The sequence below is a fragment of the Nicotiana tabacum genome, chromosome 17 (genome assembly GCF_000715075.1).
Source record: "Nicotiana tabacum cultivar K326 chromosome 17, ASM71507v2, whole genome shotgun sequence".
NCBI classification, from domain to species: Eukaryota; Viridiplantae; Streptophyta; class Magnoliopsida; order Solanales; family Solanaceae; genus Nicotiana; species Nicotiana tabacum.
Genome location: NC_134096.1, coordinates 11867673 through 11939761, shown reverse-complemented (window position 1 = coordinate 11939761; position 72089 = coordinate 11867673). Strand labels below are relative to the sequence as shown.

General features: G+C 36.6%; 3 protein-coding genes across 4 annotated transcripts; 1 reads left to right on the top strand and 2 right to left on the bottom strand.

The window, feature by feature from the left end:
• Positions 1-43952: 43952 nt before the first annotated feature.
• Positions 43953-51417, top strand: LOC107804925 (phosphoinositide phospholipase C 4-like). Its single transcript, NM_001325764.1, is given in 9 exon segments — positions 43953-44405; positions 46245-46441; positions 48113-48248; positions 48331-48585; positions 48914-49125; positions 49230-49347; positions 50422-50574; positions 50648-50734; positions 50958-51417. Coding segments are annotated over 9 exon segments (1767 nt in total). The 5' UTR covers positions 43953-44090; the 3' UTR covers positions 51252-51417.
• Positions 51418-52299: 882 nt separating this feature from the next.
• On the bottom strand, positions 52300-55832 carry LOC107804927 (omega-3 fatty acid desaturase, endoplasmic reticulum-like). Its single transcript, XM_016628880.2, has 10 exons — positions 55746-55832; positions 55542-55590; positions 54398-54701; positions 54224-54313; positions 53789-53855; positions 53621-53713; positions 53331-53516; positions 53039-53119; positions 52817-52954; positions 52300-52698 (listed from the first exon to the last, which is right to left on the bottom strand). The coding sequence occupies exons 3-10, from the start codon at positions 54682-54684 to the stop codon at positions 52507-52509; spliced, it is 1134 nt and encodes a 377-aa protein (XP_016484366.2). The 5' UTR covers positions 54685-54701; positions 55542-55590; positions 55746-55832; the 3' UTR covers positions 52300-52506.
• Positions 55833-59794: 3962 nt separating this feature from the next.
• Positions 59795-65527, bottom strand: LOC107804926 (internal alternative NAD(P)H-ubiquinone oxidoreductase A1, mitochondrial-like). 2 transcript variants are annotated; one of them, XM_075234028.1, is made up of 9 exons: positions 64927-65527; positions 63217-63430; positions 62536-62696; positions 62369-62434; positions 61948-62108; positions 61609-61723; positions 60612-60791; positions 59958-60134; positions 59795-59923 (listed from the first exon to the last, which is right to left on the bottom strand). In XM_075234028.1, the coding sequence occupies exons 1-8, from the start codon at positions 65368-65370 to the stop codon at positions 59982-59984; spliced, it is 1494 nt and encodes a 497-aa protein (XP_075090129.1). In that variant the 5' UTR covers positions 65371-65527; the 3' UTR covers positions 59795-59923; positions 59958-59981. The 2 variants fall into 2 exon arrangements, with proteins under 2 accessions (XP_075090129.1, XP_016484361.2); XM_016628875.2 differs by having other exon boundaries at positions 59795-60134.
• Between the last annotated feature and the right edge of the window lie 6562 nt (positions 65528-72089).

Genomic DNA, 72089 nt, shown 5'->3' with positions numbered 1-72089 from the left:
TGCGGCTACACTTCTGAGGCCCAATTTATGTGAACTATCTGATGACAGAGAAATGGTCAATTTGTGGTCCACATAATTTGACTTTGCGGCCGCATCTTGGAGTCTCAAAAGTGAAGGCTCTCTGATGACAAAAAAAAAGCCTAATCTGCGGCCGCAAAAGGAAATCTGCGGTCCGCACAATTTGACCCACGACCGCAGATTCCTCTCTCACATAAGTGTCCAAAATTCTATTTCTGCGGACCGCACAATTCAAAAAATTACGGATGTATCAAGTCAACCCAGTTCACAATTCAAAGCATGAAATTTCACTGTCCCAGTCCCCGTAGCGCATGTATCAAGTTAACCCAGTTCAGATCTACCCCACATGGACACACAATGGAACTCTAGTAACAGATGGCCTAAAAAGAACTTAAAAAAATATACAAATTAATGTGAAATTGAAGCATACCAGAAAGAGTGAATGCACTGAGTGAGTAATATAGGTGACTGTGTGTGTGGACAGTTGAAATCTCCAAGAAAATTTAGCAGGGCAACAATGTTTGTTAAAAGTGAGAAAAGAGTAAAATGAGACCAACTGTTCTATTTATACCGTTCAAAACGAGAAGGGATCAGAGACGAGTGTGGCCGTACATTTTCATGTGCGGTCCGCACTTTTTAACCTGGTCGATGATTCTTAGAAATCAATCTATGGTCCACACATTTTTGGGTGCATCCGTAGATTTCTTGTGCAGTCGCAAATCGATCTCCGCATTGACAAGATTAAACTTCAGAGAGTTGGCATTTTTGACATTTCAATTATACGATCCGAAAGATAAATGTGTGGCCTCAATGCTCATCTGCTATGGCACCTAAACATGTGCGGTCCGCACAAATAAAGTGTGGTTTGCACTCTCTTAAACACTAGCTATATTCTTGTCCACAATTCTTGTAAGTCACACTCACCCCTGTAGCACACTTCAAATCAAGTTAAAATAAAAATAACACCTAACTACAAAATAAAAAGAAAAAGAAACATGGGTTGCCTCCCAAGAAGCGCCTCATTTAACATCGCGGCACGACGTAGAATACCCTCAACTGAAATGAATGACCACCACCACGTGGCTATCTCCAAACTTTCCCAACTAGTGCTTCACCCGGTGACCACTGACTTGGAATATTTCATTGTTTTTGTTCTTCAAGTCTAAGGCACCAAAAGGTGTCATACCCACAATTTCAAAAGGACCACTCCATTTGAATTTTAGCTTCCCACGAAACATCCTCAACCTTGATTTAAACAACAATACAAGATTGCCCACCTTGAACTCTTTGTTCCAAATGTATTTGTCATGAAGATATGTCATCTTTTCATTGTACAAGGACAAACTCGCATAAGCATGGTACCGGAACTCATCCAATTCATTAAAGTGTGCAAACATCAAGTTAGCGGCTACATCGCAATCAAGATTCAACTTCTTTAGAGCCCACATGGCCTTGTGCTCTAGTTCCATCGAAAGATGACAAGCTTTCCTGAACACCAACCGGTATGACGACATTCCGATAGGTGTTTTGTAAGCTTTTCGATAAGCCCATAATGCATCATGAAGTTTCTTGGACCAATCCGTCCGATTAGCATTCACCGTTTTGGATAAAATAATCTTTATCTCCCAGAAGGAGACTTCCACTTACCCACTAGCTTGTGGGTGATAGGGAGTCGTGACTTTGTGAGTAACACCATACTTGCTAAGTAAAATGTCGATAGCCTTGTTGCAAAAATGTCCAAGTGTGACCCCCCATCGCTTATAATTACACGTGGAGTACCAAACCTTGTGATAATATTCTTCTTCAAGAAAACCACCACACTTGTCGCCTCATTGTTGGGTAAAGCAACGGCATTAACCCATTTGGACACATAATCCACCGGGACCAAGATGTAGGTGTTTCCACAAGAACTCACAAAAGGGTCCATGAAGTCAATACCCCACACATCGAAAATATCAATATCCAAAATGATTGTGAGAGGCATTTCATTTTTCTTTGAGATTCCACCGGCTCGTTGACATTCATCACATCTTTTCACTAACTCACTAGCACCTTTATAAAGAGTAGGCCAATAGAAACCGCAACTAAGCAAGTTGGCCAATGTTCTTGCTCCACCATGATGACCACCATATGGCGCAGAATGACAAGCCTCAAGAATTTCACCTTGCTCTTCTTCCGGTACACATCTTCTAATCACCCTATCCGTACAAATTTGGAAAAGGTATGTTTCATCCCAATAATAATCTTGACAATCCCGTTTAAGCTTCTTCCTTTGGCTTGAAGAGAACTCATCCAGAATGATTCCGCACACAAGAAAATTTTCTAAATCCGTGAACCATGGCACCTCTTTCATCAAAATAGCCAAGAGTTGCTCATCGGGGAAGGAGTCGTTGATTTCAAGGCCATCATGCGTCCTCCCCTCCTCCTCCAAATGAGAGAAGTGGTCTGCCACTTGGTTTTCACTAAAACTCCTCAAACTCTTGCAACAAGAGCACCATTTCATCAACCAAGATTTGGAGTCCTTTTTTCTCATAAGATAACGAAGCGCCGCATGATCCATGTGGACAATGACCTTTTCACCCATAAAGTACAGACATAACTTCTTAATTGCAAACACAATAGCAAGGATATCTTTGTCCTTAACGGTATAGTTTACTTGGGAACTATTCATGGTCTTACTAGCATAGTAGACCAGATGAAAAATCTTGTTGATGCGTTTCCCCAAAACATCCCCAACTGCTACGTCACTTGCATCACACATGAGTTCAAAAGGCACACTCCAATTTGGAGCAGTGATGATGGAAGTAGTTGTCAACTTGAGCTTCAACAATTCAAAATCTCTCATGCAATCATCATTGAAGTTAAACTTAGTATCCTTCTCAAAAATCTTGCACAACGGGTTCACCACCATAGAGAAGTCTTTGATGAAGCGCCGGTAAAAACCCGCGTGGCCTAAGAAACTCCCCACACCCTTCACTGAAGTTGGAGGTGGAAGCTTAGAAATCACCTTAATATTTGCCTTGTCAAATTCAATTCAATTCCTTGAGATTTTGTGGCCAAGGACAATACCTTCCGCGACCATGAAATAACATTTCTCCCAATTGAGCACCAAATTTGTTTCTGCACATCTTGACAACACTTTGTCCAAATTTGCAAGACAATCATCAAAAGAATCTCCAACCACCGAGAAGTCATCCATGAAAACTTCAAGGTAGTCTTTCACCATGTCCATGAAAATAGCCATCATACACATTTGAAAAGTCGCAGTGCATTGCACAACCCAAATGGCATCAACTTGAAAGCAAAAGTACCATAGGGACATGTATAGGTTGTTTTCTCTTGATATTCCAGAGCAATGAGAATTTGGTTGTAGCCCGGGTACCCAACAAGAAAGCAATAGAAATCACGGTCGGCCAATCTATCGATCCTTTGATCCAAGAAAGGAAGTGGAAAGTGATCATTCCTTGTGACTTTGTTGAGCTTGCAATAGTCCATACACACCCTTAAACCGGTCAACGTTCTAGTAAGAATCAACTCATTCTTATCATTGGTGACCACCGTCATGTCCCCCTTCTTTAGGAAACATTGAACCAGAGAAGTCCACGAACTATCAAAGATGGGGTAGACAACTCGGTATCCAACCACTTGATAATCTCCTTCTTGTCAACTTCTTGCATACCCTCATTGAGTCTCCTTTGATGTTCAATAGATGGTTTGGCACCATCCTCCAACTTGACCTTATGCATGAAAAAGGCAGGGCTTATCCCCCAAATATCCGCCAAAGTCCACCTAATAGCTTTCTTCCTCTTTTGTAGCACCGCCAATGTTGAATCTACTTGCACATTAGTCAAACAAGAGTAAAAGAATAACCGGTAAAGTAGAACAAGGGCCAAGAAATTCATACCGAAGATGTGGAGGCAATGGATTCAACCCCAAGGTAGGAGGCTCTTCAATAAAAGGTTTTGTAGGAGAAGTTGTCCTATTTTCAAGATCCAAGGACAACTTCTGGGGTGCATAGTTGTACGACCCCATTCCTTGCAAAGAATTCACACATTCCATGAAGCCATCCATCTCGTCATCATCAAAGTTGAGAAAGACGGCCTCCAATATATCATCAACATTGATTGTAGAACTTGTTTCATCAATAATAACATCGGTCACCAAGTCCACAAAAGAACACATCTCATTGCTATTTGGTTGCCGCATGGACTTTCATCACCAACCCGGAAAGTGAGTTCTCCGAGTTCAACATCAAAAAGAGCCTTACCCATAGCAAGGAAGGTCTCCCAAGAATAATCGGCACTTCATAATTAACCTCACAATCTAGAATGACAAAATCCGCTAGAAGAATGAATTTATCAACACAAACCAAGACATCTTCAATTACTCCCAAGGGCCTCTTCATAGTACGATCGACCATTTTCAATCTCATAGAGGTGGGTCTTGGTTGCCCAATTCCCAAGGTCTTGAAAACCGAATAGGGCATCAAGTTTATACTTTCCCCAAGATCATAAAGAGCTTTAGAAAACTCGGCACATCCAATTGTACAAGTAATCGTGAAAGCACCGGGAGCCTCCAACTTAGGAGCCATTTAATGCACAATTGCACTCACTTAATGTGTGACTTTGATGGTCTCAAAATTAATTGACCACTTCTTTATCACAAGATCCTTCATAAACTTTGCATAGCCGGGCAATTGTTCCAAAGCTTCAACTAATGGCACATTGATTGAGAGACTCTTCATCATTTGAATGAACTTCTTGAATTGAATTTCACCATTTTTCTTGACAAGTCTTTGAGGGTATGGAGGTGGAGGCTTAGGCAATGGTGCCTTAGCTTTTTGCACTACCGGCTCCGATATGTCAATAATGTGTTCCATAGACGGGTTCACCTCCTCTTGAGTCTTTTCCACACTATCATCAATATCAATCCGAACTTTTTCATTAGGTTGCACCACATTGTTCAGGATATCTTCTTCTTACATAACTTGATCATCATAAATAAGTTGCCTTCCACTTGAGGTAGGTGCATTCCCGCTTCTTCCACTTTTTGTGATAACCACCATGGCATGCCCCGTGTTGTTACCACCCTTTGGGTTTGTCACGCCCCGACCTCAGGGAGCGTGACCAACGCTCAACCGAGTAAACCTAGTCGAGCAAGCCTACTTTACATCAACATCTCATCATAACTCATTCATGATTTACCATAACATAATTAGATCTTGACTTTAAAATTGAATGCATTTGGCTCAATGGCCTAAAATTATACTCATGATGGTTGCATAGCTTTATAAATAACTGTAAGTAATGTGAACATAAATATATGACAAAACACAAAACTTTAAGTACATGACCCACATTGTACATGGAGCTTCTATGACAACAGATACCTAAGTACATAAAACAAACTAGACTCGATTACCCACTAGAACTATAGCGGGCTCACCATTATCTGCTGGGGAAGAGGGTGCACTACTATCACTGATCAATGCCACCTGCTGTGGAACCACCTACATCCATTAAAGATGCAGCGTCCCCGACAAAAGGGACGTGAGTACATGTGGAATAGTACTCGGATGCAAGACAAACAGAACAACATATGAAGTTATGGTAACTCAAATAAGACGCAAATGAAGTACATCAAGAAACTACGAAAACATCCCATAGAATCACATTTCAAGTCTTATTATACTTGCATCTTTCTAAACTTCTTTTTGGATCAACTGAGCCATACGAACTATACGTGGAATACATAATATAATGTAATTGAAACAACATGTACAAACAAAGGCAATGAAAGTGGCACCTATTTTCCGTGTTAACAATGCGTCTCACTAGACCATTCATATCCCTCTCTTATTTTACACCTATACATTTCATAGACCATACTTAATGTTCACATATCATATTATACATATATGCGTCTCATAGACCGTCCATAGGATTCAATACATAATACACCTATGCATTTCATAGACTGTCCAGAGGATTCAATACATAATACACCTATGCATTTCATAGACCGTCCATAGGATTCCATACACAATACACCTAGGCGTTTCATATACCGTACATAGGATCGCATATACAATACACCTATGCGTTTCATAGACCGTCCATAGGATTCCATACACAATACACTTATGCGTTTCATAGACCGTCCATAGGATCATATATACAATATACCTATGCGTTTCATAGCCCGTCCATAGGGTTCATAACACATCATTATGCACATAACCTTATATAAACTCAAAGCGACATGATTAACATTACATTTAAGGTCGTAATTTCTCGTATCATTAGAATACTTCATGTTCATGCTCATCATGGAGAAACACAGCTCATTACATTAGCACATGCATGGTAAATCAATAAGTCGATTTCAATGGCACCTGATCCCAATTACTTTTCTTAAGGTTCATCATCATTTAGCATAGTACATCTCCATTTTATCTCGTTATTCACTCACTTGTCATCTTGAGGTCATTAGCTAAGTTCATGATTCTTGGGGACTTAACATCTAGGTCATTTGCATTTATTATTTTAGAAGCATACATACAATGATTGAAACCATTGAAACATACAATGCCTCATAATTCTTATTTTGGCAAGCGGCCATATTTCATGTCCATACTATCACTTACTTGTACTTTCCATGGGTGATCATAGAACATTAAGAGCATTTAAAACATTTAGGAACACCATATCCTTTACTCATGAGAATGTAGGAGCTTATAACACATTGGAAACAAAAGTACAAATACGTTCATCTCATAACCTTTCACACCATATATCACTTCATTCGCACTTTCAACCACTTACAACATCATTATTTTATTGGCTTTCTTGGCTATATATATGATTCTTTTTTCATGGCACAATGGCCGTATTTCATATTATACACTTTCATATCTTTTCTTTCATGGATCATCATCATAAATATCAATATATAGAATATTCCGAAAATCACAACTTTAGGTTCATTAGTAATGAAGGCTTTAAACACAATAGATTTCTTTCTAAGAAATGGAGTAAAATGACTGGAAATCGAAGTACAAGTTAAAACCATAAACGAGTAACACATCATTTATTCTTGAAATACTTTCCCCCCAAAGGGCAATACACAATTTAAACTCATTAATACATAAGAGCTCAAAACATGTCGGAAATACTTACAAATCATAGCATTAGTAGAAACATCCATTTTTGGGCACGACTTGAATACATAAGCTTTTAGGCAAATCTATTTTCGAAGTCAATTTGGAACAGTTGAATCAAGGCTCATTGCATAACCTTTCTCACATCATTTCATTTCATTGGCACCATTGGCCAGAAGTATAACTTTCATTCTTGGCACGGTAGACACACTTTATATCTCCAACTCACTTATTTCACCTTCAAGCATCTTTATAGATTATCAACAATATAAGCATTCGAAATCAAGGCCTTAAGTACACATATGAGCAATAGGAGTTTTAGACGCATGGAGTATTCTTTCCAAGTTAAGCATAATGGACTTTCATTTGAAACACGACTCAAATCCATAACATTTTAATACACATATCATTCTTGAACACATTCCCGAAGGATGATATAGGAACATTCGAAACACATTTTGAATACATAATTCTCAATATTTTTCTTACTCGGGACAATCAAATTTATAAGGAACAACTCGAAACATGAGAATAAGGAACTTGAGTCAACCATACTTGAAACTTATGGGAACATCATGGAATTCAATTCTAAGAGAATAGTTTAGCCAACATACCTTGCTTGAGATTTCCTTAAGTTACTACAATGTTTCCGAAATCCTAGCAATCCCAATCTATTTTGATACATAATAGAATTGAACACAAATTAGAAAGATATTCATGGTTTCGGCTCGTTTTAGTATTTTATAAAACACTAGATGTGCAAATTTAATTACAAGGTTCTTCCACAAGATTTCATTCACTCCACAACCAATCTTTACCCATTTGAGCTCAACAATATTACCATAAACCTTATTAGTACATGCATGTATAAATAATAATATCACACCCAAGAATCATACTCCCAATCAACCATCTTCTACCCAAATTTGAAATTGAAAACTAGGGTATGGAACCTTACCTCTTATATGAAGTCCTTGTGAGCTTTGTTGTTGAATTTCAAGGCTTGAGCAAGATTTTGATGAACAATTAGCTTAGGGATTTCTCCTCTCACTCTAGGACACTTCATCTCTCTAAAAACATCAGATATTCCCTTCAAAAATGGTCCCTTACGTCTAGTTATCAAGATAGGGTCGGGTTATAAAAATAGAAGAATGGACCCTCCGAAATCCGGATCGCGCTACAGACCAGGCTAGGCAAGCTCTGCAGCGAGCTATAAACCAGGCTTCACGAGCTCTATAGCGAGCTACAGACTAGGCTTTGCGAGGGATATAACATGGTCTAGCATGCTACAGACCAGACTTTGCAAAGGATATAGCACAGTCTAACGCGCTAGGATCTGGGCGACGCGAGGTCGAAATGATTCAACTCCCCAATGCATTGTTCAACCCAAAAAGTCCAAAAATACAATACTTTAGCCTACCTTGGCACCACGGAACCTTAAATTACTTGTCGGAAATTTACGGGGCCTTACATCCTCCCCCACTTAGGATCATTCGTCCTCAAATGAGGAGTAGATTCCTCCCCAAACACCTAACATAACACATCTCTCCTCTCATACATCTCAAGCTCTCAAATTTGACTAACTCCCAAATTTTTCAGAAAATTCGGCAGAGTTTCCCCTGTAAATGGGAATATCCACCTGTCAGTGAATCTTAGAAATCAATCCTTAATAACATATAGATAAAACTCTCGAGGCATTTTATATGACCTTGCTTACATTGGTCGTATTCTTGACTTTCCTTCCTCCATTACGAGGACAATTGGGCACCTCACACATTATACCTGTTATATACATCATTACTTTAATCCTTAGTCCTTTCTCATTTCGTAGCATAACGTGCAAATATTCCTTGATATTGACAAAGGAACTCCTAGACTAACTCAAAACTTTAACGCACGATCTAGGGTAGAAAAGAGAGAAACATTTCCTAAATGTCATTGTAGCCTCCCTATTATAAGTGTGGCCGACAACACACCGATAAGAGGGACTCTACTGACACAGCCATGAAACCTTAGGACTCATAAACCATGCTATGATACCAAGTTTGTCATGCCCCGACCTCGGGGAGCGCGATCGGCGCTCAACCGAGTAAACCCAGTCGAGAAAGCCTACTTTACATCAACATCTCATCATAACTCATTCATGATTTACCATAACATAATTAGATCTTGACTTTAAAATTGAATACATTTGGCTCAATGACCTAAAATTCTACTCATGATGGTTACATAACTTTATAAATAACTGTAAATAATATGAACATAAATACATGACAAAACTCAAAACTTTAAGTACATGACCCACAGTGTACATGGAGCTTCTATGACAATAGATACCTAAGTACATAAAACAAACTAGACTCGATTACCTACTGAAACTATAGCGGGCTCACCATTATCTGCTAGGGAAGAGGGTGTACTGCTATCACTGATCAATGCCACCGGTTGTGAAATAATCTGCATCCATTAAAGATGCAGCGCCACCGACAAAAGGGACGTGAGTACATGTGGAATAGTACTCGCATGCAAGGCAAACAGAATAACATATGAAGTAATGGTAACTCAAATAAGAGGCAAATGAAGTAAATCAAGAAACTACGAAAATATCCATAGAATCACATTTCAAGTCTTATTATACTTGAATCATTCTAAACTTCTTTTAGGATCAACTAAGCCATATGAACTACACGTGGAATACATAATATAATGTAATTGAAACAACATGTATAAACAAGGGCAATGAAAGTGGCACCTATTGTCTGTGTTAATAATGCGTCTCACTAGACCGTCCATATCCCTCTCTTATTTTACACCTATACATTTCATAGACTGTCCTTAGTTTTCACATATCATATTATACACCTATGCATCTCATAAGTCGTCCATAGTGTTCACATATCATATTATACACCTATGTGTCTCATTGATCGCCATAGTGTTCACCTATCATATTATACACCTATGCGTCTCATAGACCGTCCATAGTGTTCGCATATCATATTATACACATATGTGTCTCATAGCCCGTCATAGTGTTCACATATCATATTATACACCTACGTGTCTCAAAGACCGTCCATAGTGTTCATTCATACCATACACCTATACATTTCATACACAATACACCTATGCGTTTCATAGACCGTCCATAGGATTCCATACACAATACACCTATGCGTTTCATAGACCGTCCATAGGATTCAATACACAATACATCTATGCATTTCATAGACCGTCTACAGGATTCAATACATAATACACCCATGCGTTTCATAGACCGTCCATAGGATTCCGTATATAATACACATATGCGTTTCATAGACCGTCCATAGGATCACATATACAATACACCTATGCGTTTCATAGACCGTCCATAGGATCACATATACAATACACCTATTCGTTTCATAGACCGTCCATAGGATTCTATACACAATACACCTATGCATTTCATAGCCCGTCCATAGGATCACATATACAATACACCTATGCGTTTCATAGCCCGTCCATAGGGTTCATAACACATCATTATGCACATAACCATATATAAACTCAAAGCGACATGATTAACATTACATTTAAGGTCGTAATTTCTCGTATCATTGGAATACTTCATGTTCATGCTCATCATGGAGAAACACAGCTCATTACATTAGCATATACATGGTGAATCAATAAGTCGATTTCAATGGCACATGAGCCCAATTACTTTTCTTAAGGTTCATCATCATTTAGCATAGTACATCTCCATTTTATCTCGTTATTCACTCACTTGTCATCTTGAGGTCATTAGCTAAGTTCATGATTCTTGGGGACTTAACATCTAGGTCATTTGCATTTATTATTTTAGAAGCATACATACAATGATTGAAACCATTGAAACATACAATGCCTCATAATTCTTATTTTGGCAAGCGGCCATATTTCATGTCCATACTATCACTTACTTGTACTTTCCATGGGTGATCATAGAACATTAAGAGCATTTAAAACATTTAGGAACACCATATCCTTTACTCATGAGAATGTAGGAGCTTATAACACATTGGAAACAAAAGTACAAATACGTTCATCTCATAACCTTTCACACCATATATCACTTCATTCGCACTTTCAACCACTTACAACATCATTATTTTATTGGCTTTCTTGGCTATATATATGATTCTTTTTTCATGGCACAATGGCCGTATTTCATATTATACACTTTCATATCTTTTCTTTCATGGATCATCATCATAAATATCAATATATAGAATATTCCGAAAATCACAACTTTAGGTTCATTAGTAATGAAGGCTTTAAACACAATAGATTTCTTTCTAAGAAATGGAGTAAAATGACTGGACATCGAAGTACAAGTTAAAACCATAAACAAGTAACACATCATTTATTCTTGAAATACTTTTCCCCCAAAGGGCAATACACAATTTAAACTCATGAATATATAAGAGCTCAAAACACGTTGGAAATACTTACAAATCATAGCATTAGTTGAAACAACCATATTTGGGCACGACTTGAGTACATAAGCTTTTAGGCAAAATATTTTCGAAGTGAATTTGGAATAGACTTGACTACATAAGCTTTTAGGCAAATCTATTGTTGAAGTCAATTTGGAACAGTTGAATCAAGGTTCATTTCCTAACCTTTCTCACATTATTTCATTTCATTGGCACCATTGGCCAGAAGTATAACTTTCATTCTTGGCACGGTGGCCACACTTTATATCTCCAACTCACTTCTTTCACTTTCAGGCATCTTTATAGATTATCAACAATATAAGAATTCGAAATCAAGGCTTAAGTACACATGAGCAATATGAGTTTTAGACGCATGGAGTATTCTTTCCAAGTTAAGCATTATAGACTTTCATTTGAAACACGACTCAAAGCCATAATATTTTAATACACATATCATTCTTGAACACATTCCTGAAGGATTACATAATGAGATAGGAACATTCGGAACACATTTTGAATACATAATTCTCGACACTTTGCTTACTCGGGACAATCGAATTTATAAGGAACAACTCGAAACATGAGAATAAGGAACTTGAGTCAACCATACTTGAAACTTACGGGAACATCATGGAATTCAATTCTAAGAGAGTAGTTTAGCCAACACACCTTGCTTTAGCTTTCCTTAAGTTACTACAATATTTCGGAAATCCTAGCAATCCCAATCTATTTTGAGACATAATAGAATTGAACACAAATTAGAAAGATATTCATGGTTTCAGCTCATTTTAGCATTTTATCAAACACTAAATGTGCAAATTTGATTACAAGGTTCTTCCACAAGATTTCCTTCACTCCACAACCCAATCTTTACCCATTTGAGCTCAACAATCTTCCCACAAACCTTATTGGTATATGCATTTATAAATAATTCTCTCACACCCAAGAATCATATTCCTAATCAACGATCTTCTACCCAAATTCGAAATTGAAAACTAGGGTATGGAATCTTACCTCTTAGATGAAGACCTTGTGAGCTTTCTTGTTGAATTTCAAGGCTTAAGCAAGATTTTGATGAACAATTAGCTTAGGGATTTCTCCTATCACTCTAGGGCACTTCCTCTCTCTAAAAATATCATATATTCCCTTCAAAAATAGTCTCTTACGTCTAGTTATCGAGATAGGATCGGGTTATAACAATAGAAGAATGGACCCTCCGAAATCTGAATCGTGCTACAGACCATGCTAGGTAAGCTATGCAGCGAGCTATAGACCAGGCTTCACGAGCTCTATTACAAGCTACAGACCAGGCTTAGCGAGAGATATAGCACGATCTAGCGCGCTACAGACCAGGATTCGTAAAGGATATAGCACAGTCTAGGGCGCTAGGATCTAGGCGACGTGAAGTTGAAATGATTCAACTTCACAATGCATTGTTCAACCCAAAAAGTCCAAAAATATAATACTTTAGCCTACCTTGGCACCACAGAACCTTAAATTACTTGTCGAAAATTTACGAGGCCTTACACGGTTTACCACCGTGTAACTTGGTAGTGCCCCCTTAGGACAAGAATTTAAGGCTTGAGATATTTGCCCCATTTGAACTTCTAGGTTGCGGATTGATGTGTTGTGTGAGGCAAGTTGGGCATCCGAATCGCATTCTTTTCCATCATTTGCTTGAACATATTTTCAATACGCCCTATCTCATTATTTGAAGAACTCAAACCATGGGAAGGAAAAGGAGGTGGGTTGACTGGTTGTTGGTACATTGGGGGCCTTTTAAAACCCGACCCCCGGTTGCGTTGATTATTGTTCCATCCGCCTTGATTGTTACCTCCCCAATTTCCATGATTGTTTCCACTTTAATTTCCTTGATTGTTGTTGTTTTGCCAATTCCCTTTATTGTTGTCTCCACTCCAATTTTCTTGATTGTTAGAATTCCAATTGCCTTGATTGTTTTGAGGTCGACATTGTTGTTGTCTTGGGCCTTGGAAATTGTTTCTTTGCCCTTGAAAATTATTCACATATTGCATTTCTTCTAATTGCTCATTATAGGAATCATCTTGATCAAGACTATCATCTTCTTGCACATAGTTCTCCACTTGATTTTGCACTTGTGGACCCTTGGTCCTCCTCTTGTTCACCATCATAATCACTCCTTCCATAGCATTGACTTGCTTTGGAGTTTGCACTAGATTTAGTTGGGCCTTTGCTAGCTGAGTTATGGTGGTTGTCAATTCGGCAATGGCTTGCCCATGGTCTTGCAATTCTTTGTGAAGGTGGATCATATTTGGGTCACCTTGTGGAACATTGGCCCGAGATTGCCAAGCCGACGACGTGTATGCCATCTCATCCAAAATCTCACACGCCTCCGCATAAGGCGCAGTCATAAAGTTTCCACCAGCTAGAAGGTTTGTTGAATCATGTTTTTCGTCATATCGTTGTTGGGACATTCCTTGACCATAGTTCAATAGTGTTTCCATATCTCGTGTAGTGGTTTATTCGGCTCTTGTTTGAATGCCAAGATCTCATCTCGAAGTGTGGCCATGTGTTTGGGAGAGAAGAACTTAGTAATGAACTTTTCCGCAAACTCATCCCAAGTGTGAATTGAATGGTTCGACAATCGTTACAACCAATATAAATCTTTCCCCCGTAGAGAGAAGGGAAAAAGCCTTAGCCTCAATGAATCCTCGGAGACATTTGTTTGATTGCTCCCCCAACAAGTGTCCACAAACCCCTTCAAATGTTTATAAATATTTTGTGTTGGAGCACCGGTGAAGAAACCCTGTTGCTCAAGCAAAGTGAGCATCACATTGGTGATTTGGAAGTTTCCCGCCATAATACAGGGAGGTACTATTGCACTAGCATAATCTTAGTTGGGCAATATCCTGTGTGGAGCCGCTCGTGGTAGAGGTGGGGTGGAACGGGCACATTGTCATGATGTATCTGGCCTCTCCGATTGGCTTATGGCTCATGAGGTACCTACTCTACTTGATCGTCCTCCGTATCCAAATCCCCTAAAGGCAAATTGTCGAGCTCATTGTTCGCCATGGTTGTACCTAAGATTTCTCACACAAGTTAGTAACACGGAAGGAAAATAAGATATTCCAAAAACAAACCCAAATATATATCTAACACCATTTTAACTCCCCGGCAACGGCGTCAAAAATTGATCCATGTCCAATCCGCACTCAATAGTGAGTGGAAACAGTCGTTGGAAGAATAGTACTAAATAAGAGTCGTGGTCGATTTTCACAAGGAGTTACTAGGGGCGTTAGGAGTATACACTTGACTAAAGCGAAAGGAATAGCTAAACTGCACTTCCACAAAAAGTTGTGATTTCTAACTCTAATTTTGACTCTAGCAATTGTAAGCTAAGAAAAGAAACTAGAAGCGACTGATTGTTTTTGGTATTTTTTCCAAATAGTTAAAAAGCCTAGGGATGTGACCATAACCTAGGTGTTCACCTAACGGGTAAAATACGTTAATACTTATTTTGTTGATTGGGGTGTATTATAGCTCTCAACTCTACGTTACCCACTCAATACCTCTCGGTCAAAGAGTGATTTTGCTCAATTTGGCTTTCTAAAGTACAAATTGGTATCAAACAAAATAGTTGATATGAGAGCAAGTCAGGTTCTCACTATATCTAGTTTGAACCCTTTAATTAGGCTAATAAAATCCTCAATTATCCCAATTCCTTGTTAGCCAAGTTATCCTAGACTAGGTCCCTCTTTCTCAAGAAGAGACTAAGTCGAAAAGGCATGAATCAATGTTTGCAACCATTAATTCTAAAATTGAAGCATAAACTAAGCTAAATAATAAACACTCAATCATAAACAAGCATTAAATTAAGTACACATAAGGTTTACACACAAGGGTTGGGTCTCAACCTTAGTAAAAATCTAGCTACTCATAGTGGGAATTGAAGAAGATAAAGAAGAAATGCTAATTAAACTCATAATCTAAGATAAAGATGCTAAAATATAATGTTTAAGCACTAAAATTGTCACAAATTTCCTAAAATGGCAAACTGTAATGGCTACAGCAACTCAAACTTCGAAACTTGACCTAAAAATGTGAAACTCATCTATTTATAGTGGCCCAAAATTCGCTGACAAAAATACCCCTCAGGAGGTTCTGCGGCCGCACAATTCCATGTGAGGTCCACAGATTTCTTTAGTTGTAAGATCTTGGATTCTGAAGTCGCACAATTTTGGAGTGCGGCTGCGAAGCATCTTCTGTGGCCGCACAATTCTTGTGCGGTCCGCACTTCAGCAAGGCTTCAAGACTTGGTCTTTTACACACTCTCTGAACTTTGAATCATTTGTCAGTGCAGACCTTGTTCTGCGGCCGCATAATTTATGCGCGGTCCACACATTGGCCAAATTCCTGCTGGGCTCTTCCACTTGTTCTGCGGCTGCAGATGGAATTTTACGGTCCGCACTTTCTTCTGCGGCTGCAGAAATCCTTCTGCAGACCGCACTTCTTTAGTTCAACGCCCTTTCTTGCCTTGTGATTTGGAACACTCATTTTTGAGTCGGAATTCATCATGGGAGACCAAACTTCCAACATTCTTGCAATTTGCATACTTTCATTAGTTTCGAGAACATAAATCAATACTTTTGGACTAAAAAAAAATTAAAAAGGTGCTAATAAGTAGTTAAAATCCCCACTTATCAACCACATAATATGCCGGTTCAGGATACCTGCCTAGATAGTGTGTGATAACTAGAACCAGCTCATCGGCAGCAAGGTAAACACATTTTTCGAAGATCATAAGATCAAAAAGATCTTGTCAACACCCTATCACACTAGCGGGAATGGACAGGCGGAATCAACAATCAAGACCATACTTCAAACCTAAAGAAGAGGTTGACTGCTGTCAAAGGGAAATGGAAGGAAATTCTGTCCGAAGTCTTATGGGCATATCGCACAACCTCAAAATCTAGTACCAGGGCCACACCATTTTCATTGGTTTACGTTCACGAAGCACTAATACCGGTCAAAGTGGGAGAAGCGAGCCTCAGGTTCTGATATGCGATCTAAGAATCAAATGGTGAGGCCATGAGTACGAGCCTAGAACTATTGGATGAAAGGTGCCAGGACACCCTAGTCCGGTTGGCTGACCAGAAATAGTGAATATAAAGGTATTACAACCAAAGAGCCAACCTCCGACACTTCAATATCGGGGACTTGGTGTTAAGGAAGGTAACATTGCACACCCGGAAACCGAACGAGGGAAGCTGGGCCAAATTAGGAAGGACCATATCGAGACATCGGGATTATCGGTAAAGGCTCGTACAAATTCAAATCAGGAAACGATGCAAAGCTACCGAACAACTAGAACGTGACGCACTTAAAGTGGTACTATTGCTAAGGTACGATCTCATTTACCTTTTTATAATATTGTGAATTGGACTAACACTTGCAGGAAACAACCAAAGGAAAATGTGATTATTAGGTCTGAAAGCATGCATTGCACTCTTTTTCCCTTGAATTGATTTTGTCCCAAATGAGTTTTCCGGCAAGGTTTTTAACGAGGCAACAGTAAATTGTGCTAACTTAGATTTGAAGATCAATTTTAATCAAAGTAAATGGTCTCATAAATAGTATCTGAACCCTCTCAAGATCTACCTCGAATACTGGGGGCCATCACCCTCGGGTTAAGCTTCGTAGCAAGGAAATAAGGAACTTTGTACTTAAATAACCTAGGCTCTGTGGTTAGGATTTATTGTAAGGGCCAAACGGTCAAGTGAACCGTGCCCGCATAGACCACCTTAACCATAATACAAGCTTTTTATCATGTACTTTATACATAGAAATGAAAGAAAGGTTCCACCTTGCTACTACATATTTTTTCCTCTTAAAGCATCAAGCCTAAGGGCTATCCCTATTCGGGGACTATCAAGCCCAAGGGATACCCCTACCCGAGCCTAAGGGCTATCCATATATGGGGACTATCGAGCCCAAAGGCTACCCCCACTCGGGGACTGTTGTCCAAAATATGTTCGGGCAACTCGGGCTATCGAATCCCAGAGGCACAAAACCCATTAGGTAGTTCCTAAACCTAAAAGTCTACGGCCACCCTAAAAAAATGGCTTAGAGATGTATGAAGCCCGTAATCAAAATGTAAGGCCTTCAATAACAATTCAAACCTGCCAAAAGGTTACCCTCGGCTAAAGCATCGTCTAAAAACACTTAAGCATATTGGAAAAACTTCCTGCCACTCCGAGTTTTCAAATAGTGGACCAAATAAAAATTGCATCAAGGTCAGACTCTGTTTGGACCTCCAAAAAATAAATGACTTATTACTACATTTTATTCTATGCTAAGGCATTAGAAATATTTGCAAGAATAGAAATTGTGAAAAAATGCTAAAAGATTAGAGACTTGAAATTGCCAAAAGGGGAAATTTTTATATATTCTGGAATATCTTTACAAAGGCCCAACAAAAACGGCCAAAAATTAGGTACACAACACAAAAACTAAAAAATTCTAAGACATTCACGCCTGATCTTCACCGGAGCCCGATTCGTCGCCAGAACCATCGAGGCCTTCGGAAGCCTCGGAGCCCTCCGCACCTTCCGGCTCGGATAGTTTCTTCACCTCAGCCTCAAGGCTTTTAGCCTCCTCGATCTCGGATGACAGGTGGAAGCCTCAGGCATGGATATTTCCGAGGGTCTCCCTTCGAGACAGTCACCTCACATATTCGGCATTGGTCTTCAGGCGGGCCTCGACTGCTTCGACATCGGCCTTGTATTGGGCCACCATCTCTTCGGCATCGGTAGAGGTTGTCTCTAGCTTGGACCTCGTTGCTTCGAGCTCATTTCCAAGGGTGTCCCATTCTGCGGCGGCCAAGCTCAGATGTGCTCAGAGATCTTCATTTAGCTGAGCCCATTTATCAGCATTCTCCTTTGCCACCCGAAGTTAAACCTCTACCGAAGACAGCTTTGCCTAGGCGGTTTCCATCTCCGAGTCCAGCAGATCCATCTTGCTCTTCCACCTATCGGACATGACTTGGATCTCGTTCATCTCCTTTCGGAGTTGGTCGATCTTCTGCTGGACATGAGAGGTTTTGTCGTTAGCCACTACGACTAGTTCCTCGTTTCTAACTCCCGCCTCATGATCTACGCTTCTTTTTTATCCCTATCCAGCTCGTCATGAAGGTCCTTAATGAACCCATCTTGTTGCTCGTTGAGGAGCTTATACGTATCCCTTTTCTGAGCTTGCTCCTTGAGCTCAAGCTCGAGCTGGTTGACCTCGACATGGTACCGGAGGAAGCTTTCATGATGAAGTGTTGAGGCCTGTAAAACAAAGAAAGTCGTGAGAAATACCCAAACCTGAGTAAAATTCAAAAATATTTAATGACGCCTTACCCGGTTTAGCATCTGTTGTGCCTCATTGAAAAGACATGGCACGTCCACCTCGTTCATTTTTGCCTGTTCCTCCTCGGTCACTAGCCATCGGAGGTAACTAGCTACTCCCACGGGAGCAGATAAAACTCGGGCATCCTCTGGAACAGTGAAGATAACTGATCTCTTACGATCGGGGTCCACACTTCGGAGCGGAGCCAGCGTCCCGAGAGGGGTCCCACCCCCGTTCTCCATATCAACCTCTCAAGTCTGATGGAGGTCGGCCTCACGAGTCTCTCCCTCGGTTGCATCCTGCTCCCTAGGAAGGGTCGATCCATGGGCGATGAAAATGTCGTCTTCTTCCGGCTCATCTCTGAGCTGGAGAAGCAAATCGGAACCTGGAACACGGGAGCTGGTGCTCTTCGTGGGCTTGCAAGCCACCTTCTTCTTTGGTTTCACCTCAGGGCCTGGGGAGCTCGAAGGTTTTCTTTTCCTTTTCTTTTTTTCCCTCGCGGCAGCCCTGGGCTGTCCCGTAACAGAGGGATCAACGGACAAGGATACGTCCTCGTTCCCTTCCAAAGGCCTAATCTCGGTGGTCTTAGGCAAACCTATAAAAGAAAAAAAGAGAAGTCAGTATGATGTGAGCCAAGGACGTGATAGCAACTATTTGAAGAGGAACCTTACCATGAGAACGTGCCTCTCATCGTCCCTTCGACTACTTGCGCCATGAGCGCTCGAAGTATGACATTTGTTTGCCGATTCCTTCGATCCACTCCTTAACCCGAGGGACAACATTTGGAACCCGAGAAATAGCTGCACAATCAAAAGAGTGAATGAAAGGAAAGAAAATGTAGAAAGGTCGACGCTTAAGGAGAGGCTGCACTTACGAGATGCATTCCACTTCTTAGGGAATGGCATGAACTCGGGAGGAATCAAGTCTTCGGTCTTCACCCGAATGAAGCGCCCCTGCCAGCCCCTGTCTCGGTCTTCATCAATGCTCGAGGGTGAACCGACGGATTCGGGGATTATATAAACGGAGTAGATGATCAAGGGTGAACCGACGAGATTCTGTCTTATTCACGAAGTAACGAAGGAGGATCATGATCCTCCATAGAGACGGGTGGATTTGCCCCAGGCACACCTCATATCTCTTACAAAAATCTAAAACAACTGGATCCACCGAGCCCAACATGAAGGGGTAAGTGTAAACACTTAAGTACCCCTCAACGTGGGTAGTAATAGTGTCATCGGGCCCGGGCACTACCACGTACTTACCTTCCCAATTACAGTCCTCTCGGACCACGGGAATGACGTTTTCGGTCACGGAACATATGTACCTTGATGCTCTTTCACCCCGGTCCTGCTTGGATGAGGGTTTCTCAACCTTGAAGTCATCCGTAATAGAACAACACCCGGGAATAAATACTTTTAAAGGGGGCTCGGGAGCCGGTTCAGCGGCTGCCGACTCGGTGACAGCCACGTCGGGAGAAGCCACGTTGAGGACAACTATTTCGGGATCGACCACCTCAGTACCAGCAGCCAGTTGGGAAGATGAAGAGGCAGCCTGTTGGGGAACTGATTTGGAAGTCTAAGCCATTGTTGGCTCGTAAAATTTGAAGATTTGAAGAAGTATGGAGGTTTGGAAGAACAAGTTTGAAGGCTGAACAATGGGATATGAAGAATTTAAGAAGATCTGAGCAAGAATCTAAGAACAATTATGAAGATTTAAAGATCAAAAGATGAAGGTATGAAGGTTTGGAAGAAGTTGATGATAGCTGGGAAGCTCGAAGGTAAAATCTTGGTCGAAAGTAGAAAAAGAACAAAGCATGGAAGCTTTTATAAGGAAGTACGCGACACTTCGCATTCGGAGGCAACCAGCCGATGATTGACACGTGTCCGAAGTCAAAACGATGCAACTGATGGGACATTTTGGCTCCTTCGTCATAACGTACGGAGGAAGGAACGGGAGAACATCTATCGTTTCTAATCGTTTCGGCAAACCTACTCTTTAAGAAACGAGGGGACTATCTGTATACGGGTAAAACCGAGGCTAATGAATACCTCGATTTCCCGGTGAGGCAAATGAAGTAAGGACATGAATGCAAGGAATCGAAATCGAAGTTAGGAGCCTCTCGCATCAAGGCCCGAGCAAAATACCTGCCCTCGGAGCCATCGAGACCACGCACCCCGGGTCCAGTTCGAGTTCCAAGACCTCGGAGAGCATTACCAAACGACCACGCACGATTAACAAATGGCCGTTATATCCGTGTCCAACCGGATATCACTGCGTGAATCTCGGCCCGTATCAGCGGTAGATTAATGATTAGTGAAAAGGAAGATTTTTACCTTTCTTAGAATTGTACTTATGGCAAAACCCCCCTACTATATAAAGGGGAAGTTGATTATTCATTAAATAAACTGTAACACGTACATCAAGGCAATATACATTTATTTTCTCTGCTTCTAAAGGTTATTCAAAGTTCTTAATTTTGTTCATAGCCCTTCATAAGTGTTTGGTTCCGAATCGAAGGCAGGCTAATTGTTTGGATCATAATCGAGCCCGAACTCGGTACTACCATTGGTTTGGCCATTTATTCGATCTATGAACTCATCTAATGATGTTAATCACTTGTATTGAATTAGTCCAATTGTTAATGGTAAACGGGCTATATTACGTAGCTTTCCAAACTTTTTCTAGTATCCTTTGTTATTACACTTTCCTTGTGTTAACAGGATTAAACAATCAATCTATAGTATATACATTTCAAAAATTGCCGATGCAAAATGGAATTTTCTGACAAATAAAATTCAATTGATTCACTGAATAAAATTCATTAAAAATTATCTAAATTCTATAGTCAACTTCCACATGTGTATGCCAACTGTCAAAATCACAATCTCTCGACAAGATTTGTCTTCCTCCTATGCTCTATGATTCGAAATATTGAACCAAATTGGAGTATAATTAAAAGCCCCATTAATCAACGTGTTAATTGCTCCTACTCCAGTGTGCTACTATTACGTTGCTTTATCTTTATGGAACACAAATTTATTTTAATAACGATGGTGATGGACATATCTGCTATCTTTCGTGGCAGAGTTCGGTGTTGGTAAGGGGATTTATAAATTCCCTTTTATGGAAATTACACTGTTCAATAGAAAAAAATTACTTGAATCCCCTTAATAATATAATATAATAGAAAAGAGAATTTAAGAATTACTTTTAAGTTATAGGTTCAAATTCTAGGTAATACTCTAATGTTTAGTTAAATTCTCTTGTATGTATTCCTCGCTCCATCACTGATTAATTCCTATCAATATATGTATGGATTAACTTTTGCAATCAAAACTTAGACAAGATAATATTTTTTATTTTAATGAAATCTAAACTTTTAGTCTCCTCATTTTCACCTACTTCTTCTCGCCTACTAGATGGCACTCTTAAGTGCCTATGGAACACTCATTTTCATGCCTATTTATACTACATAGGAAATTTATTTACCCCTTTCCCCTCCTAATGAAATTTTAACTTAATTACATTGTCGTATACAATTTATCAATTATATATAAATTAATTTTAAATTAGTATCCCTTTATATTAGAAATTGAATAAAAAATATCAGTTATTTCTCAATCTCTTTATACATGCGCGCTCTCTCTCTCCGTCTCTTTATCTCTCCTTCTCTGTTCTTTCCCCTATTGTTCTTCCTGTAATGTTCTCTGCTTTTTAGCCTTTCACGTTTTATATAATGGAATCATCAATGGATTTCAATCGTTTTACTATAGAGTTTTAACTTAGCAATTTCCTTTCATGTTGCACAATTGGTGTTCGAATTGAAATTGTCAATCAATAAATTTTGAAGGTGTTTGACTCTCCACCATTGACAGCCATTAAAAATCCTCAAGGCTTTGAATTCAAATTTGAATTTTCAAAAATTATTATATGTTTAGATTGGGTGTTGTTGCATACAATTGAGAATATTCTTTGGAGTTTATATCTCAATTTTGAGGGTGTTTAGTGAAGTTTAGACTTGATTTTGGTTGAATTTCAGATTGAAACTCGAAGAAGAAAAAGAAGAATACATAACATACAATATACTTACAAAATTGTTTAAAGTTGTATTATAGTTGTATATAAATTATATTTAAGTTGTATTCTGTTGTAGTTATTTTTTTTATTTGAATGTTGTATGAAAGTTGAAAAATTATTGTATAATGTATGAAAATTATTTTTAAGTTCTATGATGTTGTAGTTGTACTTAACTGGGGTAAAAATGATGTATGAAAGTTGTAGATAAGTTATAAATACGTTGTATACTATATATTTAGTTGTATAAATTTTATTTTTAGTTTATATGTTGTTGTAGATGTATCAAATTTGTATCAAATTTGTATGATTTTTTAAAAAAAAAATTGTATGTTGTACCATACAAATTCATCATCGTCGAGTTTTATTGTTGCTGCTGCTAGTGCTATATCGACAGAGGTGGAGGCGTTGAACATTTTACTTAAATTTTGACTTTCACATAGTAGTGCGTTCTGAATTTATTATTTAACACTCCGTGTTTTGGGTGGAGAGATGCGGCACAGAGTGGGGATACAAATTAAAATTAATTTTTTGATAATTGAATTATTCAACATATTCGATAACTAGAAACTGATACAAATTAAAATTGATTTTTTGAGCAAATAATACTTCAAAATTTTCAGAAGGAAGAATAATAACTCCGAAAAAAACGAAGTCAAGAGCTTCAATCGGAGCTTGAAATTGCTAATACTGAGGTTAAAAAGGCAAAAGTGACTTGGCCAGGAATTAAAGTGATTTGTTGGGCGAATAAAGTGAATTGGCAAGGAATGAATCTGCTATTCAAAACCTAGAAGTTTCCAATCTCTCTCGTATTTTTTTATTAATAAATAATAGATGACACTGAAAATAAGAGATGAATATTTTGTCTAATCAAATCTTGCAACAACAAAAGAATAAGCTTGATCCTGTTGAGTCAAGAACGCAAGAGCCACCATTAAACGATCTCCTTATGCAAAACACCAAACACTCGTTGTTAACGGTTTTTTACGTTTTTTTTTTGTTAACGTTTTACACTTATAGAAAGAGGAGAGGAGAAAAAAAAAAGAGTATGACTACATCCCCTAATTTAAGGCTCTAATAATAGATTGTTCATAAATTGTAAACAATGCTTGTTTAGGACGGGTAATATAAAAAATTAGGACAATTTTAGTAAATAAATTTCAAATATTATATATAAACGAAGAAATCTCAATACAATTTGGGGTAGTTTTGTTCAGTTCCTGAATATCTCATGAGATTATAATTTTGAAATATTCGATGTGATTATCTATCCCACCTCTAATATGGGATAATTAATACTACTATTTTAGTAATAAATTTATATATATATTAGTTAATACCCACAATCAAATATAAATTAATTATAATTCCAAATTTTATACCGGGATTAATATCATTTTCCTGATAACCAGATGACCCCTTAGTACTACGTTGTCACGATCCCAAATTTTCACCTTAGGATGTCATGATGACACCTAATCTCTAAGACTAGGTAAACCTAACAATCATTGAGAATTTAGCAGAAGTAACGACTAACGTATTAAATTAAACGGATAATTAACACAATAAAACCAAAATAGAACAATAGTTAGACTAATCCCAAAACTGGTGGAATTGAGTCATAAGCTCTACTGAAATATACTAAGAATCCCTAATACAACATTGTTTGATAAGAAGGTAAACAGTAGTAAAGGCAATAACAGAAGGTGACTCTGAGGCCTGCGAGCTTAATGGCAAGTATACCTTGAAATCTCTGTAGCAAATCTCCAATAACTAGCTAAAGTCTGTCACGCTCAGAAGTACCTAGATCTGCACAAAAATATACAAAACCGTAGCATGAGTACACCACAAATGGTACCCAGTAAGTATCAAGCCTAACCTCGGTAGATTAGTGACGAGGCCAGGTCAAGACACCTACCAAACATAGAAACCTGTTCAATACATACATAAGCTAACAATGGAAAGAACATCAATGTAAGACCAACGACGGCAAGATTATTGATTTACAACCAACAATAAAGTAATAGAAATACAAATGGCAGCAAGTAGTAAACGTATAATAAAGAAACAACATAATCAAAACACCGATGAGATGTAAATGAACTCAAATAAGGAAAAACGGATGATAACTCAAATAATCAAATCGCTCCCAACGCATGGACTTACAACAAGAATTACCCCGAGAGCAATCTCACTCGAATTTCGCTACAAAGCCCAAACATAACCGCATCGGTGTGCAAATAACCAATAGATCACAACTCATTGCAGCATAGGAGAGTAACACATGAGGCATGACGAGCACAAAACACAACAAGAAAGTAATGCTCGCTAGCCAAAGATAGTATAATTTAATTATCGTCTCCATAGGGATTTGATTTAAATAATATTCAAGTAATTTATGGTTTAACGCTATTCAAGATTATTAACACTTTAGTTGGGGTAATTATGAACTAAAATTAACTATTAAAATATAAGCACTTGACAATTGAGTGCAAAGAACTATAGATCAGCAAAGTTGGTTTCTTATCAATGTGAGGAATAAGGGTTTTGACAGGATAAAGTTGGTTTCTCACGAATTCACTCGATGATTAGTTCAAACGTGTATTCAAGATCCCTCTCTCGATTAAATCTTATCTACGAGGTGAACTAATATAAGCACTGTGAAAATATGCAAGCATGCGTTAATGGATTATCTTCAGGTAAATGTCTCTCGAATATTCTCCTAACTTGATTTAATCAAAAATTCAACAAACTCTTTTGATTACTTAAGAGAATCATTTAATTAAACCAAATAAAATAATGCAAAGATAATCACCAAAATATTCCTCTTTTAATTAAATAAGTCAGTGAATAAAGTTGCAATAATTCAAAGCTCCACAAACGAATTTAAGCAAAGAATTAGAGTTAAAATTCACAAATATCAATCAACACACCATATCTGTTAAATCCTAAGGGAAACTACTCCATAATCATGGAAGAAGTCATCATAAATAAAGTTGAATAATAAGAAAACATGAATTCAATCCAAACTCGGGTGTTGAGTTGAGGAAAGAATGATGAATCCATGTGCTTTGAGTCTCCAATGCTCTTCCAATCTTCTGTATGTCAAAAATCCTCTAAATTTTATGTTTTTGATATATTTATACCATATAGGAACCAGCCTGGATGAAACTATCCTTTCCAAGTCGAAGTGGGAAAAAGTTGGGCGAACAAATACACTACCGCGATGCATCGGGCGGCACACCATGCGCCGCATTACTGGGAAAGTTCAAAGGTCTATTTTATCCACTCTACAGGAATTTTGCACTAGCGCCTCGCGCCCCACACCCTGTGGCGCGACGTGGTAGTGCATTTTCTCAGAGCAATTTTTTTTCTCACTTTTTGACTTCCACACTTGGTCCTCGACCCCCGAACGTGATCCCAGCTTAATTTCTTAGGCTTTTACTCAGACTTCAAATCTCCAACTTATTCAAATTAGCTCTAAATTATCTTAATAACTCATAATCATTTTCTGTGAGGCATAAAATACGTAATAAGTATAATTTACTATCATTTAAGCTCAAACGCACGTAAAATAAAATAATTAGAATGCAATACTATGGCTAAAATATAGGTTTCTAGCCTACTACCAAGGTATATTAGAACACAAATGTGATCCACCCTAACGGATAACATATACATCCACAATAATTGTGCTGAGTAGATAAGTCTGACCCGATTTAGAACACACATCCTTATTAGACCTACTAGTAGCCTCCAAATCAATTCTAATCCTTCTGAAGTAGGTAGATAGCCCCCGAAAAGTGCACAATAACATATCTATAGTACTTAGCCTCTAAGAATCTTCTTAGTCTTCAGATCCTTAGAATACCATAATCTCCACATATGATACCTACTACACTACTCAAATGACTAACACATTCAGCATACACGGCCAAAACGGATATGATACATGACCATGTAATCTGATCGTTGATAGTAGCTAGACTCCCACACTTGTCGCGAAACCATAGGACCTAATATTCATTGATCTACAATACCAACCTTTATAAGCTCGTACAACACCAACCAGATACCAGAACCCGCTGCACCCCACACGTTAAATACTGAAAGATCCATCAATACATCTATGTCCTCTGTCTGGATAACGCATATATGAGCTCGTGGGGTTATGAGTAGTCGGGATCTACCTTTGTACCCCAATTTCTCACCTTAGGATGTCGTGATGGCACATAATCTCTAAGACTAGGTACGCCTAACACATGTTGATTTAATAACAAAATTGAAGTATTTAATCATTAATCATAAACCATTAAATGACATACATAGCCTCAAGCGGCCAATAGTTATACATTTTCCAAAATCGGTAGTACGGAGTCATAAGCACTATTCAAACACACTAGAATTTCTAAACACAATACTGTTTTAAATTACAATTTAACAGTAGCATAATAAAGTAAGATGATGACTCCAAGGCACCAACCCCCTGATAACAAATCATAGGCCACCCATGGTTATGTGTACGATGAGGTTATATGGTAATTTTATGGCTTTGGAACGACTCTTGACACGTTCGAGGACGAACGTATGCTTAAGTGGGGGAGAATGTAACGATCCGACCGGTTATTTTGATATTTAGCATTTCATTCGGTGGTTTGAGACTTTGAGTAGCTTTATATTATCTATTATGACTTGTGTGTATGGTTGGTTTCGAGTTTTGAGCGGTTCGAAATTGATTTGGAAGAATGAAGCTTGTTTTAGAAGTTTTAAGTTGGAAGAGTTTATCAATTTTTGACTTTTGCGTAAATAAACTCGGAATCGGATTTTGATTATTTTGATAGGTTAGTATGATAATTTTGGACTTGTACGTAAGTTAGAATTTGGTTTCGGAGGTTCCTAGGAGAATTCATCACTATTTGTTGAAAGTTGGCAATTTAAAAAACATAAGAGTTCATAAATTTAACCAAGAATTGACTTTGATGTTATTGGATTGTAATTGGTGTTCGATACTTTAAATAGCTCTATATAGTTGAAGTTATTGCCCTACATATTGTCTTGTTACCTCTTAATTGTTGAATCACTTTTAATTGAAGTTGTTATTTCATGGAATATCATCTTATTGAGTTATTGGTGTTGAAGTTGTAATAGTCGTTATCACATTGAGGCGAAGTTGTTTAATGTTGAGATACCTTTCCTTGTTGAGCATTCTCTTTCATTTTGTTATTATTAAAATTCTTGTACACATTGTGGTTGATCCATGAGCTATTTGTTGTGAAAATATTGGTGTTGTTGACTTTGTGGCAAGTAGTGGCATATGGGTACTTGTGGTGCGAATTGTGATTGTATTGTAATATTGACATGCATGCGGTAGTATAAGGTTAGGGGTTGATACGCATGCGGTGAGATAAGGTGGGTTGACACGCGTGCTGCTAGTAAGGGAACTACTTGAAGTCACGCAATGAGATAAGGTGGGCTAAAATACTTGTAGCTATTTCGGAAAAAATAATTTTCAAAACTAAATGTAAGGCTCACATGGTGATATAAGGAAAGATTGTGATTGAAATTGTGAAATGTGAATATGAGGTAGTACCTCGATTGTAATTTTCATTGTACATTCCATGTTGGAACAACTTATTGATTTGAACGGTCATCGTTCTTCCTTCAATCATTCATCCGCATTTTGATTGTATTTGGTTATTCGATGTTATCTTTGTGTTGGAACGATTGTGGTTTCTTGTGTGAGTCATGCATTCTATGTGATTTTTTGTGTTGCTTTAATATGCCAATATGTACCTCCGTCATAACTTGGTGAATTGATTGTCAATGTGAATTGAATTGTGTGGAGTCACTATATCATATTTTATTGAGTTGTTGGTAACATAATGGTTTAAATAAAAGAATTATTAAGATACTTTATTTTAAGTGAATTTTAAGATAAAAATCGTATCTCACTCGGTGTTTTACTATTTTCTTTAATGGTTATCATACTTTACTTTAATTGATTCTCAAATTAAACTAATTACCCTATTTGATGATTTTCTTTACTTAAAATTGATATCATGTTTTACTTTAACTAATTCTATATTTAATTCATTAACTTATCCAATGCATTATTTTATTTTAAAACGTTATTTTACTTTACCTTATTGATTTCTAAACTAGACTCATTTGATTCTCTATTTTGTATAAATCGTACTTTATTTTACTTTACTTGATTTGATCCCTACAATAAACTCATTATCTCATTGACGCTTTACTTTATTCAAGATAGTTATTATGCCTTATTGTATTTAAATATATCTCTCAAATATTTTATTTGGCATTTGACATGGATTCATTGTATGTGGCAGCACTTAGACTTTATCATGCGAAGTTGATTGATAATGTAGGTACGAGGTGCCATGTGAGCCAGATTTGTGATCAGGGGGTTAGGCCTCTAGTCACCATCTTACTTTATTATGCTACTGTTAAATTGTAATTCAAAATAATATTGTGTTTAGAAATTCTAGTGTGTTTTAGTAGTGCTTATGATTCCGTACTATCGATTTTGGGAAATGTAATAACTATTGGCCTCTTGCGGCTATGTATGTCATTTAATGGTTTATGATTAATGATTAAATAGTTCAATTCTGTTATTAAATTAGCATGTGTTAGGCTTACCTAGTCTTAGAGACTAGGTGCCATCACGATATCCTAAGATGGAAAATTGGGGTCGTTGGAAGATGGGTTGATCTGCTACTTAAAAAAAATGAAGAAACACAATAATAGATGTTTTTAAGAATTTTAACCATAAATTTTATAAATATAACCAATTTTAAGTAAAAAGTAAATTTTAATTTGTGACATAAAGTAAAATCTTAATATTACACTTTTAAGCTCTATTACGCTTTTAAGCTCTCTCTCTCTCTCTCTCTCTCTCTCTCTATATATATATATATATATATATATATATATTAAAGGAATAAAATTATCATATATAATTGGCATTGTAGTTAAGCCAAGTGGCAAGCTAATAAATGACAATAATATATGGTAACTTTATTCTATATTTGACTATGTTAGTCATATATATATATATATATATTTAAAAGGATGAATTAAATTAAAGAATTTTTTTGAATTTATAGATAAAGTTTTTAATTTTGAATTAAAATAAAAAAGAAATTTATCTTTTATTATCATGTTATCATACTTAATTCGGTTAATGTTCATACGCAATCATGTTAGGAACTTTTGTTATCTTTTCTAATTATTTAAATACTACTTCGCCTCTCGCAAAAAAGAGAAAAAAATTTACTCCATATAACGATAAAACTCTTTCACCCTATAATTATAGTTCTTTAAAACACTATAGCTAGATTTGAATAAAGCGAATTTCTTTTAAAATAACAAAGAGGAGTTTAAAAATCGAATAAAAGTTTACTTACATATATAATGAAGTAAACCTACATGCTAGAGAAAGAAAAATCACAAAAATCAGTCAATATTTAAAAAGAAAACATTTTTTTTCTTTTAAAGAATATTTGTTTGAAGAGTTAATTTGTATAAATGGACATCAAACAAATGACCAAACATTGGCTATATAATTGCTATCATTAATTTCAATTTAGCACCTTCTAGGAATTGAAGGGTATAAGCTGAAACCTCTTCATTTAGCTACAGTCAAGCCAACATTGCAAAGGTATAATATTTTTTTGGTTGAAGAATATTAGTATTGAATCATTAGATTATGTGAAAGGTTTTTTTTTTCTAGAATTCTACAAGAGGAATATTGGTTTATAATTGATAGTTTCTATAACGATTTTCAAGTGTAACAAAAAGTATATTTTTAAAAATAAAATTGGTATAACGTTAATTTTTTTTAAAAATGTAAACAAATTATTCGAAATGGGATTATTTTTTAAAATATAATGTAATTTTAAAATAAAAAGATAAGATATTTTTGAATTTTAGTAGAGAGTTTTTAAAATTATTATAATAGAAGTGTCACGACCCAAAATCCAATTAGTCGTGATGACACCTAACCCAACCCGCTAGGTAAGCCAACTTTCAATTATCCAATTCCAATAGCAATTATTAAAGCAATTTAAGTAAATAAAGATCTTAATCTTATACATCCCCCAAGAACTGGTAGTACAAATCATGAGCTTCTAAGAATAGAGTTTACAAGCGGAGATAAAATAAATACATAGTCTGTCTGAATAGTACATAAACAGAGCTTTTATTAATCTAAGGCTACCATGAACAAGAGGGAGCTACAACAGGAATGCAGGTACATCTTCAAATCCGGCAACCATCGAGCACAACAACAACAACAACCAACATCTGCACGCAATGTGCAGAAGTGTAGTATTAGTACAACCGACCCCATATATGAGTAAGTAACAAACATAACCTTAGGTTGAAAGCAGTGACGAGCTTTTACCAAGGTCGGGTCCAAAACCAAAAGTTCACCACAGTTCATAACAACGTAAAGCAAATAATATAAGAAGTAACTCAGAAATACAATGCTCAGCTAAATCATGATTTCAAAAAAAAAAGTTCTTCCTTTCAAATACATCAGTGAAAAATCCAAATCGTTTACAGAAATTTTCAAAATATGAATAAGTTTGAAAACAATAATTTTTCCAAAATCCTTTCAATAATAAATGAGACGTTTCATTTTCTTTCCAGATAATCCATGTAAAACAAATGCATCACTATGCCCATCTGTCAACATGTGCGAGAAATACTGAATGATGTGATACTGTACAACATGAGAAAAATACATCTCTATGCATGTATGTCATGTGTGCATGTCAATGCGATGCAACTCAGTGATCAAATCATATGCATACTCTCAGAGTATCATTTCACTCAGTCCTCCCAGTCACTCAGTCTTCCCAATCGCTCAGCACTCGCACTCGGCACTCGTACTCAGTAGGTACTTGCGCTCACTGGGGTGTGTACAGACTCCGGAGGGGCTCATTCAGCCCAAGCATTATAATCTGCACGGACAACTCACGTGCTACACGGACAACTCACGTGCTATAATAATATCTGGATTGGCACGGCCAACTCACGTGCTGCACAGACAACTCGCGTGCTATAATAATATCTGGATCCGCACGACCAACTCACGTGCTGCACACACAACTCACGTGCTATAATAAAGCCTATAAGGCCTGCTGCAGGCGGACATCCCCGATCCACATAATAATCCTTACAATCAGGCCCTCGGCCTCACTCAGTCATCAATCTCTCTAGTCTCTCTCTCATGGGCTCACAATGTCATGAAAATAGCCCAAAAATAATGATATGATGTATCAATAAATAACAACAGAGACTGGGATATGATATGTAATGACATGAATATGACTGAGTATGAATTTTCAATTTAAATTAAATAAGTCACAGCAATATGACATTGTGTGGGTCCCAATAATACTGGCACATAGCCTCAACATAATTTTTAATATGCATTTCAGCTCAATTTCTTTAACACATAAAACCGCATGGGAAATGCCAAGATTATTTAACTAAAAAATTTCACAGAAACAATTATGTCACAATTTCTATAGTGCACGCCCACACGCCTGTCACCTAGCATGTGCGTCAGCTCCCAACAATTCACATAATACATATATTCAGGGTTCATACCATCAACTCCAAGATTATAAGAGTTACTTACCTCGAACAAGCCAAATTCAAATGTCGAGCAAGCTAAACAATGCTCCAGAAATTCTATTCTACGCGTAACAACTTCCTAACGACTCAAATCTAGTCACAAAAAATTTGATTCAGTCCACACAATTTATAGGAATTAATTCCATATCAAAATACTAATATTTTCCACAAAATCCGAAATTACGCCCCAAAAATTAACTGTGGGGCCCACGTCTCGGAATCTGACGAAACTCACAAAATACGATAACCCATCCAATTACAAGTTCAATCATACTAATTTAACTCTAATCCGACTCCGAATATGTATTCAAACTCGAAAAATTCGTTTTGTGATAATATAGAAATTTTCTTCTATTTCTCTTGAAGATTCGATAATCATACCCCAAAAATGAAGATTAATTCATGAAATATAATCTCAAGGGAGTCAAGAATACTTACCCCAAGTCGTGTGAAAACATTCCTCTCCAAATTCGCCAAACTGAGCTCCAAAATCCGAAAAATAGGTGAAATATCGCGAACCCTCGAACTTAAGGGGGTTCTGTCTAGTTAATCCGCATATGCGGACAATATTTGTGCACCTGCGCCTCCGCTTGTGCGAGCAAAACGTCGCATTTGCGGACTTCACTCGCCTGCCCAGTTTTCGCTTCTGCGTGCATCCTTCCGCATCTGCGATCACGTAGGTGCGGAATTTTCCCTCGCACCTGCGACCAATGCCTCACAACCCTCTGCCCGCTCTGCGATTTCCAGGCTCGCTTCTGCGAGCTCACTCCTGCGATGGAATTTCCGCAGGTGCGATTGTATCAGATGGCAGAAATTTCAGTCTTTTCTTCAAAGTCCGAATTTGATCCGTTAACCATCTGAAACTCACCCGAGCCCCACGGGACCCCGTTCGAACATACCAACAAGTCCCATAACATAACACGGGCCTACTCGAGGCATCAAAACACACATAACAACATCAAAACGACAAATCACACCTCAATTCGAAATCATTGAACTTTGAAACTTCAAATTCTATATCTTGTGCCGAAACACATCAAATCAATCCGGAATGACTTCAAATTTTGCACATAAGTCACATTTTACATTACGGACCTATTCAAATTTCCAGAATCGGATTCCAACCCCGATATCAAAAAGTCAACCCCCGGTCAAACTTTTCAAAAATACAACTTTCGGCATTTTAAGCCAAATTCCACTACGTACTTCCAAATAATTTTCCGGACACGCTCCTAAGTCCAAAATCGCAATACATAGCTATTGGAATCATTAAAACTCTATTCCGAGGTCGTTTACACATAAGTCAATATCCGGTCACTATTTAACCTTGGAACTAAGTGTTCCAATTTATTCCAAAACTTCACCGGACCCGAATAATTTACCTCGGCAATTCACACAATAACTGTAAAGTACAATTTGAGCAATAAATGGGGAAACGGGGTTGTAATACTCAAAACGACCGGCCGAGTCGTTACATTCTCCCCCACTTAAACATACGTTCTTCCTCGAACGTGCCAAGAGATGTTTCCAAACCGTCAAATCACTGTTCCATCTTATCACACACGTACCCGGGGGTGAACCCACGTCACCCTATTCCATATAAGCTTGACAATACAATACAACTAAAATCATTGATTTAACTTTAGCCCATAAACCTTGGAATTTAATTTCTAACCTTTAGAATTTTTTTCAAGACACGAATCTTACATTTACACACTGTATGAGTTTGAACAAACTGTATCATGCCATAACCATAACCATAACCACTGACATAATCACCTAACATATTACACAACTTGCATGCTCGTAGCACTATTCCTGGTCACAATGACTACTCCAAAACCAACTAAATACTAGTATTAAACCCATATCGAACCAAACCGCATCCCAAAACCTTCGTACACTGTTGATAATAAAAGAAGCATGCGAAAGTTCATGACCACTTACTAGATCAACAAGTCACGGCGCTCTCTCGCCCCAACCAGAATCATAATCGCTTTCTGAGCCGAATTTCAATATTATCCTTCCGAACATACCGTAATCAAACCTGATAGTACCCATTCTAGGTCCAATGACCTTAAATTACTAAACACAACTATTCCACAGACATGCCACACCAATATAACTCAGAGCCACAACTCGTGCCATCAGTGTACCAATATGCAACAATTCAAATGTACTCAATCATGAAAAAATGACTCAAATGAGGGAACTGCCCCGCAAGATTAACAAGTACCGCCACAACGAAATGCTGAAAAATTCATCATACACCGTAGAACCATCACCCGATTCTAACACAAGGTTCATACCTTAACATAACTCCGCTGCAATGCGTGACCCCATCCAAACGTTGGTCCATATTATATACCCCGAGTCACCCTGCTAAAAATTAATAACCACGGAGAGGCAAATGACACAATTTCGCACAAACCCTGAAAGAACATAACCAATACGCAATCAATCATGCAATACCCAAATGTTCATCTCGTTCAAATTCTGCCATAAGGCCCCCAATAGAACCACGCCATGTGTGCACATAACCAATGAATCACAACTCCTCGTAGCATAAAAGAGTAACTCACAGATCATTTCAGAACGCGAATAAGTTCAACATCAACCGAATGGCACATCCCTCAACAATAGCAGTATAGAGCCAACCATTCTGGCTCAGTGTAGAATACCCATCTTAATTGGGCCTACCAATGGACCCCCAAATATACTCTGATCACCCACAGTAAATAAATAACCCTCCAAAAATTCACAACGACAGAGTCATAATACATACCATTATCTAGCTTGCTTCGTCCATGACTTCACAGTCCGCAACCATGAAACAATCTGCTCCAAATCCATAGAACACACGAATCACCATTTCTGCTTCCATTTCCACCGCCCGAATGTCGAACACATCTCTCATACACAATCATCCCACGAGGAATATTTCTCTCATTCTTTCTTGCCACATAGAAACGTCTTAAAATCAGCAGTCGATCAACCAGGAATATGTCGCAATACCTATAAAATATCCATAATTCAAAATATAGTGCGCCTTCTGAAATGTATACTCTACTCACGCAATACCAATTAGTGATAGCATTCATCTAAACATAAAAAATTGTTCATCCCCTCTAAGAATTTATGACCTCCCTTTCAAAGCTAAATTTTGACCTTACACACGCCAACCTTAATCCCACACAATACCCCGCATCATAAGCACCCAAAGAACCGATCATATTCGTTACCATACTGATCAAATCTATTATCCAGTTGTCCTATTTCTCCGAGTCCCTTCCGAATTTGCCTTCAATTTGATACTTCTCCTTGCTAAAACACCATGATCTTTAACCACAACTCACCCCACCACCTTAGCATAGAACCACAGCGCCCTACGGCCCTTAAGCAACTGTATTCTTCTTAAGCACCTCCATAAATACCATAACTGTAACACTCACTCGGAAAATACCTTATGTGAATTTAAAATTGTTCTTCTTACCTTCCTTATACAAAAATGTAGAATCCATAGTCATACAGAATTTCCGCAAGTCCAGGCACCATCAAACGTAAATCTCATATTTTATCCATACATAAGTCCGGAGGAATTCTCAATTTCTATATGTAAACCTCGGATCTATTGGAACTTTCTCGAGAGTCTCCCCCTTTGTTCAAATCCCCATTACACCGCCCAAATGGGCCAAAAGACACGTGCCCCATTAGCACAACAACACTCCAAGAAGTAACTCTACTTTAACACTACCTATTAAATTCATACTCCGCGCACACTACATCATTTACCAATAACAACTCACTCATCCCACGATTTTTATATACTCATACGTGCAATATAATCCATAACCAGGAACTTCCTTATTCGAGTCATCCTCGATCTCAACTTCTGCAAGTCATAACTAACCCACAAGTATGCCTCAGACCAAAATTAAAATTTAACACCTAACCATAAAATCAAATTGTCAATAGCAGACTCCCCCACTTGGCTCAAAGCCATAGATTTAAACACTCCACAATTCACAATACCCATACTCTATTACTGTCATAATACTGTAGTCAGTACAACAAAATTTCTTCTCAAGCTCATACAACGCAACCATAAAAATACCCCAAATCATCCGCTAAGCTCACAATCATTCTCTTGACACTCAAGTCAACTTTCTCAGCCAGATTCAAATTTAAATCTCCACACATATGCCCCCACTGGCAGAAAAGAAACCCTTCACTCATATTACAAGAAACACACCTACGTAGATTACTCTTCAGGAGATAACCCACCTCCCTAGCCTCAAATTGGCATCTTGTTATATCTTTTCGCAGTCACAATTACTATGAAATCACTTAGTCTATCTGAGTCCAAACTCATTAACCAGACATGACAATTTAATTTGTCCCAAAATTTAACAATCGTGAAAGATCCTTCAAAACATTCACACCCGAGATTGTACGTCACATCAAAACGAAAATCAAGCACCCAATGGCCTTTCCTTTACATTTCACATAAACACTTCTCCTCACATTTAAATCATCTTAACACATCCCGCAGTTACATCGTACTCATCACAAGGCCATTCCACCGCTCATCGATCCACAAATTCCACTCGTAGGGACATTACCGGACACACGAGTCCAAATGTACAAGTTATAACTGAAGCTACCGAGCTTAAGCTGCGGTCTAACCATGGCCTCAAGTCCTCCAGACTGACCTATCACCAAAACATATAACACACATCTCGAACCTCGTTCATAGAATCACAAGTCGGCGATGCACAACTGATACCGAGTGCTCATGTGCGCATACGAATACGTGGAAGGAATCCAAAGAGTTATGTCTCAAGCTGAATCAATTCTGCACGATGAGGAAGGAAAGATGGGAAGTATATATCCTAAATGCCCTGTAGCCTCTCGAAGATAGGTATGGACGTCATCATATCGATCCGCAAGATTCTACTAGACACTTGCTCATGATTTGTAGAACTTATGAACCTAGTGCTTTGATACCACCTTGTCACGACCCAAAATCCAACTAGCCGTGATGGCACCTAACCCAAGCCGCTAGTTAATCCAACTTTCAATTATCCAATTCCAATAGCAATTATTAAAGCAATTTAAGTAAATAAAGATCTTAATCTTATACATCCCCCAAGAACTGGTAGTACAAATCATGAGTTTCTAAGAATAGAGTTTACAAGCGGAGATGAAATAAATACATAGTCTATTTGAATAGTACATAAACAGAACTTTTATTAATCTAAGGCTACCATGAACAAGAGGGATCTACAACAGGAATGCAGGTACATCTTCAAATCCGGCAACCATCGAGCACAGCAACAACAACAGCCAACATCTGCACGCAATGTGCAGAAGTGTAGTATCAGTACAACCGCCCCCCATATACTGAGTAAGTAACAAACATAACCTTAGGTTGAAAGCAGTGACGAGCTTTTACCAAGGTCGGGTCCAAAACCAAAAGTTCACCACAGTCCATAACAACGTAAAGCAAATAATATAAGAAGTAACTCAGAAATACAATGCTCAGCTAAAACATGATTTCAAAAAAAAAGTTCTTCCTTTCAAACACATCAGTGAAAAACCCAAATCGTTTACCGAAATTTTCAAAATATGAATAAGTTTGAAAATAATAATTTTTCCAAAATCCTTTCAATAATAAATGAGATGTTTTATTTTCTTTCCAGATAACCCATATAAAACAAATGCATCACTATGCCCATCTGTCAACATGTGCGAGAAATACTGAATGATGTGATACTGTACAACATGAGAAAAATACATCTCTATGCATGTATGTCATGTGTGCATGTCAATGCGATGCAACTCAGTGATCAAATCATATGCATACTCTCAGAGTATCATTTCACTCAGTCCTCCCAGTCACTCAGTCTTCCCAATCGCTCAGCACTCGCACTCGGCACTCGTACTCAGTAGATACATGTGCTAATTGGGGGGGGGAGTGTACAGACTCCGGAAGGGCTCCTTCAGTCCAAGCGCTATAATCTGCACGGACAACTCACGTGTTGCACGGACACTCACGTGCTGCACGGACAACTCACGTGCTATAATAATATCTGGATTCGCACGGCCAACTCACGTGTTGCACGGACAACTCACGTGCTATAATAATATCTGGATCTGCACGGCCAACTCATGTGCTGCATAGATAACTCACGTGCTATAATAAAGCCTATAAGGCGTGCTGCAGGCGGGCAGCCCCGATCCACATAATAATCCTCAAAATCAGGCCCTCGGCCTCACTCAGTTATCAATCTCTCCAATCTCTCTCTCATGGGCTCACAATGTCATGAAAATAGCCCAAAATGATGATATGATGTATCAATAAATAACAACAGAGATTGAGATATGATATGTAATGACATGAATATGACTAAGTATGAATTTTTAATTTAAATCAAATAATTCAAAGCAATATGACATCTGTGGGTCCCAATAATACTAGCACATAGCCTCAACATGATTTTTAATATGCTTTTCAGCTCAATTTCTTTAACACATAAAACCACATGAAAAATGCCAAGATTATTTAACTACACAATTCCACAAAAACAATTCATGAAATATAATCACAAGGGAGTCAAGAACACTTACCCCAAGTCGTGTGAAAATATTCCTCTCCAAAATCGCCCAAACCGAGCTCCAAATTTCGAAAATTGGGTGAAATATTGCAAACCCTCGAACTTAAGGGGGTTCTGTCCAGTTAATCTGCATCTACGGACAATATTTGCGCACATGTTCCTCCGCTTGTGCGAGCAAAATGTCGCATTTACGGACTTCACTCGCCTGCCCAGTTTTCGTTTCTGCGCGCATCCTTCCGCATCTGAGATCACGCAGATGCGGAATTTTCCCTCGCACCTACGACCAATGCCTCACAGCCCTCTGCCCGTTCTGCGCTTGCCAGGCTCGCTTCTGCGAGCTCACACCTGCGATGGAATTTCCGCAGGTGCGATTGTATCAGATGACAGAAATTTTAGCCTTTTCTTCTAAGTACGAATTTGATCCGCTAACCATCCGAAACTCACCCGAGCCCACGGGACCCCATCCGAACATACCAACAAGTCCCATAAAATAACATGGACCTACTCGAGGCCTCAAAACATACATAACAATATCGAAACGACGAATCACACCTCAATTCGAAATCATTGAACTTTGAAACTTCAAATTCTATATCTTGTGCCGAAACACATCAAATCAATCCGCAATGACTTCAAATTTATCACACAAGTCACATTTCACATTATGGACCTATTCAAATTTCCAGAATCGGATTCCGACCCCGATATCAAAAAGTCAACCCCCGGTCAAACTTCCCAAAAATTTAACTTTCGGCATTTCAAGCCAAATTCTACTACGTACCTCCAAATAATTTTCGGACACGCTTCTAACTCCAAAATCACCATACAGAGCTATTAAAATCATCAAAACTCCATTTCGAGGTCGTTTACACATAAGTCGACATCCGGTAACTATTTAACTTAAGCTTTAAACCTTGGAACTAAGTGTTCCAATTCATTCCAAAACTTTACCGGACCCGAATAATTTACGCCGACAATTCACACAACAACTGTAAAGTACAATTTGAGCAGTAAATGGAAAAATAGGGTTGTAATACTCAAAACGACCGGCCGGATCGTTACAAGAAGTAATGTCATGGATAAAATCAAGAAGCCGAAATCCTATGGGATATTTACATAAATATCCCGCTAGATGTATTGTTTACTTTTTATAGCTAATATACACAGATGATATACAAACAACACATGATTATACACATATTATATATGAATTATATATAAATTACACATCCTTCAATTTTTTAATTTAAGTGGTTGGGTGAGAACCTATTTAGGCTGATTAGATAAAGCCAAAAGTAAAAATATAAAAGAATTTCAACCAAAGACTAAAAATATAAATAAATTTCTTATGTAGACAATTTCTATTAAAACTCATCCTTTTATAACGAAATAAATTAAATTTTGTAACAAAATAAAAAAGACAAAAATAAGATAAAAGAAAATAAATTTAGAAAAAATGTATGAAAAATAAAAAAAACATAAATAAGATATGACAATGATTTTCTTCTTTTGTTTCATCTTTGTTGATCATAAAAATTTGAAAACCGATCTCATCGATTTCAAATATTTTTTTCAACTCAAATACATAGATTATAAGATAAGGATATCTTAGAATATTTTTTTTTAATTTACATTGTGTGTCGTTTTAAAAAAATCACTATTAATAACAAACTGATATGATATTCGAATTTGAATTTAAATGCAATTTGAGTAGTTCGCATTTGGGTTAAGCCAAATATGGTGTCGAGAAAAATCTACTTGGCAATTTAAAGATAATATATGCAATGTTATATAATAACAATCAACTAATTTATCATTTAGTGATTCAAAGAACGAAAAATCTGTATACATAGCGTATTCAAAATTTAAAATTTGTGGCTAGAGATATCGATAAACTCAAAACGGAGTCATACTGAAATGAAGTTTCACCGGCTAAAGAATCATTTAAATTTTTAGATAGCCGATTAAAGTGGATTTTAAATTAAGGATAATATTTTCACTTGCATCATTATAAAGATAATCATTATTGAAATATATATAAAGTTTTAGAAATTAGAATTTTAAAATAAAAATATTTTTTGAAGGATAACATCATACCAAATAAGAGTTCAAGTCGTAGTAAAAGAGTCACGTCATAACCAAAGAATCGTTCATATTGTGTCAACCTTTGTGCTTTGCCATAAATACGAGTTATTATTTTACTTTGTGGCTATTTTTAGGTTCCAATGACACCATGAGAATGGTGCAAAAATAAAATTATCACTACGAGATTTGAAAAAATGTTACTCTTTTTTCATTTAGTGTTTTTTAATTAATATCTAACGATTATCTTTAATTATCTAGAAGGTTTAAATTTTAAGATTATTTACATATAATTCAAATAACTCAGATATTTAACATGGTTAATGTCCAATATCAAAATGGAGTCATACTAGGGAAAAGAAATTCACTAGCTAAATAATTTTTTAAATTTTTAGATAGTCGATTAAAATGAGTTTTGAATTAAGGATAATATTTTTCACTTACATTATTATAAAATAATTATTATTAAAAAATAAAGTTTTAGAAACTCAAATTTTAAAATAAAATATTTTTTGAAAGATATCAACACACTAAATAAGAGTTCAAGTAATAGTGAAAGAGTCAAGTCGTATCCAAATAGTCCTTCATAGTCTCAACCTTTGATTATTTTGCCATAAATATGAGTTATTAATATTTTGCTTCCTCACTATCCAGTTACATCGGCGAGAATGATATAAAAAAAATGAAATTATAACTAGGAGATTTGAAAAATAATCAATATTTTTCATGTAGTATTTCTTAATTAATATCTAATGATTATCTATATTTATCAATAATATTTAAATTTTAAAATTATGCACGTATAATTCAAATAACTCAAATATTATGGGTGCGAATACTAGTAATAATAGAGAGGCTGCACTGCTTCAGTCTATTTAGTCCCCAACACATATCTGTAGTCCACGTGTATCTCATGCTTCTATCGAACATAATTTGAAAAAGCAGTATGAGTGTCAATGTTCCTCTGCGGCACACAGCATCATCGTCAATCTTCCACGTTGTTTCCCATACGTATATATTCAATTAAAGAAAATTGTGCATATATTATCTTAAAGTGCTAATTATCTTTCGTTATATTATTGATTTAATAACATTAGCAAATGATCTTTCGCTTTTCTTTAAAGTAAAATGAGTAAGTTTAGCATATTCAAATATTATTAGGTATTTGTCCCGTTCTTTTTATCATATTTAATTTTTCTATCTCTAGAAAGAAGGACAACATATTTATCATAATTGATTTTACCTTTTGCGAAAAGAAAAAATATAATTCATCCATATTTGACTAGTCATTTTTCTGGAAAAAATATTTTGGACTTCAATAATACTTCATTCTTATTTAGCAACATCCACAATGTAGCCATAAGGTATTTGAAAGTCTCGGTTAGATGAAGAATTTTTGGGACAAGTGTTAACATATCACTTTTGTGTGCATCTTTTTGAGGTTGTTCTCTCAATATTTTGTATCATCTTTTTTATAATGGATTGCTCATTTTCGGCTTTGGACGTAGGTCAATTGACCGAACCATATTAAATATTTGTGTCTCTTTTGATATATTTCTCTTTTGTTGTCTGATTTATCGCCGTTCAAAGTTTGCTTAGTAAGCTTTCACATGACACATAATTATTTTGATCCTAACAAATATTACAGAAAAAAAATATTTTTTAATGATAAAAGTAATAGTATTAGATTAAGTAGGCGTTTGGACATAATAATAATAATTTTTGAAAAAAGTAGTATTGGAGTTAAGTTGAAAAATGGTATTTGAAATTTGAAATTAAGTTTGGACATGCATTTCACTTGATAAAATGTTAAAGGGAAAAAAGTTTTTCTAAAAATTTTGAATTTTGAAAAACTCATTTTTGAATTTTTTTCAAAGATTTGCAAAATTTATGGACAAATATATTTTTGAATTTATTTTTGGAAAAAAATTATGGACAAACGGAGCCTAAGAATCTAAGGATGCAGTGGCGGACACACGTGGTGGCAAGCGGGTTCAACTGAATCCACTTCACCAAAAAATAATACTGTACATGTATAAATTACTATTAAATCAACGTAAAATTTGTATAAATATTTTATTTGAACCCAATTAACTTACGACTAAAATTATGTACTTCTAAGATTGAACCCGCTTGCACAAAATTTTGGGCCCGTCGCTGTTAAAGGATGAATAAAGTTGCTTAATTCCGAAAAAGGATAAAATTTAACCCATTACCTTTTTTATTGTTCGAAGTTCAAACCTATGGTGTTACCGTGTTACGTTTTGACCGACGAAAAAATTATTTGTATACACTGTATTCACACGGTATATCAATAAGAAATTATCGTACTATTTTCTAGCTATTAAATGAGTACATAAAGAGCATATACTTTTATAACAACAAAACCCATGAAACAAATACATCTGTCTTCTTCCAACCTAAAACACAAAAAACAAGAATCCAATTTCCAGCAACAGTTCCACTTTCTTCACCTCTTCATTGACCTATCCATTAATATATACATAAATATATTATCTATACATATATCTATCATCACCATTTTCTTCTATATTAGTACTTAAAACTTGGGATCCAAAATCCCCATTTAATCTCTTCTTTTTTTAACCTCAAGATTTTGTTGAAGTCTAAAAAATCTTGAAAATGGGGAGTTATAGAGTATGTGTGTGTTTTACAAGAAAATTCAGAGTAACAGAAGCAGAGCCACCATCAGATGTAAAAGAAGCATTCAAGAAATATGCTGAAAATGGGAACCAAATGAATTCAGAACAGTTACTGAAATTCTTGATTGAAGTACAAGGAGAGACCCTTTTGACTGTTGGTGATGCTGATGCCATTGTTCGTCAGATCCTTCAGAAAAGACACCCCATTACTAAGTTAACTCGTCAAACTCTTGCTCTTGAAGATTTTCATCATTTCCTCTTCAGTACTGACCTTAATCCACCAATTAATTATAAGGTAATCTTGCTTTTACTGTTGGATCTTTTTCCTTATTTAGAAAGAGTTTTAAGTTCTGTGTAGTAGATTTTTTACCTGCAGTAAAAGGTAATTGCTTCAAATGTCTAATATGGTAACCTGGGAAATAGAGCTAGTTAAATTGAAGTGATCGTGTAACTGTCACTGTGTTCTTGCTTTTGCTTTTGGATCTTTCTTCTTATTTAGAAAGATTTAAATTCTGTGCACTAACATAATATAGATTTTTGATACCATCACGTTAAGTTGGTCTACGACAATAGGTAACTCTTTGTGTCAAGTCTGATGGTAACCTGGAAAATAGAGCCGGTTGAATTGAATTGAAGTGTACAAGTTCTTTCCAGTGTTAGTGTATAAAACTGAAATCCATTTGGAAAAAGCATAAAGTTTGAGACTTTTGAGTGAATTTTCCCATTTTGGGTTTCTCTGGGGTTGAAATTCACTGCATTTTTAATCAATTAAGCATTATCTGAGGCGTCTACTTACATACCTGGAAAATAGAGCTAGTTAAATTGAAGTGATTGTGACTGTCAGCGTATTCTTGGTTCTGTTGTTGGATCTTTGTTCTTATTTAGAAAGAGTTTAAGTTCGGTGCAGTGATGTACAACAACAACAACTACGCCCCAGTCCTAAACAAAGTTGGGGTCGATATCTATGCAGTGACGTAATATAGAATTTTTGCACTATTAAGTTAACTTGGCCTACGATAATGGGCAGTTCCTCGTATCGAGTCTAAAGTCTGATATGTCTGATATTGTAACGTGGAGAAAATAGAGCCGATTAAATTGGAGTGGATTGTGAAAAAGTACGTTACATTGTCGGGTGTATTAACTTAAATCCATTTGGGAAAAGCATGAAGTTTGAAACTTTGAGTGAATTTTCCCATTGTGTGTTTCTCTTTGGGTTGAATTTACTACATTGTTATCATTTAAGCATTATTTTAAGTGTCTACATTCTGTACAAAGTTAACTCTCCAAGCTCTTACTCTTGAAGATTTCCACCACTGTCTCTTCTGCTGACCTTAATCCCCCAATAATCTCTAAGGTATAGCTGTTTTTATTGTTGGATCTTTGTCTTATTTGGAAATGCATAAAGTTTGAGAATTGGAGTGAATTTTCCCCTTTTGAGTTTCTCAGCGATTGTATTCTATGATTGTTAGATATCGATTACTACATGTTCTTCCTTTTGCTTCGTTTTCTTATTATCTTGGTGTTGTTATTGCTTGTTACTATTGTTTTCTTTTCTTCTTTTCTTGAACCGAGGATCTATCGGAAACAACCTCTCTACTTTCAATGTTGGGGTAAGGTCTGCGTACACACTACCCTCCCTAGACCCCACTTGTGGGACGATACTGGGTTTGTTGTTGTTGTTGTTGAGTTTCTCAGAGATTCAAAAGTCAAATCGTTTTTACCAATTAAGCATTATTTGGAGTATCTACTTTCTATACATTACCCTTATGGGAAATGGGGTAACCAAAAAAGTTGGAACTTAAAACCTGAATATTTCTAGAAATGTGGAAAATGAGCAATTTATCTTTTTCTTCTTTGGATCTTTAATAGACTAAAGTGGCTTCCCTAACTACAAACAGAAAAATAAAGGGCATTCTTCACTAACATGACCACTAACTAGGGCATTCTTCAATAATATGATCACTAACTAGGTTGTAGTGTTAATGAGCAACTGTTGAATGGATATCGCGGAATGGATATAGATGATTATATGCCGAATTCAAGTATATTGGAATTGAGGCATAGTCGATTGATTGATGGTTGATGTATATGTGTTTCTTGAAAGGTCTTTAACTCATTACGTTTGCACTTTCAGGTTCACCATGATATGAATGCTCCACTCTCCCATTATTTTATATTCACGGGGCATAATTCTTACTTGACTGGGAATCAGCTGACGAGTGATTGCAGTGATGTCCCAATTATAAAGGCGCTGAAAAAAGGTGTAAGAGTGATAGAGCTTGATATATGGCCAAATTCTGACAAGGATGACATACACGTACTTCACGGAAGGTTTGTGTATCTCCTTCCCGCTGTTGCGTTTTATTGATTGCCTAGTTATTAGAGTAGTCTGTCTCCAAGCAAGTCTTCTCTTTCCCAAAATTAGTAGCCTAGACCCTCTAGCGATTGTGGAATGATTGAAGATTTTATACGGTCTTAAGTAGAGAATTGTTTTAAATTTCCCGCCATGTACACCAGCAAATAAGCTAGCGTTTGGACATAAATTTAGTTGAGACTTGAAAAGAGTTTTTGAAGTTTTGTGAGCGGAAGAAAAAATTTCACCCAAAAACTGCCCTAAACTAGTTTTTGGGAACTTGAAAAAAAAATCAATTTTTTTTTCCAAAAACTGATCATGTTCTATGAACAGACAGTGTTTTCATAACCCAAAATCTATGGCCAAACGGGTACTAAGAGACGGATTTTATGGGTTCGATTGTGCTATCCGAACAGTTTAGTGGTATACACACATGCTTTTGCCGAAGGTAGAAAAGGTGGCGTTGTGTAAGTCATTGATTTTTGAAGATCCTAATACCTTCAGCTTACTCTAGTTAGATTCAAGAGACATCATATTCGTCTAAAATCAGTACTCTGCTCTAACCATCATAGAGTTTATTTCTTACCATCAAGTTTTCTCATAATATCATATGTAGCTGGAGGATAGGTAAACTGAACGCCGAATTGTACTAGGAGTTATTACTTAAAAGTTAAAACAAGCCAAAAAATAAAATATACCTTAATTAGCTCATAAAGAAACTATTGACTTATCCTTTGAAAGTGGACAGAAATATCAGACAGCTATAGAAGAATGATAGCATGCTTAGTACAAAAGTTTTAAATTGAATTTTAATACATCGCCTTGTACTAGAAGCAACATAATTTAATGTGAGGTTTTGGGATGTTAACCCACTTGTTGTAAGTGTAGGCGTAATCTTATGTTGAGAAAATACACTACGTCTCTACGTGCAATTGTCCTTTAGTTGTGTTGTTATCTTCATGTGGTTTTTAATAGCAGCAAAAGTAGTTCATGCAGTGATAATTCAAAATTGTCCCTAAACCATGTACCCCTTGTGAAAGCCTTGTTGGTTATATTAGTTTGTTGAGTAGATCTATTGACTAGAAATATATCCCTACATGCATATAGAGTCAATCACAATATGGTGCAATTATTATGCCATCTGCTACTCATTCCGGCTTTTCCTTATTGTGCTAAGCATGATTAATTATGTCTGACATATTTAACGAGTAGTCTCGGTGTTCTTTTTTTTCATTTTTCTTTTTTCCATGTAGTATGGAAATCGATCTTTAAAGCTAGAAGGAGTTGCTACAATGAGTTGAAGTAGAAAATTAATCTTCTTTTATAGTTTTACAGTTCTTGTGTTCAAAGGGTTCTTTTATTTATTTTTTGATTGGTAAGTTCTTGTTTTCAAAAGACGAAGATTTGGATTGGTGTTCTGCTCAAGATTGGAGTTTTGGAATTGAACGTATGGTGATTATAAATTGATAACTGACTTGCTAGAACTCCTTGCACCTTCATCCCAAACCTTTATGTAAGGGGAAAAAAGAGGGACAATAAGACGTCCGTTGTTGGTTGTAACCTATTTTGAGATTGCAGCATTTACATTTACTAATTTTCTTCTTTACTTCCCATGAAATATTTATAAGTTGTTTTTTTGGCAAATGTAGGACAGTGACAACCCCTGTGGAATTAATAAGATGTCTCAAGTCAATAAAAGAACATGCATTTGTGGCTTCTCCTTATCCTCTTGTAATTACACTGGAAGATCACCTAACGCCTGATCTTCAGGCTAAAGTGGCTCAGGTGAATATCCATTTCTTACCGCTATTCCTTATTTCCTCTTTTTATTGGTTAATGAGATGTTTTCGTTATGTTTTACTTGCAGATGCTCACTGAAACATTTGGAGAAATGCTCTTTGTTCCTGAATCAGATTCTCTAAAGGAATGCCCTACACCAGAAGAACTAAAGCATCGTATAATTATTTCAACCAAACCTCCTAAAGAGTACCTTGAGGCCAGCGCCAGTACTACTGCTAGTAAAGAGAGACGAAATAGCTCCCAGAGATCAAATTGTTCCGAGGATGATGTATGGGGCACTGAACCTTCAAGCTTGACAGCCGATCAAGAAGAGAATGAAAAGGTCTGCTGCAAGTGGATATTCTTCTAAGTTGCTCAGACTCTTCACTTTCGGTGCCGCACCCCTGTCGACACGACGTGGGTGTGGGATTTGTACCGGATCTGGTCAACCGACTCTGGGTACTTTGACCGAAATCGATGGAGAAATTAGGGACAGATACAATGATTTTTGAAATCGAATAAAAAGTGAAGGATCCGACCTCTAGATCCGCACCCCTGTCGGACACCCGCACTCGAGTCGGAGCAACTTAGATATTCTTCACCTTCTTCTCCATGTATTGTCTAACGTGCAAATACTAATGATATTGGTACCTTGGGCTCATTTTCTGCAGAGTGACAGTGATAATTTTGAAGATGAAGATGACTCCAATCACAGACCACAGTTAGCATCTGCTTATAAACGCCTGATCGCCATCCATGCCGGGAAGCCTAAAGGTGGATTAAAGGAGGCACTGAAAGTCGATCCTGATAAAGTAAGACGACTAAGTTTAAGTGAACAGGCTCTCGAAAAGGCTGCCGAATCTCATGGAACAGAAATTGTGAGGTTTGTATTTCCACGCAACAAAGAGAGACAGTTGAGGTGGCTTTAAGCTGCCGTCAGTGGAGTTGTCATGGACTTAAACTAATTTTTCCTGAATCTTTTACTAGGTTCACGCAAAGAAACATTTTAAGGGTGTACCCTAAAGGTACTAGGTTTAACTCCTCCAACTACAAGCCACTAATCGGTTGGATGCATGGAGCTCAGATGGTTGCATTTAATATGCAGGTTTGGTTCTGAGTCTTCATTTGCTTCTCTATTATGTGATGCCTAGTGTTATTTTTACTATTTGTTCGACAACATCTCATTTCTAATGATGCTGTTTTTTGATGTTTGATATGCGTTAAACTCGTTACTATCTGCTATTTTTCATTTATGGTACTGCGATATAGGTGTATCCCAATGAAACTTATTCCGTCTAGTTTCATATCATTGTTCTTTGGTTCGTAAATGGCTCATGCTAAGTGATTCTATCTCAATAGACTAATTACTAAAGCGTTCTCCGTTTTAACCAAATTTATTAGTCCTGCTGTTTGTCAAACTCAATAGATTCTTATGTCAGTAGGAAATATAGAGAACTTCTAGTACTTCTCCTTTTTATTTTATATTGTAATAATGTTGGCCTGATGAATTTAAATTGGGGACATGGTTAGTGAGTGTTCATATACCCCTTAGATTACATAAGAATCCATTGGATTTACAGATACTAAGCCTGGTATTTGAATGTAAACTATATTGCAGACACTCGAAAAAGTTAGTCGGGTGTCATTTGATATCTCCTAGTTCAGATAAAAACTACTTATATTTTGTTTGATACTTCTCCTTCATAGTCTTTTGATTGAGAACTCATAGATTTCAGGTCCTTGCTAAAATCAACTTGTAGCCCAAACATTGGGCCCTAAAATTGTTGACTCAAATTCTTACCTTTTTTTCAAAGGGCTTTTTTCATGTTTGTCAAGGCAGCCCGAAATAATTACAGGCGTGCAAAGTGTATACACCGATTATGAATATGATATGTATATCATATGTATATTTATGTATATTCTGTATATTATATGTATATTATTCTTAATATACAAGACATATACATTTTTTTGGGCGGCCCAAAATGTATTTATCCCCTTTTTAAAAATGAAAACTTGGACTCAAATTCTTACTTGGATTTTAGAAATACTATATATGTCTTTTACTTCAAACTCGCTATCTGCCGATCATATTTCAACAGATATTTACAAATTTTACATATTGGAACTTCTTTAGATTCTTAACTTAATAGAATGACGTATTACCTCACCATGACAGGGATACGGTAGAGCACTATGGTTGATGCATGGGATGTTCAGGTCAAATGGAGGCTGTGGTTATGTTAAGAAGCCTGATTTCTTGCTAAATGTTGGTCCTAATAATGAAGTTTTTGATCCTAAGGCAAAGTTGCCAGTTAAGATAACCTTAAAGGTAAGCAAATGACTGTGTGAATACAACATCCTTTAACCAATGTAAGTTTCTTATGCTCTCATTTTTCGGACAGGTGAAAGTATATATGGGAGATGGATGGCATTTAGATTTCAAGCAAACACACTTTGATTTGTATTCGCCTCCGGACTTCTACACAAGGGTAAGCCGGTTTTGCTTTGTATTAACACCGTTGTTTCCTTCTTTTCACTACTTTTATGATGTTTCCACACCATCACATGCAAAGACATGAAAAATGTCAAGTCAATCGCATTGCCAACTTTTGATACGGAGTATAAATATATGTGGAAAGTTAGTAAAACACAAGTAAGAACTTAAAGGTTGAACGCATCAGATCTAAATCTTGAATCCGCCTCTGATTACAGGTTGGGATAGCCGGAGTGCCTGCTGATGAGATAATGAAGAAAACAAAAACTAAAGAGGATAAATGGACGCCAGTTTGGGATGAAGAATTTACCTTCCCACTAACTGTGCCCGAATTAGCTTTGCTGCGAATTGAAGCACACGAGTATGACATGTCAGAAAAGGATGATTTTGCAGGCCAAACATGTATACCTATTTCAGAGTTGAAACCTGGGATTCATGCAGTTCCTCTTTGTGACCGAAAAGGTGAGAAATTTAGTTCCGCGAGGCTACTCATGCGCTTTGAGTTCGTATAAGGTTTTGTTATTGTGTTTTTTTCTCATGCTTTCGTTTTGTGTGTGTCATGGGATAATGTTAGCATACATTTTTAGGAGTTTGTAATAATGTTGTTATGTTCTCCTTGGAGAGGCTTGTATTGTACAGAATTTTCTACAAGTAAACAAGATTCTAGTGCTTGTTCAATTTTTTTAATGAGAGTTTAGAATTTCACTTGCAAAAGTTTAGTCATTTTATATCATCAATCCTGATATTGCTGCTGGATCTTTATGAAGTAAAAATCTTGTTCTTGTGTTTAAAGAAGATAGGAAATTGTAGGGATATTCAGACATAGTTCATGTCCAGTACATGCTGGATCTTTAAATATTGGTTGCTAAATTAGGACAAGATAAACAACAATCTCTCAGAGCTCTGCTGTGTAGTTTTCATGTACGATCAAAATAACACGACAATTTGAAATTTAAGAGTGGTAAATTATGTCACAGCCTAGTTCTATCATAATTTGATGTTGTACAAATTTTACATCACAGTAACATTATTAGTCTAGAGAAAACTGATGACCAACATAACATGACAAATGTTACGTACAATTTCATCTCCTAAGTAATTTGCCGAATTGTTAGCTGGACGTAAAATAAAGGCTTTAATTTATGTCAAAAATCATAAGAGCATTCATTGAGTATTGTCGATTGATTGATCAGAAATTACAATTGCACTTTATTAAATTATAATTATATTGCTAGATATCTTTTAGTAAAATCATTTTTTTGTAAGTAGGCACTATAAAAGAAAAAAAGTGAAATTAGTTATGAACTTCAAACATATATATAATCTGCCGCTAATCGCTTGCTAAATAGGGTTAGCAAGAAATTTTCTTTTTAGCACCCGAATTTTCGTCACACTTCATTTTTCTAATAGTGAGGCCTAGCCATTACCATGATTGCAAAAGCTTCTTGATTTCGGGCTACATATTTTAAAACATACATGTAGCCTCTAAAGTGAAAGAACAACAAAGAAAGATGATAAAGTAAAATTTCAAGACCAAATATTGTAAATAGACAAACAATAAACGGCAAAACTAAGGCAATATTTTTGTATTAAGAGCAAAATTATTACAATAAACTGCCAAAGCCCCCCTCAATATTCTCTTTAATAGTTTGCCTCCTTGTAAAACCATACAGCCATCAAACTAAGTTTCTGAACAAAGGAAATTATTTGGCAATAATTGTTGATTAGAAATTATATTTCTGTAATAAATATTAGGCTGGAAAAGAGTTACTCAGCCTTTTTCCCAAATAATTTGAGCAGTTGTGGATCAGTCTGATAGTAAACAATTTCTCCATTGTCACTAACAAAATGGTCCTGCTTCATACTTGTCACTAAATTTCCAATCAAATGAAATGGAATTATTCCTGATTTTTTTGGCTCCCTATAATACTTCCCAAGTATCGGCTTTGCCGCTTTAGTCTGTCAAAAAAAGAATGTAGCCATTCCGAAAATATTAGAATAAGCTTGAAATTTGACATTTAAAGTTAGAATTAGAGATGAATTTCACTTTGAAATAAAAAAAAAAAATTCTTATTACCGCTTCGGCGAGGTGATAATGTGGTATCTGAGGAAAAAGATGGTGAATAACATGGGTGCCAATATCATGTTGAATGTTATTAAACAAGCCATAATCTCTATCAATTGTTGTTAATCCTCCTCTTAGATAACTCCATTCCTATATATTTTCAAAAATATTACCCTATAATTAGCATTATAGATATAGAAAATTATATGTATTGAATTTTGATTATGGAAATACCTCGCCACGGTACCAAGGTAACTTCTGCTCATGGCCATGGTGGTGTAAATATGTGACAAAATCCAACCACATCACAAAAATCTGAGAACAAAAATTGTTAATGTCAGTTCTAGTGGGACATAATATAAGGACATCTCATTCATTTCATTAGATCTTGTTTAGTACAAATAACAGTAAAAAAAAACTACTATTATATTATCAGTTCAATTTAACGAGTTCTAGAAACAAATAAAAAACAACTTCATATAAGAAAATATTAGAAATAATAATGTAAAAATTAGGTATGACTAACCATATAAGGAATTCCATAAAGCTTAAACAGTTGAAAAGAGCCGATAACAGTATAAAGATAGTAGAGGAAAGCCACCATAACAGTCCAGCATAATGTTGATGTTATGACATATTTTCTCTCGTGATGTTGAAACAAATCACTATATGGATTAAAATGAGAACCTTTTTTCCCTGGACTTCTGCTTATCTACATCACCAAAAAATAATATATTAATATTAGTAAAGCACATGGAATAAAAAATTTCTAAAATGAATTTATAAAGGAAAAATAATCAAGCAACATAATATTACCAAGTACATAGGGTATGCTAACAAGGGAAAAGGAATCTTGAATCTAAAAAATTTGGTAGCAAAATCCAGTTCTTTATATAGCTTTTCTGGCATCTGCAGGGCAAAAAAAGGAAGATATATAAATTATTAGGATTAATTTTAACATAAGATAATTCAGTTATATGTTACCGGCACCCAAGATTCATCAGCTTCAACATTTCCATGGTTTTGATGGTGAGTTCTATGGCTGATTCTCCTGCCATTATTTTAGAGAAATTTTAGCAAAGATAAAAGAAGTCATCAATTCTAAGTCTTGAAAACAACATCACAAATAATGTCAAGTAAAGCTACTAAGGCTATTCCTTCATCACAAAGATTGTATTAGAGTGATACATATTCGTTCATCTTTAATTCTTAGGTTTTCAGTTCTAGGTATAGAATTTTCTTTGTTAGATAACACTTTACCACCCCTTTACAAATATCGAACAACGGGTGGTAAATCATAAAAAAGACTATCTACAATAGTCCTTAGTACATATTATAATTTTATCTAATTTTTAAAAAAGTGAGTAAAGCAAATGATAAAAGGATTTTTTTTTGGATAGAGACAGAAGAAGAACCAACCATCCATGATAGGGTACAAGGATAGAAGAATGAAGAATGTGTCCAACCACACTATTAAGAAATGCACTATCTGAAAAGCTTCCATGTCCACTGTAAAACAAATAAAAAATTTAAAATGTAGACAATAAAAATATTTAAGTTACAAGAAAGAATTTAAAAATGTAATTATCTTACCAATCATGTCCAAGAACAAAGATTGCCCAAAACATAGTACCCTGAGCAACCCAATAAAGTGGCCAAAATTTCCAACTATCCGAAAAAATGGCTATGGCAACCAATGCAGCAACAATAGTAAAATCTCTAAAAACGTAACTTAGTGATTTCCATGGATTTTTAACCCAACAATGCTTAGGAATAGCAGCTCGAATTTCAGATAACTTAAATGGAGGTGGTGCACTTGGATCAAATTCCAATTCCATTTCTTCATTTCCCTTTTCATAATTCAATCCAAGAGACCCCATTTTGTGAAAAAAAGAACCTGCAGTTTATACAAAATAACAAAAATAAAAATTCAGAATTTATAGCAAAGAGGGAGACTAGAGGTAACGGGTTCAACAAAACACACGGCGCCTAACACACAATTAATATATACTTGTAAGGGCAAGGCAGTAATGGGTTCAACAAAACACACTGCGCCTAACACACAATTAATATATACTAGTAAGGGCAAGGCAGTAACGGGTTCAACAAAACACATTGCGCCTAACACACAATTAATATATATACTTGTAAGGGCAAGGCAGTATAATACATAAAGTATTCCGTATTCAAGCATGATTCAGGAAGGGCTACACCCCAAGAGGGTGTGATGTAAGCAGATTATCCCGACGTAACTATTAGTGGCTAATTTTACACATCGAACCCGCGACTTATAAATCGCACAAAGACAAACATAGGCGCAAGTCTATATATATATATATATAAATAAATTCAAGACATATATAAATAGCAGAATCCGATGACTCTAAACTCAAATATTTTAATAAGTTACACATATATAAAGAGCAGAATCCACCGACTATAAAATTAGATTCGCCCTCAAAGGAGGAATAAGAGAATAAAGCAAACTCTTTCAGATATTTTGCATTAGCTTAAGAACATAATCTAGTTAACCGAAAAATGAAAAAAGTAAACATATTTCAGTGGCAAACACATGCACTGTTCCCTTTACATAACATCTCAAGAAAAAACACATAGCAAAAGTTAGCATGAATGTGTGGTGCAATTTCAGTAATAAAAAGAAACAGTTCTTCTCAAGATTTTGTAACATACACAAGACTAAAAATTCAAAAAATAAAATAAAATCTGTATATATTACCTTTTGATAGCTCTTTATATTTGTCTTCACTTTCAGTGGTTCAGTTTTTCTGCAGGTTAAAAGACAAGAGTCCAGGGGGATTTATATATATGTATAAAGAAATAGAAAAAGTCTAAGTCTGTGGAATTGGAAAATACGTAATAGGTGGGTCGTGGAAATTAATGAAAAATCAAGTCATTAATCGCTAAGCTCGTTGTTCCCTACCTTAATAAATTCTCTTTTGAACCAAAAAAAGATGTGCCTAGAATACCATTAATTTACTTCACGTACTCTCTCTCTCTCTGGAGCATTTATATGATTTTATACATATATATAGAGAGAAAAGTGAGAAGAATAAAGTTCATTTTGTGAATGGAATGTTGGATTCGCTATAAATTGAATAATATTGCTTTTTTATACAAAGTCAAGCACTTTTTTTTATACGGGCAGTGTTAGGGCCAGAAATTTTATTAAATGATGTCAAAATATAAATAAGTAAAAACACGAAGAAATTAAGGAGATTCAACATATAATATATACATAAAAATATATTTTTTGAGCAAATTAAATAATGTAATTTTCTTGCGAAAGAGTGTCTAAGGTAGCATCGCCACTGCTTACATAAAATCTTAATAATAAACTTTAAATGGTGTCCTAGTAAATTTTAAAAGTAAAAAAGGTAACATAGTAAAAATGATAACAAATATGTGATTATATGTTAAATTAGGTATATAATGTAAAAATTTCACCATCAAATAAATATAACTTAAATACGTAAAAAATTCACTATCAAATGTGAACATAAGTAAATCATTTCATTCTGTCGAACTCAAGTAAATTTGAACGGTCAATATTCTTTTAGTCTTCCCAAATAGTTTCGTAATTAGAGAAAAGAGTATCAATTACCATTATCATCGTGAATCCAAAAACTTAAATTGCTGACTCAACTCTCTTTCATCTCTTATATTAATTTAGAAAATTACATTTCTTGCACGGTTATGCCAATGCAAAATTAGTTATTAATGATTTTAGCAAGTTTTCCAGGGAATGCATAAGTCGTTCCTAATTAGTTTAATGATTATAGCAAGCTTTTTAGGGAATGAATAAGTGGTTCCCTCATTTTTATTATACGTTGAAGATTAATTAGCAAAGTTAGTATGTTTGTAGTGCTTATGTAAATATTTCAATTATCAAATTAGAGGTCTGATCAGCCTCGAGATTTGGGTACAAAATAATTCTAGTAGGGAGCGTTTCTCCTACCCGACACCCACAAACAGTAGAGGTACCAATACAGGTATTAAACACCGCATGAGAAGCCAAAAAAAAAAACTAATTTTGAGTAATGTTTTTTTTTTCCTTCAAGAAATTAGAGTGTATAGCTATTAGTAGGGTTTTAGCAAAAGAATAAGCTGTATGCCTATTTTTTCAAAATATTAATTTTTTTATATAGTATTTATTGAATTTTTTACTTGTGCCTAAATTATTCGTTGGGTATTTCAGTCCTACAATTAATTACAAAATCTCATCAAGACCTTAATCTTGAAGTCACAACAGAATTCGGATCTAAAATTTCTTAGTAGTTTTTTGAGTGGGTGTAGTTTGAATTCGTTTCAACACCTAGACAAGATTATACACAAATTTTGAGGAAGATTGAGGTGATTTGGAATGTCTCTGGAGTCAAAATTCAAAGATGAAATCAACCTGGAAAACGTTATGGCAAGTTGCAACAATGTATATCACAATGTGTATATCATGTATATCACACACAGATTTTCATACATATACACAAATGTACATGAGAGACACGAGTATTCATGAAAGATATACATATATATATATATACAAGAAAATACATGGATATATACGAATACAGTAAAAATGATGTCGTCTTCAACCTCAAGTTTTCAATCTGAAAATTAGTTCGACCGCTTGTAATCGTCTCCGAACACTTTCAAATTAATGTTTAAGCTCCTTAAATCTTAATATGTTTCCGACAAAATCCGATATCCCTTAATTGAAACAAATCACAATATTGTAGATCGAAAAATTGAACCAAGCTTTTTTCAGGTCCTACTACAAGTTTCTGCTTCCCAAAGTAGTCTATTTTGTGTCATTTATGGCCTACTGGACATAGGATGCCAATTTCCCCCTTTTTTTCTTCATCATAAAAATATAGTTGGCAATCAAAGACTATGGGTCATCTAATCTAGTCTAAATGTAGTATTCAACTTGTTCACTATTGAAGAGAGGCATTAATATAAACTTTTATCGTTTAAACACGTTTAGCTAGTATGAGAAGAGATATTTTTTATATGTATATATATTATGTGTTGAGTCTCCTTAATTAATTTTTATATATTTTGACACTCCTTAATAAAAATCCTGACTCCGCCACTACGTTTACCTGATATGTATTCACTTAGTTTGTGACTCTCAAGGTTAAATTATTACGGTAGCAACAATATGTGAATCGAATAGTTCACGTTTAAAAAAGCATCTACTTTAATAGTACTTGCTAAATTATGAGAATCTATTCTTTATCATTTAAAGTAAAGTAGAGTTTTGTTGGTTTAAGTTTGCCTTTAATTTATATGCTAGTCTCATGGAACAGGGGTGTACAAACCGAACCTTCGAGGAGAGGAATGATTCCCTCGTCTGAGAACCGTCATTCACATATTATTCCTCCCCACTAAAAAGAAAGAATGAGAATCTCCCCGGCGTGACAATTTTTTTTTTCTTTTCATATTTTCACAACTGGTTTTTTTATTTTTCACTTTATAAATTTAAAATTTTATGAGTTCAGAGGTTTATGTGTTTGGAAGATTGCGAGTATAGAAATTATAGAGTTTATTAGTTCGAACATTTAGCGGTTCGGAAGTTTATAAAATTTGTGGGTTCAGAAGGTTGTTGGTTTGAAAATTTATTGCTTCATGTTTATTGTATCTAAATTATTTACGAATATTCTTGAGAAATTATTTTCCTTAATTTGCGTACCAAATACCGAAAAATGAGTAAGATTACTTCTTGTTTTCCAAAAAAATATTTTCCATACCAAACACACCCTTTATAGGTAATATTTCACCCCTTAGTAGCTCTACTCAATTCAAATATGGATTCATCGGGCCAATAAACTTTGGATACGAATAATTTAACGGATCTAAATAAAAACAAATTCACGTACCTAATTTCCTATAAAAGGCATTTAAAGGTAATTTTTAAAGTATTTGCATTGCTATATATTGAACGAATACACAAAGTTTCGGATACCAAATAATTAAATTAAATTTAAAAAAAAAAAATGAATTCCTGTACCTAACTTCCTGCCAAGGGCATTTAAAGGTGAATTTACAGCAGCATTGGTGCATTACTGTTAAATCCTTTGCCCCATCAATCACTTACTCCCAAATTGCTTCCAAAATTTATGTGGCAACGACTCTGCCACTCAATGATAATTCATAGTCTGGCACAGTATGAGAACTTGATCTCTTCCTATGATTTTGTCCCTACTTCACTGTCCTTGTTCTAGACTTCTAGGAGTCATTTGGTTCACACTTCACAATCTAAACATGCGAATGGTTGGATAAAATTCGTAAATAGCCACTTCTTAGCCCAGGGGAGCCTAGAACAACGGTCTAGCTGTATTCGTGTGACCTATAGGTTATGAGTTCGAGCCATGAAATCAACTGATACTTGTATTAGGGTAGACTGTCTACATCACACTCCCTTGGATGCATCCTTTCCCGTTGCCTGCATGAACGCAAAACGTTTTGTGCATTAGGTTGCCCTTTAGACATTTCTTAGCCCATGTAATTGAAAAATAGCTATCGTCGTGGAATTCCAAGACATTATCATGGTTCACGGAGTTTCACCCGTAGAATTTTAAACTTTGTGACTGATAATTTTTTAGTTATGAAGGTGAAAAGTAGCTAGGGAATCTTATATTAACAAATAGGGCATCATATATTAACAAAGAGTTTACCTTCACAAGGTATGATTAAGATCGCGTACATCACTACCCTCCTTAGATCCACTTTGTAGGATTATACTATATTTAATATTGTTGTAGTGTACAAAGGCAAATTCATATAGGACATAACTTTTCCAAAATGTGATTACGCAAGCAATGGCAGAGACACCTGCTGCATCCATTTTACCAGGGGAGTCATCCAATATCGCTTCGCCAAAAAGATTTGCTCAATATATATATATATATATATTTATATATATATGTAAAAATTATTCTTGAAAAAAATATTACCTATATATACAGTATGTCGATATCTAATGAAAATATTATAAAGTAAAAATATTCCGAAACACGAAATCAAACTTTGTAATCTCACACCTTAATCAAAGGTCATAGTAGAGTTGTAATAATAGACCGACATCGCTTGCACAAAATCCTGCATAAGCTATAAGTATGTTCCGCATGAGAGAAAATGAAGGAACATTTTTGTTTGTCTATATCCGGCTTATATCACGGCCAAAGATTAAGGTTGTCAGCCAGTTAATCAGTACATAGAATCTGTTTCTCCAGCTCACTACACGAGTCAAATATGCTGAACGCCAAACAAGCAAACTCGTGAATCCTGCTATAGATACACCCTTTGCTTCCTGCACCATATATATGTTACCAATTAGCAAGCTAACAAGTTTTAGCAGATAAGGAGCATATGTTGAAAGAATTTAACTTATATACACTGACTGTGTAAAAAAAATTTATTAGCAGATTATCTGAAATCTGCTAGCACGTAACCTGTCTTATTTTTCAGGTTACTAATCCCAGTGTTATTTGACAGTCAGCTGTATTAATTCTTTAGGTGACTGATAGGATATTAATGCTGTCAGTGCATTCAAATTAGTACTATGCACCATATGACCTTTTTTGAGGCAACTCTTTAAATTCTGTCCCCAGTTAACCCAATCGCCAAAACTTTGCCGCTAAAGTAGTTGGATGAATCCCATTTTTATTTTTTTTTCAAATTTAGTCCACTAGGCTTACGAGGAACAAAATTTAAGGAGTTGCCTAAAAAAAGGCCATTTGTGCAAATGGCCCTAAGAATTAAACTCATATATAGAAAGTGAGAAAACCTTGCTCTCTCTAAGGTCCACAAGGGCCTTGTATCTGCCAATAGTAGCCATGCTTCCCAAGTGTTTATAAATAAATGGATTTCCCACATTCATGTTTTTTGCAGAATTGGCATGTCCTCCATCTTCTTTGCCCATCCTGTTTATCATACTTGCTAGATATTTTCCCTGCTGCTCCGCGACCTGATCGAATACACCAGACATCATAACACAATTAGAGATAATTTACTCAAACACAAGTATGTCAAAACAATTATAGGATGTCAAAGCATCCCGCGTTCATACAGGGTTCGGAAAAGGGTCGAACCCCTAGGGTTGTGATGTATTGTAGACAACCTATCCAAATGCAAGCATTAGTGACTGCTTTCACGGCTCGAACCCTTACCTATAGGCACATAGAAACAGCTTTATCATTGCTCCAAGGTTCACCTTTTCATATCCAATAAACAATATGCTACACAAAGAGCTAAATAAAAAAGTGGTTACCTCTTCAACTTCACCTTCACAACATCTCATAATCAACAATGCAGACACCATATGTCGCCACAAATTCGATTAACATAACGATACAAAACCTAAAATATCTAATGTTGTAGACAGTGGCGGAGTCGGGAATTCTAATAAAGAGGTTCAAACAAAATGTAAGAATGCCACACATGACCTAACACAAAATTTTAGAGCCACCATTACCATTGGACTACAAACTTCCCTTATGTCAAGACATTCAACAATTTACATAGATGCATATATAATTATCTTTACCCTATTGCATAGTATAATTTTTCGAGGAAAGGAGATTTCAATCGAACTCCCTTCGTTTTATGTAGCTCCACCCCAGCTTTTGATCATTCTTTAGCCTGAGGAGGGTTGAACATTTTGAATATTTCTTTGGCTGGCAAAAATATCAGTATTTGTTTATATGACGATATGCATTAAATAATTTCCGACCAACAAGCTTGAGATTGAGGTGTAGCAGTTTGCCTGCATCCCTTTAACTTACTTGTGCCAAAGCTGGAAGAACTTGTTTGCCTGTACTTTCAAGAAAACCACTGCAGTCACCAATTGAGAAGACATCCTGTACCGATGGGACGCGTAACCATTCATCAATTCCAATCCTGTTAAAGCACCAAAACTGATGAGTAAAACAATACAGGCAAAGTCTACTTTCGGAAATAGGACAGATGGAAAAATCATAGTAACATATAGCAATGAGCCAAATATCCAGCTATGTTTATTACCTATATATCTTATTGGTCAAGTCTAAAGGCCTTTACTAGTAATATAATAGAAGGTTAAAATACAAGAAGGTAAGAACTTGTAACATGAAATCTCTACTTACCTCCCTTTAGCTTTTGGTATATCCAGTGAATTTACAAAAGGTGAAGGTCCAACACCAGTAGACCAAACTAACAGACCATATGGAACATCTGTGCCATCACTAAGAATTATCTTCTCAGGTTGCACATCTTGTACGAGGCCTCGTACTAGACGAACTCCTGACTGAAAACTAAGACATTAACAAAAAATAGGATCCAGAAATTCAATTTGGATAATATAAAGGAATACATGCACTAACAAAAATAAATGATACATTTCTCGGATGCTAGGTAGAATGATGCACTTTAAGAATTCTAAGATAACACTTCTTTACCAAATGCATCTCAATTTGACTCTGTGTGTGCGCACGTTCTATTTATCCTTTAACATATATTATAACACAGTAACAGAAAATTCACATACCCTTTTAATCAGTATCTCACCTTAGTCAACTGTTTGGTTGCATATACACGTAAACGATCATCAAACGAGGACAATATCTCATTAGCCTGTCAAGTTAAGAATACAAAGCATAATTAAATATAAGCAGAACTCCTTTCTAGCAAACAAGTAACTATAATAACAATTATAGAAATTGGAACAAGCTTGCCTCAATCAATGTAACGCGAATATAGTCTTTGACATGAGAATATCTTTGATGAACATCCCTCAGGATAAAGTCACTAAGTTCACCACTGAACTCAACTCCTGTTGGTCCACCTCCAACTACAACACAATGTAAGAGTCGACGCTTTTCTTCCTCTGTAACTCCTGTCTCAGCCATGACCAAAAGTTAGAAATCAGTCTATAATATACTTCACATATCACATTGTTCTGGTTTATTTTCACATGTCACCCACTACAACAGTAAAGTCACAAAACTATCAGTATAAAATAACTGAACTATGTCTGATATGCTCAAAAACTACAAATGATGGAAAGGCTCAAATTTCTTGACACCAGATTATGACACCTCAATCCCTACATCAGCGCTTTGTCACTCTATAAATTCCACGTTAGAAGTCCTTCATTAACATAAAACTCTTTTATTTTCTGACGCGGAATTTACGGATGACAAAGCCTCATGTGGCAAGTGACATGTCATAACTGGGGATGAAAATTCGGCTTTATGGTCATTTGTATTTTTTGAGCAATTCTGACATAGTTCAGTTATTTTAATGTGATAAACGATTAATCATGAGTATATTGTATATAATAGGTGAAGTTCGATAAACATTCGTGAAATTAACCTATATCGTTCTTAACAAGAACCTCTAAAAGAAAATCATACCAGGCACATCAGAAATCATGAGATTTAGAAGCAATTTCCTCCGAATTTCCTGAGCATGGTAAACTTCGCGAAGAAAAGTAGCATGCTCTTTTACACCCTTAATTCCAAATGTCAAAGCTTGTGCTCCAGAGGCAATGACTAACTTGTCATATGAAATATTAAAGTTCCACGGCTCCAAGGTTTCAACTCCTTTTGTCACAGTTTGGCATTGTACCTACAAGTACAGGCAGATTCAGAATTTATATATAATGGGTTCAAAGTTTTGAGTTTATTGGAAATATGGGTTCGAAACTTACATTTTATACTACATTTCAAGATATATATGTCTATGATCTAAGTAGAAAAGGTGGGTTCAATAGAAGCCGCTTCTACCTGTATACATCCCCCTCTGCCTACAAGTATCCACAAACTGCTAAAAGAACAACTGAGAACAAATCTAAGTATAAAATTGAACTAAGACTTCAACCTAATTACTCTATTTTGGAGTAGTAAGTAGCTGATCAAGAATGCAACATTTTGCATAAGAATATAGAGTCAAAGCCGCCTAGTTTCTCCATTATCGTTCTTGCCTTTCCAGATTTAAAATTTTGAAAATTATGCGAAATTGGGATAGAAAATACTTGAAAAATGAAATTCTATCTCCTTAATGAACCACAACCAATTTTTTCCACATAATCCAAAATTTTCAAATATCTCAATAACTTAAAACCATGGTCTAAAGAAGGATGAAACGGCACTCCCTTCGCTCCATTCCAAGTTGTATTAGAAGGTTTCTAAATGTTTGACATAATTCCATTTGAAAAAAATTCGGTAAAACTTTTACAACTTTCGAGCATCCAAATTCATCTAAATAATCAAAATTTAAACTACAAGGTAATCTCTTTAAGCTAATTTTTCAACTAGTATTACTTTAATATTTTCTTCTTCAATTGCAAATAGACTCTTAAATTCCATATTCAGAAAATTTAAGAAGACTCGTTCTAATACTTGAGTTCAAGCTCCTATTGCGAAGTAAGACAATGGGTAGCTTACAAACTTAGTAGCTAAGCATACTTGCGTGTTAGAGGTGGTGTGCAGAGACGGGATTTTCATCAAGAGGGTTCAACATCTGCTATATATACGTAAGAAAAAAAAATGTTCTTATATATACAGTATGATTTTACGGCAAAGGAGGTTTGGATAAACCCCTTCCGCCCCTGGACTTGGAGGGGTACATTAATTTAAGCTACCAAGTTGAGCAATACCATTAAATATGCCATTTGCACTCTCCTAGGGTGCAATTGCAGGAACCTCTATTAGCGAATGCAATTTCCCGCCCGATAAAACTAAAGATGCCCTATTGGCTTTTCATCAGCAGTTAGGTGGAGCAATCCGAACTCTAGACAGAATATAAAAGATGATAGCCTTTTAAACTCCTCAATGAACTCATAAATACCATTATACCAACATATAGCATAAACAGAAGGAGAGCCTTAGAGCAATGGAGCAATGGTAAAACTGTCTCCGTGTGACCTATAGGTCACGGGTTCGAGCCATAGAAGCAGCCATTGATGCTTGTATTAGGGTAGGCTGTCTACGTCACATCCCGGACCTTGCGTAAATGCGGAATGCACACTTTGATAGCATAATCAGAGGGAAACAAATAATGGGGGTCTAGAAATTAAAGTAGAAATCAACAAGAAAAGAAAAGGAGGAGCAAATTGTCCATACCATATGTTTATCAAAATCAATGCCAGTGCAATTAGCAAGAAAGAAATAAGAACTTGGTTCTCTTGAAATAGCAGGTTGAATCCTCCCAATATGTTCTGTAACAGACCTAAACTCAAGAGTTCCAACACAAGTAGATGCTAACAATGGAGTGAAAACCATATGATTCCTAGGTGAGACACAAACAACATCATAAATGTTTGTGTCAATGTCTTTCATTAGCCTGCAACCACCCCATCCTGAACCTAACACCACAATTCTTGGTTTTTCTTCTGTTTTTGTTGGTTCCAATCCAGCATGTTTAGAACCAATATTAGTAGAGTAATCTTTAGTGAATTGTAGAAAAAATTGGGTCAGTGGAGCTGAGGCAAATGGGGTTATTGATTTGGAAGATGGTTGGTTCAAAATGGTAGTGGAAATTTTGATAAGATTCTTGAACCAAGGCATAGTATCAGAAAATTTGTACTATTTTTTAGCTGTTCAATCCAATGCATGAAGTGCTATGTATGATAATCTCCCCATGAATAATAGTATTTCAGTACTTTTCAAATGTACTAGTTTAGCTATCAGCATTTGTAAATACTGACATTTTGTATTTAAAATTAGGAGTTTAGCTTTTTATGTATCAATATTGTAAAAGGATTTTTCAAACTATCATATCACCTAAATTGTAACTAGAGGAGTCGTCCATAAAAAGATAAATTAATTACCTGAAAAATAAGATAGATTACTTGTTTCAAAAGGTTAAAATACACTCCAAGTGAAAACATTTTTTTTATGTATGTAAGTTAAATCCATGAATATTACTGAATAATTGAAAATTTTGTATGAGGAGCACTTCAAGGGAAATAATAATAGTATTTATTCACAAATTTTCAATTTTATTCAAATTGAATATTCAAATACAATTTAAACTCAAATAAAGACTTTTATTAGGGTGAATGAGCGACCAACAAGTTTACAATAAAACTAGCATTAGATTTAGCTGTCTAAAGCTTATCCCACTGAAAAAGATTAGCATAAGTTGTAGACTCTCTTGCCAAGCAGTGACCAACTAGATTTACTTGTCTCTTAGTCCAAACTAAAAAAATATTAAGATTATGTGTAACAAGAAATGATAATCCTCTAAAATCACTCGAGATTTTGTAAAATCTTCACTTCAGCTTCTAACTTCTGACACTCTTTTCTTTTTTCAACCAAAATATTGTCCAAACGCTTGCTCAGATTCTCATGACTTGTAATAGATTGAGGAGAATACAATAATCTAATAAACATTTGTATCAAAACAATAAGTTTATCACTTGTATATTCATAAAATTTTATACTATTATTTTTTCCAATTTAAGTAACACCTTTTTGCTTTTCATGATTCAAACTTTTTAATTTTGGCCATGTATTTTGGCATAGAACTTTTTAAGTTTTTTAAAAATAAAACTTACATATTTAAAAACTACCAAAAAAATATTATAAGTTACAATACTTAATAATTTTAAATACTTAAAAGACATAAAAAAAAACTACGGCAAAAAATTAATTAATTCGTTTGACTCACAAAATCTAACCATGGTTACATAAATTGAGAGGGAGGGAGGGAGGGAGTAATATTTTGTGATTTTGAAATTCCATTACTTAAAATTGGTACAAAGTAAATTCTAAAACGGATAGAGAATAGGTGGCTAAGTTCAGTCAGCATATATACCGCAAATGGAGGATCAGGTGGGCCCAATTTTGTCGATAAGGAGTACCCTTATGCAAAAGGTGTGGTACCTTTGTGGACTGAATTTACTCTAAATAAGAAAACAATCAGCATATTTGCTATAGAAAATGCAGAAAAACATATTATTCATGACTTCCAAGACTGCAAGATATATCACTCGTTGGAACTACGGGTGGCGATGGACACGGGCGGGCCAAAAATGAATAATGCAAAAAGGGATAAATACCCGACCTGTATATGGATAGAAAATTAGTTAACCGTCATATAATACAAATAGTATATTTGTATGTAGTGGTAGCTGTAACTTTAGAACTATGTATACGGTCGAAATAGATTTCGGCTCTCGTACGTTTAATCGAGTTCAAATGGTAAGCGACCGAACTAAGACTTCGAGATGAGTTCCGAAGATAGTACAAACAAGTTTCGAGCTCCAAGACCGATTGAGGAGTCGGCTCGGTATCATTGTCGAGCCCATGACCAAATCGAATTACAAGGTGACGTAAAGATAGTCGGAGACGTGCAAGCCGATTAACACTCGCCCCGAATGTCGAACTCGAACCAAGGCCGAGGGCTCGACCCAATACCGAGCTCGAGTCAGTATCGAGCTCGAAGACAAGAGTCGTTGCAACCGCACTAGGGGAGAGAATCTTGGCGGTAATCGAGGAAGAGACAATTAATCATGGGTTCTCCACTATATTTTTTTTTGTAAATAAAGTAAGATCCCCCTAATATAAAAGGAGGAATCCTTGTAAGCACAACAAGTTGACACATTGTAAGAAAAGACTACTTCTCTTATTGGCGGATAAATCTCTTGAGCTTGTTTAACTCAGCATACTCACTCTTCTTATTCAATAATTCATATTTCGTTTTTATAGCCAAGAATCTAAACATTTCCACCTCTACGTACGATTTATGTCAAGATATATCACATATTCTTAGAACTACTAATAAATTCAACTATATCCGAATTTTTGGGTAAACAGTTTGGCGCCCACCGTGGGGCTAAGGGTAACAGTGGTTGTTTGATATAAATCTGCAATACACACCAGTTAACAACTTCGAATCAACAATGGCAAACCCTCGATTGATGGCTTTACCTATCGACCACGAAGCCGACCTTCAAGATGAAACCAACAACTTGATACCCATGGCCGGAAGGCCACTTAACGATGTCACCGAAGCTCGAGTCGAAGTACCGCTAGATGTCAATTCACAAGTGGCTCTTGAGGAGAACCAACGTTCCGAACCGAAAAAAGCATTCAGGGTAGTACTAGATCCGTAGCTCGAGACACCCATAACGTGGAGGAGATCGGAGTCAGCTTACGGATGATCTTCGAGATGTTACAAGCCCAGCAAACAGCGATAGCTCAGTTGTAGATCCAAACTCAGGTACAAATAGGCCGGAGCCCAATCCGCTTCGAGAAATCACCCACAGAACGAAGCCAGCCATAGTGAAGTCAAACGAGCAAGAATCGGGAACTACTCCCGAAATTACTAAACTGCTCGAGGAACTCACAAAACGAGTCGAACCCAACGATAAAAAAATAGAAACATATAATTCCAGGGTCAATCAGATCCGGGGAGCTCCACCAATGATAAAAGGGCTGGATTCGAAAAAATTCGTACAAAAGCCTTTTCCCTCGAGTACAGCCCCAAAACCAATCCCCCAAAAATTCCGTATGCCCGAAATTCCCAAATATAACGGTACGACCGATCCCAACGAACACGTCACCTCTTACATGTGTGCCATTAAGGGTAACAATTTGGAAGACGATAAGATCGAATCTGTGTTATTGAAAAAGTTCGGAGAGACCCTCTCGAAGGAAGCAATGATTTGGTATCATAATCTGCCACCAAATTCCATCGATTCTTTTGCCATGTTAGCGGATTCGTTTGTAAAGGCACATGTTGGTGCCATAAAGGTTGCAACAAGGAAATTGGATCTCTTCAAAATAAAATAAAGGGGGTAATGAAATGGAACGCATATAATTGCCACCGGTCACAGACGACTGGTCCGTCCAAGCTTTCACCCAAGGGTTGAACGAACAAAGTTCAGTAGCAACTGAAGCAAAATTTGATCGAGTATCCAGCAATAACTTGGGCGGATGCACACAACCGATATCAGTCAAAAATTAGGGTCGAAGACGACCAGTTGGGAGCTCCTTCCGAATCCATGCATCAGAACAGGACAACTATTAAAAACCAGAGGGACATCGACAGAGAGCAAAGGTCGAACAGAGACCGATATCAACCGTACATGGCAGATCGAATGAACAACGGTCCAACGCACAATGCCGCTCGGAACAATTGAAGCAATGATCGAGAACAAAATTCTCGGGGGCTTATGAGCAAGAGTGGCTTTGATAAATATACCGATCCTATAGAAGCACCTCGGCTATCGGAGTACAATTTCAGCGTCGACGCATCGGGCATTGTATCGGCGATAGGAAGAATCAAAGATACTAGGTGGCCCAGACCCATGCAAACCGACCCTTCCCAAAGGAACCCGAATTAGATGTGCAAGTATCATGGTACGCATGGCCATAGGATCGATGATTGCATACAATTGAGAGAGGAGGTAGCCCGTCTATTCAATGAGGGCCACCTTCGAGAGTTCCTCAGTGACCGAGCCAAGAATCACTTCAGAGAAAGGGACGCCAGTAAGAAAGATAAACAAGAGAAACCTCTACATATAATTCATATGATCATCAATGGGGTCGATACTCCACAAGGACCCGTGCTCAAATACGGCAAGATACCGGCCGCATGGGAAAAACGAACTCGAGGTTATGTACCCGATGGCACTTTATCATTCGGAATTGAAGAAGCCGAGGGCATCTCTCAACCTCACAACAACGCTCTGGTAATTTCTATCCTATTAAATAAAGTTCAAGTTAAGTGTGTCTTAGTGGATCCAGGTAGCTCTATGAATATCATCCGATCTTGGGAAGTGGAGAAGCTCGATTTACAGAATCAAGTCGTGCCCGCAGCTCGGGTATTAAACGTCTTCAATATGGCTAGTGAAACAACTAAAGGGGAAATCATTCTGCCCGTAAATGTAGCTGGAACCATCCAAAACACCAAGTTTCACATAATTGAAGGCGATATGAGGTACAATGCCCTACTCGGAAGACCATGGATCCACAATATGAGGGCACTGCCTTCGACTCTACACCAAGTGATGAAATTCCCTATGTTGGACGGCGTGATGATAGTGTACGGGGAGAACCATGCTGCGAAGGAAATGTTTGCGGTCGATGAGATAACACTGATACCAAAGTTATCAGCCTCAGAAAAGTCGAGCACAAAAGATAGGCGAGAAACCAAGTAGCAATCACAACAACCAGTCTCGACCGAATCGGTGAAGCATGAAATAGAAGATGACGAGGAAGAGTTTCCGACACCTCGGGATCTCATCGTCCCTGACGACTACGACGCCACCAAGTCAACGATCGAAGAACTGGAGCAGGCTATATTAATCGAATGTCTACCCGAGAGAAAGGTATACCTGGGAACGGGGTTGACCCCCGAACTCAGGCAAAAACTTATTCAATTTCTTATTGATAACATAGATTGTTTTGCTTGGTCCCATTTAGACATGACAGAGATCCCACTATCGATAACAACGCACCAGCTAAGCTTGGACCCTAGGTTCAAACCGGTGAAGCAAAAAAGAAGACCTCAATCCGAGGTAAAACACGTATTTGTAAGAGATGAGGTAACTAAACTTCTAAAAATAGGGTCGATTTCGGAAGTAAAATATCCCGAATGGTTAGCCAATGTGGTTGTAGTCCCCCAAAAGGGGAACAAACGTAGAATGTGCATACATTATAAAGATCTAAACAAAGCATTCCCCAAAGATTCTTTTTCACTGCCTAGCATCGATCGCTAGATCAATGCCATAGCCGGCAACGATATCCTCACTTTTCTCGACGCCTATTCCGGGTACAATCAAATTAGCACGAACCCGGAGAACCAAGAAAAAACTTCATTTGTCACTAAGTATGGAACTTATTTCTATAATGTAATGCCATTCAGGCTAAAAAAATGTAGGGGCTATGTACCAACGCCTAGTGAATAAAATGTTCGAAGAACAAATAGGTAAATCGATGGAAGTTTACATTGATGACATGCTAGTTACGTCCCTGTGGACCATTTGCAGGAAACATTCAAAATTTTAAGAAAATACAACATGAAGCTCAACCCCGAGAAATGTGCCTTTGGGGTTGGATCGGGCAAGTTCCTCGGGTTCATGGTGTCGGATCGGGGGATCGAGATCAATCCCGACAAAATCAAAGTCATCGAAGACATCACCGTCGTGGATAGTGTGAAAGCAGTGCAAAGGCTAACCAGACGGATAGCTGCCTTAGGCCAATTTATTTCAAGGTCGTCAGATCGAAGCCACGAATTCTTCTCTCTACTCAAACAGAAGAACGATTTCACCTGGACCCTAGAATGCTAACATGCACTAGAACAACTGAAGCGGTACCTATCGAGCCCACCATTTTTTCACACTCCGAAGATAGATGAGAAGCTTTACTTATATTTAGCGGTATCAGAAATCGCGGTAAGTGGTGTCCTAGTTCGAGAAGAGCAAGGTACGCAGTTTCCTGTTTATTATGTAAGTCAGACCTTAGGAGAGGTAGAGACTAGATACCCACACTTAGAGAAATTGGCGCTTGCATTAATAAGCGCCTCTAGGAAGTTAAGACCATTCTTTCAGTGTCACCCCGTATACGTTTTAACAACTTACCCACTTCGAAACATTTTGCACAAGCCCAAACTATCGGGCCGACTGGCCAAATGGGTCGTCGAACTCAGTGGGTACGATATTGAATATTAGCCTCGAACGGACATCAAGTCCCAAATTTTAGCAGACTTCATGGCCGATTTCACACCAACCCTCGTACCCAAAGTTGAAAAAGGAACTCTTATTAAAATTAGGTACATCGTCGGGGGTTTGAACCCTCTACACAGATGGTGCTTCAAATGTGAAGGGATCCGGGCTAGGCATCGTATTAAAACCTCTCACATGTGGCATTATTAGGCAATCCATCAAAACTACTAGATTAACTAACAATGAGGCCGGATACGAGGCCATGATTGCAGGTCTCGAGCTAGCTAAAAGTTTGGGAGCAGAAGTTATTGAAGCCAAATGTGACTCTTTGCTAGTGGTAAACCAAGTGAACAAAACTTTCGAAGTCCGAGAAGATAGGATGCAGAGGTATTTGGACAAACTACAGGTAACTCTACACCGTTTCAAAGAATGGTCCCTACAACATGTGCCTCGAGAACAAAACAGTTAGGCTGACGCACTCGCAAATCTAGGGTCGTCGGTCGAAGAAGATAAGATCGACTCGGGGACTGTCGTTCAAATTTCGAGATCTATAATCGAGGGAGGGAATGCCGAGATAAATTTCACAAGCATAACTTGGGATTGGAGGAATAA

Bases quoted from the DNA above. Each gene is read 5' to 3' on its own strand.
- LOC107804926 (XM_016628875.2), bottom strand. From the start codon at position 65,370: ATGCCTTGGTTCAAGAATCTTATCAAAATTTCCACTACCATTTTGAAC. The intron at 63,431-64,926 runs GTATGGACAATT...CTGTACTTGTAG, and splicing joins TTGATTTTGATAAACATATG to GTACAATGCCAAACTGTGAC. The intron at 60,792-61,608 runs GTAAGTTAAAGG...GTATTCGATCAG, and splicing joins TTCTTCCAGCTTTGGCACAA to GTCGCGGAGCAGCAGGGAAA.
- LOC107804927 (XM_016628880.2), bottom strand. From the start codon at position 54,684: ATGGGGTCTCTTGGATTGAATTATGAAAAGGGAAATGAAGAAATGGAA. The intron at 54,314-54,397 runs GTAAGATAATTA...TTTGTTTTACAG, and splicing joins TTTGTTCTTGGACATGATTG to TGGACATGGAAGCTTTTCAG. The intron at 52,699-52,816 runs GTAATAAGAATT...TTTTTTTGACAG, and splicing joins ATTATCACCTCGCCGAAGCG to ACTAAAGCGGCAAAGCCGAT.